The 72,089-nt window shown below is 39.7% G+C and overlaps 5 protein-coding genes and 1 long non-coding RNA gene across 6 annotated transcripts; 1 reads left to right on the top strand and 5 right to left on the bottom strand.

Annotated features, from left to right (window-relative positions):
• The first annotated feature begins 4,431 nt into the window (after positions 1-4,431).
• On the top strand, positions 4,432-8,986 carry LOC106594568 (uncharacterized). The gene is made up of 2 exons (XM_082958321.1): positions 4,432-5,850; positions 6,004-8,986. Exons 1-2 carry the CDS (start codon positions 5,562-5,564, stop codon positions 6,009-6,011), a joined length of 297 nt encoding a protein of 98 aa, XP_082814447.1. The 5' UTR covers positions 4,432-5,561; the 3' UTR covers positions 6,012-8,986.
• A 315-nt stretch (positions 8,987-9,301) lies between these two features.
• LOC106594567 (macrophage mannose receptor 1) lies at positions 9,302-12,950 on the bottom strand. The gene is made up of 3 exons (XM_045690223.2): positions 12,562-12,950; positions 12,013-12,369; positions 9,302-11,909 (listed from the first exon to the last, which is right to left on the bottom strand). The coding sequence occupies exons 1-3, from the start codon at positions 12,791-12,793 to the stop codon at positions 11,902-11,904; spliced, it is 597 nt and encodes a 198-aa protein (XP_045546179.2). The 5' UTR covers positions 12,794-12,950; the 3' UTR covers positions 9,302-11,901.
• Positions 12,951-22,960: 10,010 nt separating this feature from the next.
• LOC123725211 (macrophage mannose receptor 1-like) lies at positions 22,961-27,472 on the bottom strand. The gene is made up of 3 exons (XM_082958320.1): positions 26,585-27,472; positions 26,045-26,401; positions 22,961-25,889 (listed from the first exon to the last, which is right to left on the bottom strand). The coding sequence occupies exons 1-3, from the start codon at positions 26,973-26,975 to the stop codon at positions 25,882-25,884; spliced, it is 756 nt and encodes a 251-aa protein (XP_082814446.1). The 5' UTR covers positions 26,976-27,472; the 3' UTR covers positions 22,961-25,881.
• A 4,378-nt stretch (positions 27,473-31,850) lies between these two features.
• On the bottom strand, positions 31,851-46,079 carry lyam1 (L-selectin). The gene is given in 5 exon segments (NM_001146487.1): positions 31,851-32,414; positions 43,818-43,862; positions 44,023-44,385; positions 44,547-44,585; positions 45,961-46,079. Coding segments are annotated over 4 exon segments (459 nt in total). The 5' UTR covers positions 44,584-44,585; positions 45,961-46,079; the 3' UTR covers positions 31,851-32,400.
• Positions 46,080-56,597: 10,518 nt separating this feature from the next.
• Positions 56,598-62,821, bottom strand: LOC145858917 (low affinity immunoglobulin epsilon Fc receptor-like). The gene is made up of 3 exons (XM_082957587.1): positions 62,815-62,821; positions 62,268-62,624; positions 56,598-56,759 (listed from the first exon to the last, which is right to left on the bottom strand). The coding sequence occupies exons 1-3, from the start codon at positions 62,819-62,821 to the stop codon at positions 56,752-56,754; spliced, it is 372 nt and encodes a 123-aa protein (XP_082813713.1). The 3' UTR covers positions 56,598-56,751.
• A 3-nt stretch (positions 62,822-62,824) lies between these two features.
• LOC145858946 (uncharacterized) lies at positions 62,825-67,948 on the bottom strand. Its single transcript, XR_014379330.1, has 3 exons — positions 67,807-67,948; positions 63,591-63,629; positions 62,825-63,214 (listed from the first exon to the last, which is right to left on the bottom strand). It is a non-coding gene; the product is annotated as an uncharacterized LOC145858946 (long non-coding RNA).
• Positions 67,949-72,089: the final 4,141 nt, after the last annotated feature.

The raw sequence follows: 72,089 nt of genomic DNA, 5'->3' as shown, positions 1-72,089 counted from the left end.
CCAATAGGATGGAAACCTAGCTATTGATCATAAATATAGTCCATTTATTTTACATTGTGGTGCAGCCAGTCCACAAGGTGACAACAGAGCCCTTCTTACATTCTTTGGGGAGAACCCTGCCAGGGATGATAGACGTGTTTCCCACTAGTAATTACCAGTTGGAGGACCGTTCAAGTGTTTTTTCCCCAGTCGTAATTTGGTAGATTCTCACTTCCCACTTGGTTACGAACGCAGCATTAGATACAATCATTGCTGCATAAAAAAAGGTCTCTTGAGCCCGATGCTGCTACATTTCTGAAATGAAATGACTTATTTTCTAGGAGTTCTGGTTCTGCTGGTCCATGTGCTGTGTCTCTGTCGGTGAGAAGTGACAGACCAGCTGCTGATCTGAAAACAGAGAAAGACACGCTGACACAGATCATGTGACCAGCTGCTGATCTGAAAACAGAGAAAGACACGCTGACACAGATCATGTGACCAGCTGCTGATCTGAAAACAGAGAAAGACACGCTGACACAGATCATGTGACCTACTGCTGATCTGAAAACAGAGAAAGACACGCTGACACAGATCATGTGACCTACTGCTTCCAGTTAGGCCTAAGTTTGGGCTGTATAGTATATGAAATATACTAATTTGTGAAGGGGGAAGGGGCGAGGGGGGAATCAGGGGAACATTTAGATACCAGGCTACTCGCAATATAGACTAACAAGTCATTAGATTGGCTTTTCTCACACATAGGTAAGGCAATAGCCATCTACAATACATTTATACAGTGCTTTTTATTAAACACAAGCCTTCATGTACTATAGACCTATTACAATAAAACATTGTCTTTTATCACACATAGGTAAGGCAATAGCCATCTACAATACATTTATACAGTGCTTTTTATTAAACACAAGTCATCATGTACTATAGACCTATTACAATAAAACATTGAATGAATGCATGAATGCTAAATAATGCTAATCAACCTTTTATAGGTGAAGTTGTGGGTTGTCTGTGTATTTTACTTGTTTTATTAATGTTTAGGCTATTTGCTTTGCTTCTAAATCTCAGTGTCTCTTCAGCCAGCGAGGCAACTAGGTTTATTGAACTGTTGCTTACAGGAAGAGCTGCGTATCTGCCCTCTCATTGGCTAAAACAGTCGCATCTGATCTCGTCTTCTCCCGCCTGACTTCCATATTTGAGGACATGTTTTTCCATTGTTAGAGCGGTGAGTCGACTTGTCAATATAATACACTGAACAAAATGCAGCATGTAGTGTTGGTCCAATGTTTCATGAGCTGAAATTAAAGATCCCAGAAATGTTCCCAACGCACAAAGAGCTTATGTCTCTCAAATGTTGGCCACAAATGTATTTACATCGTTGTTAGTGAGCATTTATCCGTTATCAAGATAATCCATCCACCTGACAGGTGTGGCATTTCAAGAAGCTGATTAAATAAACAGCATGATCATTACACAGGTGCACCTTCTGCTGGGGACAATAAAACGGCCACTCTAAAATGTGCAGTTTTGTCGCACAACACAGATGTCTTAAGTTTTGAGGGAGCGTGCAATTGGCATGCTGACTGCAGGAATGTCCACCAGAGCTGGTTCTAGAGAATTGAATGTTAACATATCTTCCATAACCTGCCTCAAACTTCATTTTAGAGAATCTGGCAGTATATCCAACCGGCCTCACAACTGCAGACCACATGTATGGCGTTGTGCAGGCATAAGCTATGGACAATGAACGCAGTTGCATTTTATCGATGGCAATTTCAATGCACAGAGATACCGTGAAGATGTCTTTTTTTAAAGATATCTGTGACCAACAGATGCATTTCTGTATTCCCAGTCATGTGAAATCCATAGATTAGGGCCTAATTTATTTATTTAAATTATATGAACTGTTACTCAGAAAAAATCTTTGAAATTGTTGCATGTTTGTTCAGCATATGTTGGTTCAGCTATACCACATGATCAAAAGTATGTGGACAACTGCTCGTCAAACAGTTGGTGTTGGATGTTGGTAGATGTTGGAACATTTCTGAGGGGACTTGCTACCATTCAGTCACAAGAGCATTAATGAGGTCGGGTACTGATGTTTGGCGATTAGGCCTGGCTCACAGTTGGTGTTCCAATTCATCCCAAAGGTGTTCGATGGGGTTGAGGTCAGGACTCTGTGCAGGCCAGTCAAGTACTTCCATACCGATCTCAAAAAGATATTTCTGTATGTGTGCGTCTGCTCTGCCATAGATCCCATTTCATGAATCTTCCGACGAACAGTTCTTGTTTCCAGAGGCAGTTTGGAACTCAGTAGTGAATGTTGCAACCGAGGACAGACAATTTTTACCAATTAGCCGCTGAGCTGTTTTTGCGCCGAGATATTTCCACTTCGCAATAACTGTTTGACAAACTGACTTGTTGAAAAGGTAGCATCATATGACGGTGCCACGTTGAAATCACTGAGCACTTCATTAAGGCCATTATACTACCAATGTTAATTATATTTCAAACAATAATTCACATTCCATGTATGATCATTTTCCTGATGTAAGAAACTGGTCCAATTAAGATCCTACATCTCTATGAGAGAGAGAGACAGAGAGAAAGAGAGAGAGACAGAGAGACAAAGAGACAGACAGAGAGAGCATCAGAGAGAGAGAGAGAGAGAGAGAGAGAGAGAGAGAGAGAGAGAGAACAGTGTTGTGTTAGTATTTACATGTGTGCTGCAGGTTTTCCTTCACATTTTGTTTTCTTTGACCAGTCATTTTGTCTCTATGGAAATAAGTCTGAACAACGAATAGAGATGCTATTCATCCCTCCATCATGACATCACTACAATATGAAGTTGGGTAGCAGGAAGTACAAGTATAGTAATGCACCTGAATAACATTCACCTGTCCTAGAGGTGACAGAACCACATGGAGAGAGAGAGAGAGAGAGAGAGAGAGAGAGAGAGAGAGAGAGAGAGAGAGAGAGAGAGAGAGAGAGAGAGAGAGAGCAGACAACAAAGTAATACAACCACAAAGACAACATCTAAATCACCAGTAAACATCAGGTAGGAGGATTTATCTATAATCTCTGCATGTACACCTGTTGAAAGAATAAAGTTCCACACATTAAGTGAATGAGTATTTCTATTTAGTAAAGACTTATTGTTCATGTTTGTAAATATATATTATTGAACACCAGAAAATACTAGCCTGGATGTGCATACTGTGCATGAAATAAATCATGTCATTTAAAATGTGATATGCTCCTTCAAACAGTGATTATAGACAGCCTATTTACAAATTAATACTGGAACACTTTATGTTTGTGTTTTCAGTCATTATTATTCATAACACTTAATGCATCTGTAGCATGTCACCATGTTGTTGGTAGAAGATCTAGTTAACATCTGTAACATGTCACCATGTTGGTAGAAGATCTAGTTAACATCTGTAACATGTCACCATGTTGGTAGAAGATCTAGTTAACATCTGTAGCATGTCACCATGTTGTTGGTAGAAGATCTAGTTAACATCTGTAACATGTCACCATGTTGTTGGTAGGAGATCTAGTTAACATCTGTATCATGTCACCATGTTGGTAGAAGATCTAGTTAACATCTGTAACATGTCACCATGTTGGTAGAAGATCTAGTTAACATCTGTAACATGTCACCATGTTGGTAGAAGATCTAGTTAACATCTGTAACATGTCACCATGTTGGTAGAAGATCTAGTTAACATCTGTAACATGTCACCATGTTGTTGGTAGGAGATCTAGTTAACATCTGTAACATGTCACCATGTTGGTAGAAGATCTAGTTAACATCTGTAACATGTCACCATGTTGGTAGAAGATCTAGTTAACATCTGTAACATGTCACCATGTTGGTAGAAGATCTAGTTAACATCTGTAACATGTCACCATGTTGGTAGAAGATCTAGTTAACATCTGTAACATGTCACCATGTTGTTGGTAGATGTTCTAGTTAACTCTTGTTTTCCCTCCGATCTCCAGGGATGGACCAGCCTCTGTTCCTCCTCCTTGTTTTCTCAGGTAAGTGTTCATTTCTGGTTTGTTCTCCACAGGGCTGTCCATCCTCCCCTCATAATGTTGGTTTGTTCTCCACAGGGCTGTCCATCCTCCCCTCATAATGTTGGTTTGTTCTCCACAGGGCTGTCCATCCTCCCCTCATAATGTTGATTTGTTCTCCACAGGGCTGTCCATCCTCCCCTCATAATGTTGGTTTGTTCTCCACAGGGCTGTCCATCCTCCCCTCATAATGTTGGTTTGTTCTCCACAGGGCTGTCCATCCTCCCCTCATATTGTTGGTTTGTTCTCCACAGGGCTGTCCATCCTCCCCTCATATTGTTGGTTTGTTCTCTACAGGGCTGTCCATCCTCCCCTCATAATGTTGGTTTGTTCTCCACAGGGCTGTCCATCCTCCCCTCATCCCTCACTCATCAGTTCCACTTTGTGAATTTGAATAAGACCTGGACTGAAGCTCAGCGTTTCTGCAGACAGAACTACACTGACCTGGCCACCATAGATGACATGGCAGATATGAAGAAGCTCAATAGCACAGTATCAGCTAGTTGGAGAGGATCAGCCTGGATAGGGCTGTATAACATAATCTGGAGGTGGTCTCTGGGAGACAGAGAGTTAGAGGGGGAGGTGTTTTGGGATGATCATCATCCAAATAATGATGCCGAAACGTTGTGTGTGTATATGTTGCTAAATGCGACTTGGCAAAATTATGACTGTAGTAAAACATTTCATTTTGTCTGCTATGATGGTGAGTTCCCCTGTCCATTTCCTCATCAATCAACGATGTTGTCAAATACCAAATCATTTTATTCAGATAAGAGATTCATATTTTATTTATAAAAAAAAAAAAAAGATTTACAAGCATTCATCTGTATTTGTATTTTGTTATGTCTTATTTATTTCAAATAGAAAAAAATGCGACCAATAAGTACATTCTCATTGCTGAATATAAGACTTGGAGTGATGCTCAGCTCTACTGTCGGAAGAAACACACAGACCTGGCCAGTGTGAGGAACACAACAGAGAGGGACGCCATTAAGAGTATCTTACCTAACGTCACTGGTATCTACAGAGTGTGGATTGGTCTGAATAAATCTCTTGGAGTCTGGAGGTGGTCCGACCAGAGTGGCTTCTCTATCAAGAGCTGGGAAACATACAAGGAGAACAATGCAGATGGGAGTTATCAGAACGGAGAGTTCTGTGGTGAAGTTACTTTCCCTTCTGGAAAGTGGAATTATCAGGGTTGTACCACCAACACTCATTTTATCTGCTATGACGGTGAGCCGCTGACAAACACTTCAAATCCTCAATAAAGACATACGTTTAACATCTGGTATTACCGTAATGTTGTGATGAGAAGGACTAAACAATAATGTACAAAGATGTAGGCCTTAGAATCAAAGTTAACTTAATATATTAATAATTAGCGTGAGTCTCTGTTTCCCCCTCTTCTTCCTCCAGATGAACTGGTCCTGGTCACAGAGAACAAGACGTGGTCAGAAGCCCTGTGGCACTGCAGAGACCTGGACATGGAGCTGGTGTCTGCCCACAACCAGAGCATCCAGCACCTGGTCCAACAGAGAGCCAAGAAGGCCTCCACTCCCTTCGTCTGGCTGGGCCTGAGGTACACCTGCACCCTGGAATTCTGGTTCTGGGTCAATGGAGAAGAGTCCTGCTACCACAACTGGGCCAAGGGGGAGGGCTACAACACCAGCAAGGAGCAGTGTGGGAACACGGGGGCCATTCAGAGAGACGGGGGACAGTGGGTCGGCAAGGCTGAGACTGAGAGATTCAACTTCATCTGCAGCAAAAGTGATGGTGAGATTTGATCTCTTTGGATGCTGTCTTGTTGAGTTATTTTTTTTATTTTTCTGTTTTACTTCTTTACCTTTGTAGCTCATTCTCTCTCTCGTCAAATGTATTCTCTCTCTCTCTCGCTTACAGTAATCTTTCCTTTGTTCACTAATCTAGATTACTAGGACCAGACCCTGTTCTGTAGACCAGCTGAACCCTACAGCCAACATTGTTCCAGACCCTGCTGTGTAGACCAGCTGAACCCTACAGTCCAGAATGTTCCAGACCCTGCTCTGCAGACCAGCTGAACCCTACAGTCCAGAATGTTCCAGATATACTCAGATTTACATCATACAAGGTGATGGATACTCATTATTTTTTTAATATATGTGTATTTATTTACAGATAACTCCAGAAGTTTTGGGACAGTGACAAATGTTTAGTTGTTTTGGCTCTGTACTCCAGCACTTTGGATTTGAAATGATTCAGCTGTGAGTTTGAAGTGCAGACTGTCAGCTTTAATTTGAGGGTTTTTCATCCATACTGAGTGTACCGTTACAGCTCTTACAGAACTTTTTGTACATAGTCCCTCCCATTTTAGGGGACCAAACATATCGAGACAAATTTACTTACAGTATGTGTGTAATAATGTAGTCAAAAGGTCAGTATTTGGTCCCATATTCATAGCACGCAATTTTTACATCTGGCTTGTGACTTTACAAACCTGTTGGATGCATTAGCTGTTTGTTTTGGTTGTTTCAGATTATTTTGTGCCCAATGGAAATGAATAGTAAATAATGTACAGTGTCATTGTGGAGTCACTTTTATTGTAAATAAGAATATAATATGTTTGTTTCGAAACACTTATACATTAATGTGGATGCAAACATTATTATGGAAATTCAAGAATAATGGTGAGCGAGAAAGTTACAGACACACAAAATTACTGACTGTCTGCAATTTAACCTCATAGACATTGTATTATTTAAGATCCAAAGTGCTGGAGTACAGAGCCAGAAGAACACACATAGTGTCACTGTCCCAATACTGTTGGAGCTCACTGGAAATAAAACATAGAGCTACATAGTTCTCACTGGAAATAAAACATAGAGCTACATAGAGCTCACTGGAAATAAAACATAGAGCTACATAGAGCTCACTGGAAATAAAACATAGAGCTACATAGAGCTCACTGGAAATAAAACATAGAGCTACATAGAGCTCACTGGAAATAAAACATAGAGCTACATAGAGCTCACTGGAAATACAACATAGAGCTACATAGAGCTCACTGGAAATACACCATAGAGCTACATAGAGCTCACTGGAAATAAAACATAGAGCTACATAGAGCTCACTGGAAATAAAACATAGAGCTACATAGAGCTCACTGGAAATAAAACATAAGAGCTACATAGAGCTCACTGGAAATAAAACATAGAGCTACATAGAGCTCATTGGAAATGAAACATAGAGCTCACTGGAAATAAAACATGGAGTTCACTGGAAATAAAACATAAAGCTACATAGAGCTCACTGGAAATAAAACATGGAGCTACATAGAGCTCAAAGGAAATACAACATAGACCTACATAGAGCTAACTGGAAATGAAACATAGAGATTCATAGATCTCACTAGAAATAAAACATAGAGCTTCATTGAGCTCACTAGAAATAAAACAGAGCTACATAGAGCTCACTGGAAGTAAAACATAGAGCTATGTAGAGCTCACTGGAAAAAACATAGAGCTACATAGAGCTCACTGGAAATAAAACATAGAGCTATGTAGAGCTCACTGGAAATAAAACATAGAGCTACATAGTGCTCACTAGATTATTGTGACATGTTTTCAATATTTGTATATTATAACATGTGAATTGATTATTATTATGTTGTGCTGTTGTTTTATTACTGGTTGGTAACAAACCTACTTTAATGTAGAAAATAACTAGACTAACCTCTACCCTGCAAATTGACTCGGTACAGGTACCCCCTGTATATAGCCTCGTAATTGTTATTTTTATTGTGTTACTTTTTATTTTACTATTTTTGCTTTAGTTTATTTAGTATCTTTTTCCTTAACTCTATCTTGAACTGATATTTGATATTATATAAGGAGATGGATACAGGATTTTATAATAACATATTTTATATTATACTCTTGTAATGTAATAATATCATACCATACTGTTGTTTCCATATTTACTTGCTATACTTGTTGATGTTAATGAACATTAATGAATGTTAAAGGTTAGCCTTTAGTTGTTCTCAATATTCAGTAGTTTTATTTATTTTCTATTACAACTTCCTTTTACTGTTTCCAGAGTATATTTCACTTATTCATTATTTTATCTAGACCATTAATTGCATTCCATTATAGAAATATTTTACGTTTTTTTGAGTTGTTTTAAATATATTGTAACAGCAGTCATTTTTCTATGATACTAGTGTGTAGCATTTAAATGACTGTATCTGTTCTGGTGCTGGTGGTGGAGTCTTCATTTAAAGGGGCAATCTGTGACGGGGGCATCTGTTTTAAAAATTTTAATTCATGAAATGTACCCATTAATTCTTGAAGTATATGACTCATAAATGCCTCATGAGCTTAATTCAGCTGTCATGTCCCATCAGAACCCAACATATAAATGTGTTTTATTCCATTGTTTGTAAACAATGTAATTGTAAACAAACACTGTTTAGCCTCAAAAACATAGTTTAAACTATAATGTCAATATCATGGGTGGTCATCCTGTATAGTCTCAGAAACATAGTTTAAACTATAATGTTGATATCATGGATGGTCACCCTGTATAGTCTCAGAAACATAGTTTAAACTATAATGTTGATATCATGGGTGGTCATCCTGTATAGTCTCAGAAACATAGTTTAAACTATAATGTTGATATCATGGATGGTCATCCTGTATAATCTCAGAAACATAGTTTAAACTATAATGATGATATCATGGATGGTCAGTCCTTTTGTATTTTGTTCTGTCTATTAATGTCTATTTCCATCCTAAAGATTTTCCCAAAACAGTGGTGGGGTTTACACTTTGTTATTGGTTGAAATGCAGATTGCCCCTTTAACTATTTCACTATGGTACATTCATCCTGTACGCAGTAAAAAAAATATATATAATAAAGTTATGAAAATGCCTCTAGTTTGTTTAGTTTTTTCTTTAATACTTATTTCAAGAAACAGAGGAAAGAATAGAAGGGATTTTGATAAGGGTGTTAGACCTGACCTCAGATCATCAGTAAGTCAATAGGACCACTGTCTACTGTTGTATACAGGATGTTAGACCTGACCTCAGATCATCAGTAAGTCAATAGGACCACTGTCTGCTGTTGTATACAGGATGTTAGACCTGACCTCAGATCATCAGTAAGTCAATAGGACCACTGTCTGCTGTTGTTGTAGGACCTGGCTTCAGATAATAGAAAAAGAATAACTGAGATCCATGGTTTATAATCGGTCCACTCTGATGGTAAATAAACTTTATTAACATATAAATCAATCAATCCAATTAAATTCAGTCAACAAATTAATCATCAACGCAACAAATCAACTAATCAATACAATTAATCAATTAACAAATTAAGCAGGCAGTCAATCTAATCAACAAGTCCAATTTACAAATCAAGCAATCAAATGACCAATTAACCAACCAATCAATCAATTCATCAATCATTGTACGTTGTATGAGAAAACAACATCTAAGCACAGTGTATATTTCCACATCATGTAAACAGTAAACAAAAGGAGATATGTGATCCAATACTAATTAGGATGAACATTAGCAATTTGAATTCATCACCATTAATAAAATATAGAGGTTTAACTTCATTTGCAATTAAAGCATTTGAATCGTGTTGCGGGCTTTGGTTTTTCCATGTATGTTTTGAGGTTGGACTTTAGCACATATAGCACGTTAGCACGTTGGGCGCACCGGTTGGTGTCACCTCGTTAGTCAGTACTGTTATGTATGGTACGACGTGCTGTACGTCATACTATACGTTGTTATGGTTTACGACAGTGTGCTGCTTTACGGATGAATGGGTTGTCAGGATGAGTGGCACATGTCATTAAACGTGAAACTGTGCAGATGTGCGTTCTTTTACAGCTAGGCTAGATATAACAAACACGTGTTACACCTGTGCTTTCTTGTCCATCTCGTTAGTGGGAAGGTGTTTCAGCTGTGCTGGCCAAGGTTCTATTTAACAGTGGCTGGCCCAGTTCTACAATTCTCTTTAGTTGGCACTCTCTATGTTATTTCTAGAAAAACAACCTTTACCTGATCTTCCCTGTTTTTCTTTTTGTTCCACTTTTTGGTTCGCTTCCTGTCTTTAAGTTTGGTGTGGGTTTTTATTTTGTTTACCTCTTCTTGGGCAAATTTAGTGGAGGCTCATGGTGGGTGTCTTATAGGTTCCAGTTGTTGTTGCTAGGCAACTTTCAGTGGACTCCGCCATGATTGTCTTTCAGAGCCACTCCTTAACACCAACCTGTTCCGTTTTATGGTTTGTCAGTGACTTTGTTACTTCCCCCTTCTGTTTGAGCGACATTATTTGGTTTTCTAGCTGAGGAATGTAACAACCGATTAGTTGAATATAGACTTTCCACCACTACAAAGAATCACATTTAGCATATCCTCTAAGTAAGTATCACACAATTTACATTATTGATAAATCAAATAACTAATAAATTAGCTGTTTAAAAATAAAAGTTGAATAACATTAAAATGAAATAATGTAAAGTGTTTGTTGAACTCCAAATTAACTGTTACAAACAAACTAAAAGTTCAACTTAAATATTAAATAACATCTATGACAAATATAAAATATAATTGTAACTATGGAAACAGTAACAGTGTAAATGTAGCTCAGTTGTTAGCATAGCCGCAGGAAGTAGTGGTGCTGAGGTTGTTGTCACCCCCTTACAAATCAAAAGAAAACATTTTTCAGCATCTCTACTTTGGCATAAAAGGCAGTTGTATAAATAATATCAGTATTTTGTAGGATTCAGCAGTTTGAATTGTAATAGTCGATGCCTTGTCCCTTTCTCTGAGATCATCATTCTAATGGAATCCAGAAAGAACAAAACCCTGTCCTCAAACATTTACACAAAAAAAAGGTCCAAAATTATTGGCAAAGACACAAAACATCCATATGAAATTAAATAGTCTGATTGATCAAAAAACATGGAAAACAACCACTTTTTGAGCAGTATTAATTGACCATCCTTACAAACCACGTACTGTAAATGTACATTAGTGTATTGTACAGAGGCTGGTCATCTAGGTTTGTACCTGTAGACTTTCCATCAGCATAAAGAACAACACAATCCAGTAATTGAGTACATTGAAACATCAAGTGGTTTGTGGTGATGTGATGACGTGGCTCAGTTGGTATGGCATGGTACTTGCAATGGTAGGGTTGAGTGTTTGATTCCCACGTGGGACCAGTACCTAAATGTATTAAAATGTTTCCACTCACTACTATACTGATCTGATTAAGAGTGTCTACTAAAAAGGAATGAATAGACCATTTAGGTTTTCACTTGGAAACAAGTTGTGACCCGTCACCAAAATATTGCAGCACCCACCCTAAGCCCAAACTACTTCCTGTGGCTAATGTTGGTAGAGCAGGGTGCTTGCAATGCTAGAAGAGTGGGTTTGATTCCTGGGACCACCCCTAAGTAAAATCCATGCATGAATATAAGTCACTTCAGATACAAGTGTCTACTAAAAGGCTGTTATTGTCTATCACTTGATAGAGTAGTAAACAACTCAAGACCTTCACATCTTAGTGTTTTTAATGGTATAATGAGTGTTTTTAAGAAACGTACAGGATGGAAACAGTAACAGCATAACAGTGTGTTAAAATATTCAAACAAAATATGATAATAAACGACGTAACATTATTGAAAATATCCTGTATCCATCACCTTATATAATGTAAATGTGAGAACGTCTGGAACATTCTGGACTGTAGGGTTCAGCTGGTCTACAGTGCAGGATCTGGAACATTCTGGACTGTAGGGTTCAGCTGGTCTACAGAGAGTAGGGTCTGGTTCTAGTAATCTGGATTAGAGAATATACCAGGAAATACATTTAGAGAGAGAGAGAGAGAGAGAGGTCAAGGGGTAGAGGTTCAACACATCAAAAGAAAGAGATCAAATCTCACCATCACTTTTGCTGCAGATGAAGTTGAATCTCTCAGTCTCAGCCTTGCCGACCCACTGTCCCCCGTCTCTCTGAATGGCCCCCGTGTTCCCACACTGCTCCTTGCTGGTGTTGTAGCCCTCCCCATCGGCCCAGTTGTGGTAGCAGGACTCTTCTCCATTGACCCAGAACCAGAAGTCCAGGGTGCAGGTGTACCTCAGGCCCAGCCAGACGAAGGGAGTGGAGGCCTTCTTGGCTCTCTGTTGGACCAGGTGCTGGATGCTCTGGTTGTGGGCAGACACCAGCTCCATGTCCAGGTTTCTGCAGTGCCACAGGGCTTCTGACCACGTCTTGTTCTCTGAGACCAGGACCAGCTCATCTGGAGGAAGAAGAGGACACAGAGACTCATGATAAGCACATAATGGAAAATTGTTGTTATTCAGTGAACATTCACCCCCATCTCCACCCCCCCACCCCCTACCCAAAATGTTCAGTCCCTCTCTTCAATACTTTATAGTAATATTGAATGGTAAATGTAGATCTATATTGTGGATTTTTGTCAGTAGCTCACCATCGTAGCAAATAAAGGGTTGTGTCTGAGTACATGCTTTATCATTCCACTTTCCAGATGATTTTACTTCACCACAGAAGGCTCCATCATTTCCCCCATTCGGCTCGTTTGAATCCCAGTTTCTGTAGGAGGAGCCACTCTGATCAGACCAGACTCCAAGAGATTTCTTCAGGCCAATCCACACTGGTTGATTGTTGCCAGGATTTAGTAAGATAGACTTTATGGTCTCCATCTCTGTTGTGTTCCTCACACTGGCCAGGTCAGTGTGTTTCTCCCGACAGTAGAGCTGAGCATCACTCCAAGTCTTAGATTCAGTGATGACAATATACTTATTGGTCGCATTTTTCTCTATTAGAAAAAAATAAGATATAACAAAATACAAATACAGATGAATGTTTGTAAATAAATGAAATAAATAAAATAAAATATGAATCTTTTCTCTGAATTAAATGATTTGGTATATGACAACATCATTGATTGATGATGAAATGGACAGGGGAACTCACCATCATTGCAGACAAAATACCATTGTTTGTCACAGTTGTCATCATGCCTAAGCCCATTTTGCATCATATACACACAGAACTCTTCTTTGTTGCGATAATTTTCTGGATGTCCTGTGGCCCAAAACCCCTCCCCCTCTAACTCTATGTTTCCCAGAGACCACCTCCAGCTGCTGAGATACAGCCCTATCCAGGCTGTAAAATCCTCTGTGTTATGGAGCTTCTTCATATCTACCATGTCATCTATGGTGGCCAGGTCAGTGTAGTTCTGTCTGCAGAAACTCTGAGCTTCAGTCCAGGTCTTTCTCATTTCCACAAAGTGGAACTGATGAGGGCGGTATGAGGGGAGGAAGGACAGCCCTGTGGAGAACAAACCAACATTATGAGGGGAGGATGGACAGCCCTGTGGAGAACAAACCAACATTATGAGGGGAGGATGGACAGCCCTGTGGAGAACAAACCAACATTATGAGGGGAGGATAGACAGCCCTGTGGAGACAGACACAAACACACGTGCAGAAATGAACACTTACCTGAGAAAACAAGGACGAGGAACAGAGGCAGGTCCATCCCTGGAGATTGGATGGAAAACAAATGTAAACTGGATCTTCTACCAACATGGTGACATGTTACAGATGTTAACTAGAACTTCTACCAACAACATGGTGACATGCTACAGATGTTAACTAGATCTTCTACCAACATGGTGACATGTTACAGATGTTAACTAGATCTTCTACCAACATGGTGACATGTTACAGATGTTAACTAGATCTTCTACCAACAACATGGTGACATGTTACAGATGTTAACTAGATCTTCTACCAACATGGTGACATGTTACAGATGTTAACTAGATCTTCTACCAACATGGTGACATGTTACAGATGTTAACTAGATCTTCTACCAACATGGTGACATGCTACAGATGTTAACTAGATCTTCTACCAACATGGTGACATGTTACAGATGTTAACTAGATCTTCTACCAACATGGTGACATGTTACAGATGTTAACTAGGTCTTTTACCAACATGGTGACATGTTACAGATGTTAACTAGATCTTCTACCAACAACATGGTGACATGTTACAGATGTTAACTAGATCTTCTACCAACATGGTGACATGTTACAGATGCATTAAGTGTTATGAATAATAATGACTGAAAACACAAACATAAAGTGTTCCAGTATTAATATGTAAATAGGCTGTCTATAATCACTGTTTGAAGGAGCATATGACATTTTAAATGACATGATTTATTTAATGTACAGTATGCACATCCAGGCTAGTGTTTTCTGGTGTTCAAAAATATATATTTACAAACATGAACAATAAGTCTTTAATAAATAATAATACTCATTAACAAAATGTGTGGTACTTTATTCTTTCAACAGGCGTACATGCAGAGATTATAGATAAATCCTCCTACCTGATGTTTACTGGTGCTTTAGATGTTGTCTTTGTGGTTGTATTACTTTGTTGTCTGCTCTCTCTCTCTCTCTCTCTCTCTCTCTCTCTCTCTCTCTCTCTCTCTCTCTCTCTCTCTCTCTCTCTCTCTCTCTCTCTCTCTCTCTCTCTCTCTCTCTCTCTCTCTCTCTCTCTCTCTCTCTCTCTCTCTCCGAGTGGTTCTGTCACCTCTAGGACAGGTGAATGTTATTCAGGTGCATTACTATACTTGTACTTCCTGCTACCCAACTTCATATTGTAGTGATGTCATGATGGAGGGATGAACAGCATCTCTATTCGTTGTTCAGTCTTATTTCCATAGAGAGAACATTTCTGGTCAAAGAAAACAAAATGTGAAGGAAAACCTGCAGCACACATGTAAATACTAACACAACACTGTTCTCTCTCTCTCTCTCTCGCTCTGTCTCTCTCTCTATTGCTCTCTCTGATGCTCTCTCTTTCTCTCGCTCTCTCTCTCTCTCTCTCTCTCTCTCTATTGCTCTCTCTGATGCTCTCTCTGTCTCTCTCTCTGTCTGTCTCTCACCCTGTCTCTCTCTCTCTCTGTCTCTCTGTCGCTCTCTCTCTCTCTCTTTCTCTCTGTCTCTCTGTCTCTCTCTCTCATAGAGATGTAGGATCTTAATTGGACCAGTTTCTTACATCAGGAAAATGATCATACAGGAAATGTGAATTATTGTTTGAAATATAATTAACATTGGTAGTAGAATGGCCTTAATGAAGTGCTCAGTGATTTCAACGTGGCACCGTCATATGATGCTACCTTTCCAACAAGTCAGTTTGTCAAACAGTTATTGCGAAGTGGAAATATCTCGGCGCAAAAACAGCTCAGCGGCTAATTGGTAAAAATTGTCTGTCCTCGGTTGCAACACTCACTACTGAGTTCCAAACTGCCTCTGGAAACAAGAACTGTTCGTCGGAAGATTCATGAAATGGGATCTATGGCAGAGCAGACGCACACATACAGAAATATCTTTTTGAGATCAGTGTGGAAGTACTTGACTGGCCTGCACAGAGCCCTGACCTCAACCCCATGGAACACCTTTGGGATGAATTGGAACACCGACTGTGAGCCAGGCCTAATCGCCAAACATCAGTACCCGACCTCATTAATGCTCTTGTGACTGAATGGTAGCAAGTCCCCTCAGCAATGTTCCAACATCTACCAACATCCAACACCAACTGTTTGACGAGCAGTTGTCCACATACTTTTGATCATGTGGTATAGCTGAACCAACATATGCTGAACAAACATGCAACAATTTCAAAGATTTTTTCTGAGTAACAGTTCATATAAATAAATAAATTAGGCCCTAATCTATGGATTTCACATGACTGGGAATACAGAAATGCATCTGTTGGTCACAGATATCTTTAAAAAAAGACATCTTCACGGTATCTCTGTGCATTGAAATTGCCATCGATAAAATGCAACTGCGTTCATTGTCCATAGCTTATGCCTGCACAACGCCATACATGTGGTCTGCAGTTGTGAGGCCGGTTGGATATACTGCCAGATTCTCTAAAATGAAGTTTGAGGCAGGTTATGGAAGATATGTTAACATTCAATTCTCTAGAACCAGCTCTGGTGGACATTCCTGCTGTCAGCTTGCCAATTGCACGCTCCCTCAAAACTTAAGACATCTGTGTTGTGTGACAAAACTGCACATTTTAGAGTGGCCGTTTATTGTCCCCAGCAGAAGGTGCACCTGTGTAATGATCATGCTGTTTATTTAATCAGCTTCTTGAAATGCCACACCTGTCAGGTGGATGGATTATCTTGACAACGGATAAATGCTCACTAACAAAGATGTAAATACATTTGTGGCCAACATTTGAGAGACATAAGCTCTTTGTGCGTTGGGAACATTTCTGGGATCTTTAATTTCAGCTCATGAAACATTGGACCAACACTACATGCTGCATTTTGTTCAGTGTATTATATTGACAAGTCGACTCACCGCTCTAACAATGGAAAAAACATGTCCTCAAATATGGAAGTCAGGCGGGAGAAGACGAGATCAGATGCGACTGTTTTAGCCAATGAGAGGGCAGATACGCGGCTCTTCCTGTCTGCAACAGTTCAATAAACCTAGTTGCCTCGCTGGCTGAAGAGACACTGAGATTTAGAAGCAAAGCAAATAGCCTAAACATTAATAAAACAAGTAAAATACACAGACAACCCACAACTTCACCTATAAAAGGTTGATTAGCATTATTTAGCATTCATGCATTCATTCAATGTTTTATTGTAATAGGTCTATAGTACATGATGGCTTGTGTTTAATAAAAAGCACTGTATAAATGTATTGTAGATGGCTATTGTCTTACCTATGTGTTATAAAAGACAATGTTTTATTGTAATAGGTCTATAGTACATGAAGGCTTGTGTTTAATAAAAAGCACTGTATACATGTATTGTAGATGGCTATTGCCTTACCTATGTGTGATAAAAGCCAATCTAATGACTTTTTAGTCTATATTGCGAGTAGCCTGGTATCTAAATGTTCCCCTGATTCCCCCCTCGCCCCTTCCCCCTTCCCAAATTAGTATATTTCATATACTATACAGCCCAAACTTAGGCCTAACTGGAAGCAGTAGGTCACATGATCTGTGTCAGCGTGTCTTTCTCTGTTTTCAGATCAGCAGCTGGTCACATGATCTGTGTCAGCGTGTCTTCCTCTGTTTTCAGATCAGCAGCTGGTCACATGATCTGTGTCAGCGTGTCTTTCTCTGTTTTCAGATCAGCAGCTGGTCACATGATCTGTGTCAGCGTGTCTTTCTCTGTTTTCAGATCAGCAGCTGGTCTGTCACTTCTCACCGACAGAGACACAGCACATGGACCAGCAGAACCAGATCTCCTAGAAAATAAGTCATTTCATTTCAGAAATGTAGCAGCATCGGGCTCAAGAGACCTTTTTTTTATGCAGCAATGATTGTATCTAATGCTGCGTTCGTAACCAAGTGGGAAGTGAGAATCTACCAAATTACGACTGGGGAAAAAACACTTGAACGGTCCTCCAACTGGTAATTACTAGTGGGAAACACGTCTATCATCCCTGGCAGGGTTCTCCCCAAAGAATGTAAGAAGGGCTCTGTTGTCACCTTGTGGACTGGCTGCACCACAATGTAAAATAAATGGACTATATTTATGATCAATAGCTAGGTTTCCATCCTATTGGTGACAGATTTTCATGTGAAAATTAAAAAATACACATCAAAACTGTATGCATTTTCCCACCAGAGAGGTGTTTTTATTAAATTGACTTGTTGAGGATAAAAGGATGTGAGTGATGATGTAGTAGACATGAAAATAACTTTTTCCAGTTAAACTCCCTTCGTATCGAATGAAAAATCACATTTACAACTCTACTGATTGATTAGTCACATAAGATGCGTTATATTTACTCTGGTGTTGGGACCGGTGCTCTAGCCAGCAGCTGGCAGATACAGTTATACAGTGAATGTACTCAGATACAGTTATATAGTGAATGTACTCAGATACAGTTATATAGTGAATGTACTCAGATACAGTTATATAGTGAATGTACTCAGACACAGTTATATAGTGAATGTACTCAGATACAGTTATATAGTGAATGTACTCAGATACAGTTATATAGTTAATGTACTCAGATACAGTTATATAGTAAATGTACTCAGATACAGTTATATAGTGAATGTACTCAGATACAGTTATATAGTGAATGTACTCAGATACAGTTATATAGTGAATGTACTCTGGTGTTGGCACCGTTGCTCCAGCTGGCAGATACAGTACCTGTACCATGTGAGTTCCTAAGATTCCGTGTGTGCACCTTTGACCTTTTTGTACATCAAGGAACAGCACTGTACCACAACAGTATTCTTATATATGAGAGTGTTTTAATTAATGCACTCCACACCAAAAGGTTGCAAGAGAGCATTTATGCACACTTAGGGGTTCATTCTATCAGGTCTACGCTAGCGACACTCCCGGTTGTCGAGTTGTAACTACGTTAAGCATCTCCCAGCTTTATACCTGAACCGGAAATTGCCATTGGCTGCACAGAGCTGAATAGATGCTTTGAAAGGCTGGTCATGGCTCACATCAACACCATCATCCAAGAAACCCTACACCGACTCCAATTTGCATACCGCCCCAACAGATCCACAGATGATGCAGTCTCTATTGTACTCGAAACTGCACTGTCGCACCTGGAAAAAAGGAACACCTATGTGAGAATGCTATTCATTGACTACAGCTCAGCGTTCAACACCATAGTGCCCTTAAAGCTCATCACTCAGCTAAGGACCCTGGGACTGAACACCTCCCTCTGCAACTGGATCCTGGACTTCTTGACGGGCCACCCCCAGGTGGTAAGGGTAGGTAACAACACATCCGCCACGCTGATCCTCAACACAGGGGCCCCTCAGGGGTGCGTGCTCAGCCCCCTCCTGTACTTCCTGTTCACTTATGACTGTGTCAGGAGTTCACGTAGGGGTCATGATTGGGGCTGTACCAAATTATTGATGTATTAGAATAATTGTTTATGCTTATGCTGTATTAATAGAAGGGGGAGTGTAGGAGATAAGACTAGTCAGACATTCCACTTTAAATCAACTTAGACATTTAGCGCTAAGTTTTTAGATAACACTAAAAGCCTTGTTCATATAGCTGTGTAGGCATGGTTTTGGTCACATGAGTAAAAGATAATGACGTAGGCAGTGACATCACTAGGGCTGGACTTTGGGTTTAATAAAATAACATGGGACCTTTTCTTTGATGCAGAACTTACTCGGAAACATGTGTGCTATGTTCCTGATTGTCAACTTCTGTCTGAAATTGCATTAATAAATGTTTTGAATGATTTAATTAAAGATATGGTCATAATGCTAATTTAACATGTGCCAATGATTGACAAGGAACAAGGAAACGAACCCCAACAACTGCACGGCCAGGCACGACTCCAACACCATCATTAAATTTGCCGATGACACAACAGTGGTAGGCCTGATCACCAACAACAACGAGACAGCATATAGGGAGGAGGTCAGAGACCTGGCCGTGTGGTGCCAGGACAACAACCTCTCCCTCAACATGATCAAGGCAAAAGAGATCGTTGTGGAGTACAGGAAAAGGACCCAGCACGCCCCCATTCTCATCGACGGGGCTGCAGTGGAGCAGGTTGAGAGCTTCAAGTTCCTTGGTGTCCACATCACCAACAAACTAACATGGTCCTTTGCACACCAAGACAGTCGTGAAGAGGGCACGACAAAACCTATTCCCCCTCAGGAGACTGAAAAGATTTGGCATGGGTCCTTAGATCCTCAAAAGGTTTTTACAGCTCCACCATCAAGAGCATCCTGACTGGTTGCATTACTGCCGGGTATGGCAACTGCTCGGCCTCCGACCGCAAGGCACTACAGAGGGTAGTGCGAAAAGCCCAGTACATCACTGGGGCCAAGCTTCCTGCCATCCAGGACCTCTATAGCAGGCGGTGTCAGAGGAAGGCCCTAAAAATTGTCAAAGACTCCAGCCACCAGTCATTGACTGTTCTCTCTGCTACAGCAAGCGGTACCGGTGCACCAAGTTTAGGTCCAAGAGGCTTCTGAACAGCTTCTACCCCCAAGCCATAAGATTCCTGAACATCTAGTCAAATGGCTACCTAGACGATTTGCATCGCCCCAACCCCCTTCCCACACCCACTCTCTGTTGTCATCTATGCATAGTCACTTTAATAACTCTACCTACATGTCAATACTACCTCAACTAACTGATGCCCCCACACATTGACTCTGTTCCGGCACCCCCTGTTTATATTGTTATTTCTTACTGCTTCTCTTCATTTACTTGTTAATTTTATCTCTTATTCTTATCTGTATTTTTTTAAACTGCACTGTTGGTTAAGCGCTCGTAAGCATTTCACTGTAAGGTCTACACCTGTTGTATTCGGCGCATGTGATTAATACCATTTGATTTAACAGATACTTTATCTTAAGTGACTTATAGTCATGTATAGATTTTACGTAGGGGTGGTCCCAGGAATCAAACCCACTCTTCTGGCATTGCAAGCACCCTGCTCTACCAACATTAGCCCCAGGAAGTAGTTTGGGAAACAGGTGGCAACTTATTTTAAACTGAAATGGTCTATTCATTCCTTTTTAATAGATGTTCTTAATCAGATCAACTGACAGTAGTGAGTGCAAACATTTTCATACTTTTTAGTAGTGGTCCTCTGTGGGAATAAAACACACAACCCTACCATTGCAAGTACCATAACCTACCAACTGAGCCACGTCATCACATCACCACAAACCACATGATGTCTCAATGTACTCAATTACTGGATTGTGTTGTTATTCAAGCTGATGGAAAGTCTACAGGTACAAACCTAGATGACCAGCCTCAGTACAATACACTAATGTACATTTACAGTAGGTGGTTTGTAAGGATGGTCAATTAATACTGCTCAAAAAGTGGTTGTTTTCCATGTCTTTTGATCAATCAGACTATTTAATTTGACGTGGATGTTTTGTGTCTTTGCCAAAAATTTTGGTCCTTTTTTTTGTGTAAATGTTTGAGGACAGGGTTTTGTTCTTTCTGGATTCCATTAGAATGATGATCTCAGAGAAAGGGACAAGGCATCGACTATTACAATTCAAACTGCTGAATCCTACAAAATACTGATATTATTTATACAACTGCCTTTTATGCCAAAGTAGAGATGCTGAAAAATGTTTTCTTTTGATTTGTAAGGGGGTGACAACAACCTCAGCACCACTACTTCCTGGCGGCTATGCTAACAACTGAGCTACATTTACACTGTTACTGTTTCCATAGTTACAATTATATTTTATATTTGTCATAGATGTTAAATAATATTTAAATTGAACTTTTAGTTTGTTTGTAACAGTTAATTTTGAGTTCAACAAACACTTATGTTATTTCATTACAATGATTAACTTTTCTTTTTAAAACAGATACATTATTGATAAATCAAATAATTAATAATGTAACTGTGTGATACTTATTTGGAGGATATGCCAAATGTGATTCTTCGTAGTGGTGGAAAGTCTATATTCAACTAATCGGTTGTTACATTCCTCAGCTAGAAAACCAAATAATGTCGCTCAACCAGAAGGGGGAAGTAACAAAGTCACTGACAAACCATAAAACGGAACAGGTTGGGGTTTAGGAGTGGCTCTGAAAGACACTCATGGCGGAGTCCACTGAAAGTTGCCTAGCAACAACAACTGGAACCTATAAGACACCCACCATGAGCCTCCACTAAATTTACCCAAGAAGATGTAAACAAAATAAAAACCCACACCAAACTTAAAGACAGGAAGCGAACTAAAAAGTGGAGCAAAAAGAAAAACAGGGAAGATCAGGTAAAGGTTGTTTTTCTAGAAATAACATAGAGAGTGCCAACTAAAGAGAATTGTAGAACTGGGCCAGCCACTGTTAAATAGAACCTTGGCCAGCACAGCTGAAACACCTTCCCACTAACGAGATGGACAAGCCAGCACAGGTGTAACACGTACTGACTAACGAGGTGACACCAATCGGTGCGCCCAACGTGCTAACGTGCTATATGTGCTAAAGTCCAACCTCAAAACATACATGGAAAAACCAAAGCCCGCAACACGATTCGAATGCTTTAGGTGCAAATGAAGTTAAATCTCTATATTTTATTAATGGTGATGAATTCAAATTGCTAATGTTCATCCTAATTAGTATTGGATCACATGTTTACTGTTTACATGATGTGGAAATATACACTGTGCTTAGATGTTGTTTTCTCATACAACGTACAATGATTGATGAATTGATTGATTGGTTGGTTAATTGGTCATTTGATTGCTTGATTTGTTAATTGGACTTGTTGATTAGATTGACTGCCTGCTTGATTTGTTAATTGATTAATTGTATTGATTTGTTGCGTTGATGATTCATTTGTTGACTGAATTTAATTGGATTGATTGATTTATATGTTAATAAAGTTTATTTACCATCAGAGTGGAGCCGTTATAAACCGTGGATCTCAGTTATTCTTTTTCTAGGATCTGAGACCAGGTCCTACAACAACAGCAGACAGTGGTCCTATTGACTTACTGATGATCTGAGGTCAGGTCTAACATCCTATATACAACAGTAGACAGTGGTCCTATTGACTTACTGATGATCTGAGGTCAGGTCTAACATCCTGTATACAACAGTAGACAGTGGTCCTATTGACTTACTGAGGATCTGAGGTCAGGTCTAACACCCTGTATACAACAGTAGACAGTGGTCCTATTGACTTACTGATGATTTGAGGTCAGGTCTAACATCCTTATCAAAATCCTTTCTATTCTTTCCTCTGTTTCTTGAAATAAGTATCAAAGAAAAAACTAAACAAACTAGAGGTATTTTCATAACTTTATTATTATTATTTTTTTTACTGCGTACAGGATGAATGTACCATAGTCAAATAGTTAAAGGGGCAATCTGCAGTTCAACCAATAACAAAGTGTAAACCCCACCACTGTTTTGGGAAAATCTTTAGGATGGAGATAGACATTAATAGACAGAACAAAATACAAAAGGACTGACCATCTATGATATCAACATTACAGTTTAAACTATGTTTCTGAGACTATACTGGATGACCACCCATGATATTAACATTATAGTTTAAACTATGTTTCTGAGACTAAACAGGATGACCATCCATGATATCAACATTATAGTTTAAACTATGTTTCTGAGACTAAACAGGATGACCATCCATGATATTAACATTATAGTTTAAATTATTTTTCTGACACTATACAGGATGACCACCCATGATATTAACATTATCATTTAAACTATGTTTTTGAGGCTAAACAGTGTTTGTTTACAATTACATTGTTTACAAACAATGGAATAAAACACATTTATATGTTGGGTTCTGATGGGACATGACAGCTGAATTAAGCTCATGAGGCATTTATGAGTCATATACTTCAAGAATTAATGGGTACATTTCATGAATACACATTTTTAAAACAGATGCCCCCGTCACAGATTGCCCCTTTAAATGAAGACTCCACCACCAGCACCAGAACAGATACAGTCATTTAAATGGTACACACTAGTATCATAGAAAAATGACTGCTGTTACAATATATTTAAAACAACTCAAAAAAACGTAAAATATTTCTATAATGGAATGCAATTAATGGTCTAGATAAAATAATGAATAAGTGAAATATACTCTGGAAACAGTAAAAGGAAGTTGTAATAGAAAATAAATAAAACAACTGAATATTGAGAACAACTAAAGGCTAACCTTTAACATTCATTAACGTTCATTAACATCAACAAGTATAGCAAGTAAATATGGAAACAACAGTATGGTATGATATTATTACATTACAAGAGTATAATATAAAATATGTTATTATAAAATCCTGTATCCATCTCCTTATATAATATCAAATATCAGTTCAAGATAGAGTTAAGGAAAAAGATACTAAATAAACTAAAGCAAAAATAGTAAAATAAAAAGTAACACAATAAAAATAACAATTACGAGGCTATATACAGGGGGTACCTGTACCGAGTCAATTTGCAGGGTAGAGGTTAGTCTAGTTATTTTCTACATTAAAGTAGGTTTGTTACCAACCAGTAATAAAACAACAGCACAATATAATAATAATCAATTCACATGTTATAATATACAAATATTGAAAACATGTCACAATAATCTAGTGAGCACTATGTAGCTCTATGTTTTATTTCCAGTGAGCTCTACATAGCTCTATGTTTTATTTCCAGTGAGCTCTATGTAGCTCTATGTTTTTTCCAGTGAGCTCTACATAGCTCTATGTTTTACTTCCAGTGAGCTCTATGTAGCTCTGTTTTATTTCTACTGAGCTCAATGAAGCTCTATGTTTTATTTCTAGTGAGATCTATGAATCTCTATGTTTCATTTCCAGTTAGCTCTATGTAGGTCTATGTTGTATTTCCTTTGAGCTCTATGTAGCTCCATGTTTTATTTCCAGTGAGCTCTATGTAGCTTTATGTTTTATTTCCAGTGAACTCCATGTTTTATTTCCAGTGAGCTCTATGTTTTATTTCCAATGAGCTCTATGTAGCTCTATGTTTTATTTCCAGTGAGCTCTATGTAGCTCTTATGTTTTATTTCCAGTGAGCTCTATGTAGCTCTATGTTTTATTTCCAGTGAGCTCTATGTAGCTCTATGTTTTATTTCCAGGGAGCTCTATGTAGCTCTATAATTTATTTCCAGTGAGCTCTATGAAGCTCTATGTTTTATTTCCAGTGAGCTCTATGTAGCTCTATGTTTTATTTCCAGTGAGCTCTATGTAGCTCTATGTTTTATTTCCAGTGAGCTCTATGTAGCTCTATGTTTTATTTCCAGTGAGCTCTATGTAGCTCTATGGTGTATTTCCAGTGAGCTCTATGTAGCTCTATGTTTTATTTCCAGTGAGCTCTATGTAGCTCTATGTTTTATTTCCAGTGAGCTCTATGTAGCTCTATGTTTTATTTCCAGTGAGCTCCAACAGTATTGGGACAGTGACACTATGTGTGTTCTTCTGGCTCTGTACTCCAGCACTTTGGATCTTAAATAATACAATGTCTATGAGGTTAAATTGCAGACAGTCAGTAATTTTGTGTGTCTGTAACTTTCTCGCTCACCATTATTCTTGAATTTCCATAATAATGTTTGCATCCACATTAATGTAGAAGTGTTTCGAAACAAACATATTATATTCTTATTTACAATAAAAGTGACTCCACAATGACACTGTACATTATTTACTATTCATTTCCATTGGGCACAAAATAATCTGAAACAACCAAAACAAACAGCTAATGCATCCAACAGGTTTGTAAAGTCACAAGCCAGATGTAAAAATTGCGTGCTATGAATATGGGACCAAATACTGACCTTTTGACTACATTATTACACACATACTGTAAGTAAATTTGTCTCGATATGTTTGGTCCCCTAAAATGGGAGGGACTATGTACAAAAAGTTCTGTAAGAGCTGTAACGGTACACTCAGTATGGATGAAAAACCCTCAAATTAAAGCTGACAGTCTGCACTTCAAACTCACAGTTGAATCATTTCAAATCCAAAGTGCTGGAGTACAGAGCCAAATCAACTAAACATTTGTCACTGTCCCAAAACTTCTGGAGTTCTCTGTAAATAAATACACATATATTTAAAAAATAATGAGTATCCATCACCTTGTATGATGTAAATCTGAGTTTATCTGGAACATTCTGGACTGTAGGGTTCAGCTGGTCTGCAGAGCAGGGTCTGGAACATTCTGGACTGTAGGGTTCAGCTGGTCTACAGAGCAGGGTCTGGTCCTAGTAATCTAGATTAGTGAACAAAGGAAAGATTACTGTAAGCGAGAGAGAGAGAGAATACATTTGACGAGAGACAGAGAATGAGCTACAAAGGTAAAGAAGTAAAACAGAAAAAAAATAAAAATAACTCAACAAGACAGCATCCAAAGAGATCAAATCTCACCATCACTTTTGCTGCAGATGAAGTTGAATCTCTCAGTCTCAGCCTTGCCGACCCACTGTCCCCCGTCTCTCTGAATGGCCCCCGTGTTCCCACACTGCTCCTTGCTGGTGTTGTAGCCCTCCCCATCGGCCCAGTTGTGGTAGCAGGACTCTTCTCCATTGACCCAGAACCAGAATTCCAGGGTGCAGGTGTACCTCAGGCCCAGCCAGACGAAGAGACTGGAGGCCTTCTTGGCTCTCTGTTGGACCAGGTGCTGGATGCTCTGGTTGTGGGCAGACACCAGCTCCATGTCCAGGTCTCTGCAATGCCACAGGGCTTCTGACCACGTCTTGTTCTCTGAGACCAGGACCAGTTCATCTGGAGGAAGAAGAGGGGGAAACAGAGACTCACGCTAATTATTAATATATTAAGTTAACTTTGATTCTAAGGCCTACATCTTTGTACATTATTGTTTAGTCCTTCTCATCACAACATTACGGTAACACCAGATGTTAAACGTATGTCTTTATTGAGGATTTGAAGTGTTTGTCAGCGGCTCACCGTCATAGCAGATAAAATGAGTGTTGGTGGTACAACCCTGATAATTCCACTTTCCAGAAGGGAAAGTAACTTCACCACAGAACTCTCCGTTCTGATAACTCCCATCTGCATTGTTCTCCTTGTATGTTTCCCAGCTCTTGATAGAGAAGCCACTCTGGTCGGACCACCTCCAGACTCCAAGAGATTTATTCAGGCCAATCCACACTCTGTAGATATCAGTGACGTTAGGTAAGATACTCTTAATGGCGTCCCTCTCTGTTGTGTTCCTCACACTGGCCAGGTCTGTGTGTTTCTCCCGACAGTAGCTGTGAGCATCACTCCAAGTCTCAGATTGCTTGACGAGAATGTACTTATTGGTCGCATTTTTTTCTATTTGAAATAAATAAGACATAACAAAATACAAATACAGATGAAGGCTTGTTAATCTTTTTTTTTTTTATATAAATAAAATATGAATCTCTTATCTGAATAAAATGATTTGGTATTTGACAACATCGTTGATTGATGAGGAAATGGACAGGGGAACTCACCATCATAGCAGACAAAATAAAACAAATTCCTACATGCGTAATTTTGCCAAGTCGCATTTAGCAACATATAGACACACAACGTTTCGACATCATTATTTGGATGATGATCATCCCAAAACCCCTTCCCCTCTAACTCTCTGTCTCCCAGAGACCACCTCCAGATTATGTTATACAGCCCTATCCAGGCTGATCCTCTCCAACTAGCTGATACTGTGCTATTGAGCTTCTTCATGTCTGCCATGTCATCTATGGTGGCCAGGTCAGTGTAGTTCTGTCTGCAGAAACGCTGAGCTTCAGTCCAGGTCTTTCTCATTTCCACAAAGTGGAACTGATGAGGGAGGGATGAGGGGAGGATGGACAACCCTGTGGAGAACAAACCAACATTATGAGGGGAGGATGGACAGCCCTGTGGAGAACAAACCAACATTATGAGGGGAGGATGGACAGCCCTGTGGAGAACAAACCAACATTATGAGGGGAGGTTTGACAGCCCTGTGGAGAACAAACCAACATTATGAGGGGAGGATGGACAGCCCTGTGGAGAACAAACCAACATTATGAGGGGAGGATGGACAGCCCTGTGGAGAACAAACCAACAATATGAGGGGAGGATGGACAGCTCTGTGGAGAACAAACCAACATTATGAGGGGAGGACGGACAGCCCTGTGGAGAACAAACCAGAAATGAACACTTACCTGAGAAAACAAGGTGGAGGAACAGAGGCTGGTCCATCCCTGGAGATCGGAGGGAAAACAAGAGTTAACTAGAACATCTACCAACAACATGGTGACATGTTACAGATGTTAACTAGATCTTCTACCAACATGGTGACATGTTACAGATGTTAACTAGATCTTCTACCAACATGGTGACATGTTACAGATGTTAACTAGATCTTCTACCAACATGGTGACATGTTACAGATGTTAACTAGATCTTCTACCAACATGGTGACATGCTACAGATGTTAACTAGATCTTCTACCAACATGGTGACATGTTACAGATGTTAACTAGAACATCTACCAACAACATGGTGACATGTTACAGATGTTAACTAGATCTTCTACCAACATGGTGACATGTTACAGATGTTAACTAGATCTTCTACCAACAACATGGTGACATGCTACAGATGCATTAAGTGTTATGAATAATAAAGACTGAAAACACAAACATAAAGTGTTCCAGTATTAATATAATCACTGTTTGAAGGAGGGTTTCACATATTAAATCACACACCTTATTTCATGCACAGTATGCACATCCAGGCTAGTGTTTTCTGGGGTTCAAAAATATATATTTACAAACATGAACAATAAGTCTTTAATAAATAATAATACTCATTATCAAAATGTGTGGAACTTTATTCTTTCAACAGGTGTACATGCAGAGATATTAGATAAATCCTCCTACCTGATGTTTACTGGTGCTTTAGATTTTGTCTTTGTGGTTGTATTACTTTGTTGTCTGCTCTCTCTCTCTCACTCTCTCTCTCTCTCTCTCTCTCTCTCTCTCTCTCTCTCTCTCTCTCTCTCTCTCTCTCTCTCTCTCTCTCTCTCTCTCTCTCTCTCTCTCTCTCTCTCTCTCTCTCTCTCTCTCTCTCTCTCTCTCCAAGTGGTTCTGTCACCTCTAGGACAGGTGAATGTTATTCAGGTGCATTACTATACTTGTACTTCCTGCTACCCAACTTCATATTGTAGTGATGTCATGATGGAGGGATGAATAGCATCTCTATTCATTGTTCAGACTTATTTCCATAGAGACAAAATGACTGGTCAAAGAAAACAAAATGTGAAGGAAAACCTGCAGCACACATGTAAATACTAACACAACACTGTTCTCTCTCTCTCTCTCTCTCTCTCTATTGCTCTCTCTGATGCTCTCTCTTTCTCTCTCTCTCTCTCTCTCTCTCTCTCTCTCTCTCTCTCTCTCTCTCTCTGTCTCTCTCTCTATTGCTCTCTCTGATGCTCTCTGTCTCTCTCTCTGTCTGTCTCTCACACTGTCTCTCTCTCTCTCTGTCTCTCTGTCTCTCTGTCGCTCTCTCTCTCTCTCTTTCTCTCTGTCTCTCTGTCTCTCTCTCTCATAGAGATGTAGGATCTTAATTGGACCAGTTTCTTACATCAGGAAAATGATCATACAGGAAATGTGAATTATTGTGTGAAATATAATTAACATTGGTAGTAGAATGGCCTTAATGAAGTGCTCAGTGATTTCAACGTGGCACCGTCATATGATGCTACCTTTCCAACAAGTCAGTTTGTCAAACAGTTATTGCGAAGTGGAAATATCTCGGCGCAAAAACGGCTCAGCGGCTAATTGGTAAAAATTGTCTGTCCTCGGTTGCAACACTCACTACTGAGTTCCAAACTGCCTCTGGAAACAAGAACTGTTCGTCGGAAGATTCATGAAATGGGATCTATGGCAGAGCAGACGCACACATACAGAAATATCTTTTTGAGATCGGTGTGGAAGTACTTGACTGGCCTGCACAGAGCCCTGACCTCAACCCCATGGAACACCTTTGGGATGAATTGGAACACCGACTGTGAGCCAGGCCTAATCGCCAAACATCAGTACCCGACCTCATTAATGCTCTTGTGACTGAATGGTAGCAAGTCCCCTCAGCAATGTTCCAACATCTACCAACATCCAACACCAACTGTTTGACGAGCAGTTGTCCACATACTTTTGATCATGTGGTATAGCTGAACCAACATATGCTGAAAAAACATGTCACAATTTCAAAGATTTTTTCTGAGTAACAGTTCATATAAATAAATAAATTAGGCCCTAATCTATGGATTTCACATGACTGGGAATACAGAAATGCATCTGTTGGTCACAGATATCTTTAAAAAAAGACATCTTCACGGTATCTCTGTGCATTGAAATTGCCATCGATAAAATGCAACTGCGTTCATTGTCCATAGCTTATGCCTGCACAACGCCATACATGTGGTCTGCAGTTGTGAGGCCGGTTGGATATACTGCCAGATTCTCTAAAATGAAGTTTGAGGCAGGTTATGGAAGATATATTAACATTCAGTTCTCTAGAACCAGCTCTGGTGGACATTCCTGCAGTCAGCATGCCAATTGCTCCCTCAAAACTTAAGACATCTGTGTTGTGTGACAAAACTGCACATTTTAGAGTGGCCGTTTATTGTCCCCAGCAGAAGGTGCACCTGTGTAAGGATCATGCTGTTTATTTAATCAGCTTCTTGAAATGCCACACCTGTCAGGTGGATGGATTATCTTGATAACGGATAAATGCTCACTAACAACGATGTAAATACATTTGTGGCCAACATTTGAGAGACATAAGCTCTTTGTGCGTTGGGAACATTTCTGGGATCTTTAATTTCAGCTCATGAAACATTGGACCAACACTACATGCTGCATTTTGTTCAGTGTATTATATTGACAAGTCGACTCACCGGTCTAACAATGGAAAAACATGTCCTCAAATATGGAAGTCAGGCGGGAGAAGACGAGATCAGATGCGACTGTTTTAGCCAATGAGAGGGCAGATACGCGGCTCTTCCTGTCTGCAACAGTTCAATAAACCTAGTTGCCTCGCTGGCTGAAGAGACACTGAGATTTAGAAGCAAAGCAAATAGCCTAAACATTAATAAAACAAGTAAAATACACAGACAACCCACAACTTCACCTATAAAAGGTTGATTAGCATTATTTAGCATTCATGCATTCATTCAATGTTTTATTGTAATAGGTCTATAGTACATGATGGCTTGTGTTTAATAAAAAGCACTGTATAAATGTATTGTAGATGGCTATTGTCTTACCTATGTGTTATAAAAGACAATGTTTTATTGTAATAGGTCTATAGTACATGATGACTTGTGTTTAATAAAAAGCACTGTATAAATGTATTGTAGATGGCTATTGCCTTACCTATGTGTGAGAAAAGCCAATCTAATGACTTTTTAGTCTATATTGCAAGTAGCCTGGTATCTAAATGTTCCCCTGATTCCCCCTCGCCCCTTCCCCCTTCCCAAATTAGTATATTTCATATACTATACAGCCCAAACTTAGGCCTAACTGAAAGGCAGTAGGTCACATGATCTGTGTCAGGGTGTCTTTCTCTGTTTTCAGATCAGCAGCTGGTCACATGATCTGTGTCAGCGTGTCTTTCTCTGTTTTCAGATCAGCAGCTGGTCTGTCACTTCTCACCGACAGAGACACAGCACATGGACCAGCAGAACCAGAACTCCTAGAAAATAAGTCATTTCATTTCAGAAATGTAGCAGCATCGGGCTCAAGAGACCTTTTTTTTATGCAGCAATGATTGTATCTAATGCTGCGTTCGTAACCAAGTGGGAAGTGGGAATCTACCAAATTACGACTGGGAAAAAACACTTGAACGGTCCTCCAACTGGTAATTACTAGTGGGAAACACGTCTATCATCCCTGGCAGGGTTCTCCCCAAAGAATGTAAGAAGGGCTCTGTTGTCACCTTGTGGACTGGCTGCACCACAATGTAAAATAAATTGACTATATTTATGATCAATAGCTAGGTTTCCATCCTATTGGTGACAGATTTTCATGTGAAAATTAAAAAATACACATCAAAACTGTATGCATTTTCCCACCAGAGAGGTGTTTTTATTAAATTGACTTGTTGAGGATAAAAGGCTGTGAGTGATGATGTAGTAGACATGAAAATAACTTTTTCCAGTTAAACTCCCTTCGTATCGAATGAAAAAGACAAGTTTATAAATGTGTTTATATCACATTTACAACTCTACTGATTGATTAGTCACATAAGATGCGTTATATGTACTCTGGTGTTGGGACCGGTGCTCTAGCCAGCAGCTGGCAGATACAGTTAGACAGTGAATGTACTCAGATACAGTTATATAGTGAATGTACTCAGATAGAGTTATATAGTGAATGTACTCAGATACAGTTATATAGTGAATGTACTCAGATACAGTTATATAGTGAATGTACTCAGATACAGTTATATAGTGAATGTACTCAGACACAGTTATATAGTGAATGTACTCAGACACAGTTATATAGTGAATGTACTCAGATACAGTTGTATAGTAAATGTACTCAGATACAGTTATATAGTGAATGTACTCAGGTGTTTGTACGGTGCTCTAGCCTGCAGCTGGCAGATACAGTTATATAGTGAATGTACTCAGATACAGTTATATAGTGAATGTACTCAGATAGTTATATAGTGAATGTACTCAGATACAGTTATATAGTAAATGTACTCAGATACAGTTATATAGTGAATGTACTCAGATACAGTTATATAGTAAATGCACTCTGGTGTTTGCACCGTTGCTCCAGCTGGCAGATACAGTACCTGTACCATGTGAGTTCCTATTTGTACTTCTGAAGATTCCGTGTGTGCACCTTTGACCTTTTTGTACATCAAGGAACAGCACTGTACCACAACATTATTCTTATATATGAGAGTGTTTTAATTAATGCACTCCACACCAAAAGGTTGCAAGAGAGCATTTATGCACACTTAGGGGTTCATTCTATCAGGTCTACGCTAGCGACACCCCAGTTGTCGAGTTGTAACTACGTTAAGCATCTCCCAGCTTTATACCTGAACCGGAAATTGCCATTGGCTGCACAGTGCTGAATAGATGTTAATAATTTTTTTATATTTGCAATATAATAATTTTACTGTTTCCAAAGTGTATGTTTCTTAATAACACTAATTATCTCATAATAACACTAACATTTTATCTTTTAAGTTATTTTAAATATTATTTGAACATGTAACTACTCTATCACGTGTAATAAAAACTGTAATATCTTATGCTTCACGGAGTCGTGGCTGAACGATGACAACATCAACATACACCTGGCTGGTTATACGATGTACCGGAAGGAATAAACAGCGGCGTCTGGTAAGACAAGGGGTAGCGGTCTATATATTTTTGTAAACAACAGCTGGTGCACGATATCTAAGGAAGTCTCGAGCTTTTACTTGCCTGAGTTAGAGTTCCTCATGATACGCTGTAGACCACACTACCTACCGAGAGAGTTTTTATCTGTATTCTTTGTAGCTGTTTACATACCACCGCAGTCATAGGCTGGCACTAAGATAGCATTGAATGAGCTGTATTCTGCCATAAGCAACAACAAAAAAACGCTCACCCAGAGGTGGCGCTCCTAGTAGCCGGGGAGCTTAATGCAGGGTATCTTAAAACAGTTTTACAAAATTTCTACCAGCATGTTAAATGTGCAACCAGAGGGAAAATAACTCTGGACCACCTATACTCCACACACAGAGACACATACAAAGCCCTCCCTCGCCCTCCATTTCGCAAATCTGACCCTAATTCCGTCCTTCTGATTCCTGATTACAAGCTAAAATTAAAGCAGGAAGCACCAGTGACTAGATCATTAAAAAAGTGATCAGATGAAGGAGATGCTAAGCTACAGGACTGTTTTGCACAGACTGGAAAATGTTCCTGGGTTCCTCAAATGGCATTGAGGAGTACACCACATCTGTCATTGGCTTCATCAATAAGTACATCGATGACGTCGTCCCCACAGTGACCAAATGTACATAACACAACCAGAAGCCATGGACTACAGGCAACATCCACACTGAGCTAAAGGCTAGAGCTGATGCTTTCAAGGAGCGGGACTCTAACCTGGAAGCTAATAAGAAATCCCGCTATCCCCTCCGACGAACCATCAAACAGGCAAAGCATCAATACAGGACTAAGATCCAGTCGTACTACACCGGCTCTGACGCTCGTCAGATGTGGCAACAGTAGACAGTGTCCCTACTTTCTTACTGATGATCTGAGGTCAGGTCTAAGACCAGGAATACAACAGTGGACAGTGTTCCTATTGACAAACTGATGATCTGAGGTCAGGTCTAACACCCTGTACACAACAGTAGACAGTGTTCCTATTGACTTACTGATGATCTGAGGTCAGGTTTAACACCCTGTATACAACAGTAGACATTGTTCCTACTGACTTACTGATGATCTGAGGTCAGGTCTAACATCCTGTATACAACAGTAGACAGTGTTCCTATTGACTTACTGATGATCTGAGGTCAGGTCTAAGACCAGGTATACAACAGTAGACAGTGTTCCTACTGACTTACTGATGATCTGAGGTCAGGTCTAACATCCTTATCAAAATCCCTTCTATTCTTTCCTCTGTTTCTTGAAATAAGTATTAAAGAAAAAACAAAACAAACTAGAGGCATTTTCATAACTATATAGATTTTTTTTTACTGCGTAAAGGGTGAATGTACCATAGTCAAATAGTTAAAGGGGCAATCTGCAGTTCAATCAATAACAAATTGTAAACCCCACTATGTCATGTCCTGACCAGTAAAGGTGTTATTTGTTATTGTAGTTTTGTCAGGACGTGGCAGGGGGGTGTTTGTTTTATGTGGTTCGGGGTTTGTTGGGATATGTGTTTATGTAGAGGGGTGTTTGTTTAGAGTATTCCGGAGTTTTTGGTTATGTTCTATGTTTTGTTTTTCTATGCTCTGTCTATGTTGTGTATTTCTTTGAGAGCCATACCAGGCCAACACAATCAGGAACAGCTGTACTTCGTTGTTGCTGATTGGGAGTCATACTTAGGTAGCCCTGTTTTCACCTGTCATTTGTGGGATGTTGTTTTTGCATAGCTGTGTGTGTAGCCTGCAATACTGTTCGTTTGTTCGTTTTCTTGTTTTGTTTTGTTAAGCGTTCAATAAAAGTTAAGATGAGCACTCAACCCGCTGCGCCTTGGTCTACTCCATACGACAACCGTTACACACCACTGTTTTGGGAAAATCTTTAGGATGGAGCTAGAGAAATGTAACCACAAGTTACATTTTGGGTTCTGATGGGAAATGACAGTTGAATTATGCTCATAAGGCATTTATAAATGATATACTTCAAGAATGAATGGGTTTCTTGAATAAAAAATTCTAAAACGGATGCCCCCGTCACAGATTGCCCCTTTAAATGAAGACTCCACCACCAGCACCAGAACAGATACAGTCATTTAAATGGTACACACTAGTATCATAGAAAAATGACTGCTGGTACAATATATTTAAAACAACTCAAAAAAACGTAAAATATTTCTATAATGGAATGCAATTAATGGTCTAGATAAAATAATGAATAAGTGAAATAAACTTTGGAAACAGTAACAGTAAGTAGTAATAGAAAATAAATAAAACAACTGAATATTGAGAGCAACTGAAAGTTAACCTTTAACATTCATTAACATCAACAAGTATAGTAAGTAAATATGGAAACAATAACAGTATGGTATGATAATATTACATTACAAGAGTATAATATAAAATATGTCGTTATAAAATCCTGTATCCATCTCCTTATATAATATCAAATATCAGTTCAAGATAGAGTTAAGGAAATATTTACTAAATAAACTAAAGCAAAAATAGTAAAATAAGAATAAAAAGTAACACAATAAAAATAACAATAATGAGGCTATGTCAGGGGGTACCTGTACTGAGTCAATGTGCGGAGGTACAGGTTAGTCTAGTTATTGTGTACATGTTGGTCGGGGTAAATCGACTATGCATAGATTAAGAAACATTAATGTTATAAAAATTCCAAATAATTTGCATAGTGAACTTACACACAGCTCTGACACACACACTTACCCCACCAGACATGCCACCAGGGGTCTTTTCACAGTCCCCAAATCCAAAACAAATTCAAGAAAGTGTACAGTATTATATAGAGCCGTTATTGCATGGAACTCCCTTCCATCTCAGAATGCTCAAGTGAACAGCAAACATGATTAAAAAAAAACACATATAGCAACGTCTTACGGCACAACGCCTCTCCCCTATTTGACCATGATAGTTTGTGTGTATGTATTGATATGTAGTCTACGAGTGCCTTTTTTAAATTGATACAGATCTGTCCTTGAGCTGTTCTTGTTTATTAATGTTCTGTATTATGTCATGTGTCATGAAGAAAGAGTAGCTCCCACTTTGCAGCTAACAGCTAATAGGGATCCTAATAAAATGCCAAATAACAAAACAAGAACAACTAAAAGTTCAACCTTTAAAATGAAATAACATCATGAGTGATACACTAAGTCAATGTGAGAACAATAATAGTATGGTATCATAATGTTCAAATAAAAGTATTTGTGTAAAACCAAAAAATCAGGTATCCATCATTTTATATTAAATAAAATATTTGAATGAAATCTTGACCACCAAATAGAAAATCTAATTAAAACAATTAAAACATGACTTGAGAACAACAAAGAGTTAACTTTTAAAATGAAATGACATCAACCAGTAATAAAACAACAGCACAATATAATAATAATCAAATAACATGTTATAATATACAAATATTGAACACATGTCACAATAATCCAGGCAGCTCTATGTAGCTCTATGTTTTAATTCCAGTGAGCTCTATGTATCTCTATGTTTTATTTGCAGTGAGCTCTATGTAGCTCTATGTTTTATTTCCAGTGAGCTCTATGAAGCTCTATGTTTTATTTCCAGTGAGAACTATGTAGCTCTATGTTTTATTTCCAGTGAGCTCCAACAGTATTGGGACAGTGAGACTATGTGTGTTCTTCTGGCTCTGTACTCCAAAACTATTGGGACAAATTCACTTGTATGTCTATTAAAGTAGTAAAATATTAAGTCTTTGGTCACATTTTCATAGCACGCAAAGACTATATCAACTGACTGTACCAATTGGAGGCATAAATATCATACCCCCCAAAAATGCTAACCTCTGTTGTTATTGTAATGGTGAGAGGTTAGCATGTCTTGGGGGTATGATATAAAATGCTAACCTCCCCTGTTATTGTAATGGTGAGAGGTTAGCATGTCTTGGGGGTATGATATAAAATGCTAACCTCCCCTGTTATTGTAATGGTGAGAGGTTAGCATTGTTTTGGTGGTATGATATAAAATGCTAATCTCCCCTGTTATTGTAATGGTGAGAGGTTAGCATTGTCTTGGTGGTATGATATAAAATGCTAACCTCCCCTGTTATTGTAATGGTGAGAGGCTAGCATGTCTTGGGGGTATGATATAAAATGATAACCTCCGTTGTTACTGTAATGGTGAGAAGTTAGCATGTCTTGGGGGTATGATATAAAATGCTAACCTCCCCTGTTATTGTAATGGTGAGAGGCTAGCATGTCTTGGGGGTATGATATAAAATGCTAACCTCCCCAGTTATTGTAATGGTGAGAGGCTAGCATGTCCTGTGGGTATGATATAAAATGCTAACCCCTCCCTGTTATTGTAATGGTGAGAGATTAGCATGTCTTGGTGGTATGATACAAAATGCTAACCTCCCCTGTTATTGTAATGGTGAGAGTTTAGACTGTCTTGGGGGTATGATATTTGTCACAGTCCCAGAACCTTTGGAGCTAACTGTAAAAAATAATATATATATATATATATATATATATATATATATATATATATATATATATATATATATATATATTTTTTTTTTACAGTGAGCAATATATATATTTAAAAAAATGATTATCCATCACCTTATACCATGTAAATATGAGAATGTCTGGAACATTCTTGGCTGTAGGGTTCAGCTGGTCTACAGAGCAGGGTCTGGAACAATGTGTTGGACTGTAGGTTTCAGCTGGTTCAGAGATCAAGGTCTGGTTCTAGTAATCTAAATTAGAGAACAAAGGAAATAATACTGTAAGAGAATATCATGAAATAGATTTCACAAGAGAGAGAGAATATCAGGAAATACATTTCACAAGACAGAGAGAGAAAGAGAGAGATTGATATAGAAAAAAAGAATGAGAGAGAGCGAGAGAGTTTAAGGAAATATATTTGACGAGAGAGAGAGAGAGAGAGAGAGAGATGGTTGCAATCAAGGTTAAAGAGAGCTGGTAGTCCCATCCACCAAACTATCAGGTTTGAAAGAGGGAAGAGTCTCAGGGGGTATGCTAATTTGGTATAGAGCAGACCTATCTCACTCTAAGGCTAGCCATCCCGCTAGTCGACAACATCCATTGAAATTTGAGGGCGCGCAATTCAAATAAATAATCGTAATATTAACCGTTCGTGAACATACAAGTATCTTATATCATTTAAAAGCTTAACTTCTTGTTAATCTAACTACGTTGTCCGATTTACAATAGGCTTTACAGCAAAAGCATACCATGCGATTGTCTGAGGACAGCGACCCACATCAACATATTTTTCAACCAGCACAGGCATCACAAAATCACAAACAGCTATTCAATAAATCACTTACTTTAGAAAATCTTCCTGTCACGACTTCTGCCGAAGTCGATGCCCCTCCTTGTTCGTGTGGTGCTCGGCGATCAACGTCACCGGTCTTCTAGCCATCACTGATCCATTTTTAATTTTCCATTGGTTTTGTCTTGTTTTCCTACACACCTGTTTCCAATCCCATCAATTACATGTTGTGTATTTAACCCTCTGTTTTCCCTCATGTCCTTGTCCGAGATTGTTTTGTTTGTTATTGATTTTTGTGTATTTTTTGTATTGGTGAGCTTTGGGTATTTTACCCATGTTATTTTATGTACGTTGGTTTTTGGAGTTAGTGTTAGTTTATTATTTATTAAATTACTCCAGTTATACCAAGTTGGTTTCTCCTTCACCTGACTTCCTTGCCACCTACACACACGACGATGACACTTCCTCTGTTTGCAATCCCAAGGGTCCCAGCTACAACATGAATGGCCATTTTGTTAAAAAAATAAGAGCCTGGGACCTAAAAAAAAAAAGTCTGGTTGGTTTTTCTTTGGATTTTTGCACGCCATTTCAATTCTGTTATAGACTCAGACATTGTTTTAACAGTTTTAGAACATACAACGTGTTTTCTATCCAATGCTATCAATTGTATGCATATCCTGGCTTCTGGACCTAAGTAACAGGCAGTTTACTTTGGGCACATGAGTCAGGCGGAAATTCAGGAAACTAGACCCTAGCCCTAATTAAATTAATCAAAAGAGGAACATTTTACATTTGGGTAGCAATTCAAAAGGAAATTATCTCAACAGAGAAAAATGTCTTCCTTTGTGCTACCTACAGTGCATTCGGAAAGTATTTAGACCCCCTGATTTTTAAAATGTTTTCTACGTTACAGCCTTATTCTAAAATTCATTAAATTAAACCTTTCATTCAAGTTTTTTTTTTACAATTTTCTACATTGTAGAATATTAGTGAAGACATCAAAACTATGAAATAACACATATGAAATCACCAAAAAGTGTTAAACAAATCCAAAAATAGTTTATATTTTAGATTCTTTAAAGTAGCCACCCTTTGCCTTGATGACAGCTTTGCAAACTCTTTGCATTCTCTCAACCAACTTGATGAGGTAGTCACTTGGAATGCATTTCAATTAACAGGTGTGTTTTGTTAAAAGTTATTGTGTGGAATTTCTTTCCTTCTTAATGAGCCAATCAGTTGTGTTGTGACAAGGTAGGGGTGGTATACTGAATATAGCCCAATTTGGCAAAAGACCAAGTCCATATTATGGCAAGAACAGCTCAAAAAAGCAAAGAGAAATGACAGTCCATCATTACTTTAAGACATGAAGGTCAGTCAATTCTGAAAATGTCAAGAACTTTGAAAGTTTCTTCAAGGCAGTCGCAAAAAAACATCAAGCGCAATGATGAAACTGGCTCTCGTGAGGACCACCACAGGAAAGGAGTTACCTCTGCTGCAAAGGATAAGTTCATTAGAGTTACCAGCCTCAGAAATTGCACCCAAATAAATGCTTCACAGTGTTCAAGTAACAGACACATCTCAACATCAACTGTTCAGAGGAGGCTGTGTGAATGAAGCCTTCATGGTTGAATTGCTGCAAAGAAACCACTACTATAGAACACCAATAAGAAGAAAAGACTTGCTTGGCCCAAGAAACACGAGCAATGGACATTAGACCTGTGGAAATCTCTCCTTTGGTCTGATGAGTCGAAATTTGAGACTTTTGGTTCCAACCGCTGTGTCTTTTTGAGACTCAGCGTAGGTGAATGGATGATCTTCGCTTCCCACCGTGAAGCATGGAGGATGAGGTGTGATGGTGTGAGGGTGCTATGCTGGTGACACTGTCTGTGATTTATTTAGAATTCAAGGCACACTAACCAGCATGGTAAGGCTGCATTCTGCAGTGATATGCCATTGCATCTGGTTTGCGCTTAGTGGGACTATCATTCGTTTTTCAACAGGACAATGACCCAAAACACACCCCCAGGCTGTGTAAGGGCTATTTGACCAAGAAGTAGAGTGATGGAGTGCTGCATCAGATGACCTGGCCTCCACGATCACCCGACCTCAACCCAATTGAGATGATTTGGGATAAATTTGACTGCAGAGTGAAGGAAAAGCAGCCAACAAGTGCTCAGCACAAGAGTGTGCAAAGCTATCATTAAGGCAAAGGGTCTATTTTGATTTGTTTAACACTTTTTTTGGTTACTACATGATTCCATATGTGTTATTTCATAGCTGTGATGTCTTCACTATTATTCTACAATGTAGAAAGTAGTAAAAATAAAGAAAAACCCTTGAATGAATAGGTGTGTCCAAACTTCTGACTGGTGGTGTAGATCTTCTGCACAGATTCTGTCAGACCTGTGACCTGACAGTAAATCTCAGTAAGATAAAAATAATATTGTTCCAAAAAAGGTCCGGTCGCCAGGACCACAAAAATCAAATTCCATCTAGACACCGTCGCTCTAGAGCACACAAAAAACTATACCTACCTAGGCCTAAACATCGGCACCACAGTTAACTTCCACAAAGTTGTGAATGATATGAGAAGCAAGAATGGCCTTCTACGTCATCAAAAGGAACATACAATTTGACATCACAATTAGGATCTGGCTAAAAATACTAGAATCAGTTATAAAACCCATTGTCCTTATGCTTGTGAAGTCTGGGGTCCGCTCACCAACCAAGAATTCACAAAATGGGACAACCACCAAATTGAGACTGTATGTAGAGTTATGCAATAACTCCCTCAGTGTACAACATACAACAAAGCCATCACTTACAGAGAAATTAACATTGAGAAGAGTTCCTTAAGCAAGCTGGTTCTGTTCACAAGCACAAAAAGACCCCAAGGAGCCCCAGGACACAATTAGACCCTACCAATTCATGAGAAAACTATAAGATAATTGACACATTGGAAAGAATTTACCAACTAACAGAGCAAACTAGAATGCTATTTGGTCCTAAACCTTAGAGTACACAGTGGCAGAATACCTGACCACTGTGACTGACCTAAGAATTAAGGAAAGCTTTGATTATGTACAGACACAGTGAGCATAGCCTTGCTATTGAGAGAGCCCGCTAAAGGCAGACTTTGGTCTCAAGAAAAGACAAGCTATGTCTACACTGCCCACAAAATTAGGTGGAAATAGAGCTGCACTTCCTTGCCACCTGTCAAACGTATGACCATATCAGAGACACACAGAGAGAGACAGAGAATCAGCAAATAGATTTGATAAGAGACAGAGTATGAGCTAGAAAAATTACAAAGTAAAATGTAATTTCTTTTAAAAATAAGTCAAAAAGACAGCATCCAAAGAGATCAAATCTCACCACCACCGTTGCTGCAGATGAAGTTAAATCTCTTAGTCTCAGGCAGGCCGACCCACTGTCCCCTGACTCACAATCTCACCATCAGAGAGGTAAAGGGAGAGAGAGAGAGGTAAAGGGAGAGAGAGAGAGTGAGGTAAAGGGAGAGAGGGAGAGGTAAAGGGAGAGAGGGGAGAGAGAGGTAAAGGGAGAGAGAGAGAGGTAAAGGGAGAGAATGAGAGAGAGGTAAAGGGAGAGAGAGAGAGAGGTATAGGGAGAGAGGGAGAGGTATAGGGAGAGAGGGAGAGGTAAAGGGAGAGAGGGAGAGGTAAAGGGAGAGAGATAGGGAGAGGTAAAGGGAGAGAGAGAGGGAGAGGTAAAGGGAGAGAGGGAGAGGTAAAGGGAGAGAGAGAGAGAGGTACAGGGAGAGAGAGAGAGGAAAAGAGAGAGAAAGAGGTAAAGGGAGAGAGGGAGAGGTAAAGGGAGAGACAGAGGTAAAGGGAGAGAGAGAGAGAGAGGTGAAGGGAGAGAGGGAGAGGTAAAGGGAGAGAGGGAGAGGTAAAGGGAGAGAGGGAGACGTAAAGGGAGAGAGGGAGAGGTAAAGGGAGAGAGAGAGAGTGAGGTAAAGGGAGAGAGAGGGAGAGGTAAAGGGAGAGAGGGAGAGGTAAAGGGAGAGAGAGAGAGAGGTAAAGGGAGAGAGGGGAGAGGTAAAGGGAGAGAGAGAGGTAAAGGCTGAGAGGGAGAGGTAAAGGGAGAGAGAGAGGTAAGGGGAGAGAGAGAGAGGTAAAGGGAGAGAGAGAGGGAGGTAAAGGGAGAGAGGGAGAGGTAAAGGGGATGAGAGGGAGAGGTAAAGGAGAGAGAGAGAGAGATAAAGGGAGAGAGGGAGAGAGGTAAAGGGAGAGAGGGAGAGGTAAAGGGAGAGGGGGAGAGGTAAAGGGAGAGAGAGAGAGAGGGTAAAGGGAGAGAGGGAGAGGTAAAGGGAGAGAGGGAGAGGTAAAGGGAGAGAGAGAGAGGTAAAGGGAGAGACGGAGAGGTAAAGGGAGAGAGAGAGGTAAAGGGAGAGAGGAAGAGGTAAAGGGAGAGGTAAAGGGAGAGAGGGAGAGGTAAGGAAGGGAGAGAGGGGAGAGGTAAAGGAGAGAGAGAGAGAGAGAGGTAAAGGGAGAGAGGGAGAGGGTAAAGGGAGAGAGGGAGAGGTAAAGGGATGGAGAGAGAGAGAGACGTAATGTGGTCAGAGGTTCAACACAACAAAGAAAGAGATCAAATCTCACCATCACTTTTGCTGCAGATGAAGTTGAATCTCTCCGTCTCAGCCTTGCCGACCCACTGTCCCCCGTCTCTCTGAATGGGCCCCCCGTGTTCCCACACTGCTCCTTGCTGGTGTTGTAGCCCTCCCCATCGGCCCCAGTTGTAGGTAGCAGGACTCTTCTCCATTGACCCAGAACCAGAAGTCCAGGGTGCAGGTGTACCTCAGGCCCAGCCAGACGAAGAGAGACTGGAAGCCTTCTTGGCTCTCTGTTGTGACCAGGTGCTGGATGCTCTGGTTGTGGGCAGACACCAGCTCCATGTCCAGGGTCTCTGCAGTGCCACAGGGCTTCTGACCACGTCTTGTTCTCTGTGACCAGGACCAGTTCATCTGGAGGAAGAAGAGGGGGAAACAGAGACTCACGCTAATTATTAATATATTAAGTTAACTTTGATTCTAAGGCCTACATCTTTGTACATTATTGTTTAGTCCTTCTCATCACAACATTACGGTAATACCAGATGTTAAACGTATGTCTTTATTGAGGATTTGAAGTGTTTGTCAGCGGCTCACCGTCATAGCAGATAAAATGAGTGTTGTTGGTACAACCCTGATAATTCCACTTTCCAGAAGGGAAAGTAACTTCACCACAGAACTCTCCGTTCTGATAACTCCCATCTGCATTGTTCTCCTTGTATGTTTCCCAGCTCTTGATAGAGAAGCCACTCTGGTCGGACCACCTCCAGACTCCAAGAGATTTATTCAGACCAATCCACACTCTGTAGATACCAGTGACTTTAGGTAAGATACTCTTAATGGCGTCCCTCTCTGTTGTGTTCCTCACACTGGCCAGGTCTGTGTGTTTCTTCCGACAGTAGAGCTGAGCATCACTCCAAGTCTTATATTCAGCAATGAGAATGTACTTATTGGTCGCATTTTTTTCTATTTGAAATAAATAAGACATAACAAAATACAAATACAGATGAATGCTTGTAAATCTTTTTTTTTATATATAAATAAAATATGAATCTCTTATCTGAATAAAATGATTTGGTATTTGACAACATCGTTGATTGATGAGGAAATGGACAGGGGAACTCACCATCATAGCAGACAAAATAAAATGTTTTACTACAGTCATAATTTTGCCAAGTCGCATTTAGCAACATATAGACACACAACGTTTCGGCATCATTATTTGGATGATGATCATCCCAAAACACCTCCCCCTCTAACTCTCTGTCTCCCAGAGACCACCTCCAGATTATGTTATACAGCCCAATCCAGGCTGATCCTCTCCAACTAGCTGATACTGTGCTATTGAGCTTCTTCATATCTGCCATGTCATCTATGGTGGCCAGGTCAGTGTAGTTCTGTCTGCAGAAACGCTGAGCTTCAGTCCAGGTCTTATTCAAATTCACAAAGTGGAACTGATGAGTGAGGGATGAGGGGAGGATGGACAGCCCTGTGGAGAACAAACCAACATTATGAGGGGAGGATGGACAGCCCTGTGGAGAACAAACCAACAATATGAGGGGAGGATGGACAGCCCTGTGGAGAACACACCAACATTATGAGGGGAGGATGGACAGCCCTGTGGAGAACAAACCAGAAATGAACACTTACCTGAGAAAACAAGGAGGAGGAACAGAGGCTGGTCCATCCCTGGAGATCGGAGGGAAAACAAGAGTTAACTAGAACATCTACCAACAACATGGTGACATGTTACAGATGTTAACTAGATCTTCTACCAACATGGTGACATGTTACAGATGTTAACTAGATCTTCTACCAACATGGTGACATGCTACAGATGTTAACTAGATCTTCTACCAACAACATGGTGACATGCTACAGATGTTAACTAGATCTTCTACCAACATGGTGACATGTTACAGATGTTAACTAGATCTTCTACCAACAACATGGTGACATGCTACAGATGTTAACTAGATCTTCTACCAACATGGTGACATGTTACAGATGTTAACTAGATCTTCTACCAACATGGTGACATGCTACAGATGTTAACTAGATCTTCTACCAACATGGTGACATGTTACAGATGTTAACTAGATCTTCTACCAACAACATGGTGACATGTTACAGATGTTAACTAGATCTTCTACCAACATGGTGACATGTTACAGATGTTAACTAGATCTTCTACCAACATGGTGACATGTTACAGATGTTAACTAGATCTTCTACCAACAACATGGTGACATGTTACAGATGTTAACTAGATCTTCTACCAACAACATGGTGACATGTTACAGATGTTAACTAGATCTTCTACCAACATGGTGACATGTTACAGATGTTAACTAGATCTTCTACCAACATGGTAACATGTTACAGATGTTAACTAGAACATCTACCAACAACATGGTGACATGTTACAGATGTTAACTAGATCTTCTACCAACATGGTGACATGTTACAGATGTTAACTAGATCTTCTACCAACATGGTGACATGTTACAGATGTTAACTAGATCTTCTACCAACATGGTGACATGTTACAGATGTTAACTAGGTCTTCTACCAACATGGTGACATGTTACAGATGTTAACTAGATCTTCTACCAACAACATGGTGACATGTTACAGATGTTAACTAGATCTTCTACCAACAACATGGTGACATGTTACAGATGTTAACTAGATCTTCTACCAACATGGTGACATGCTACAGATGTTAACTAGATCTTCTACCAACAACATGGTGACATGTTACAGATGCATTAAGTGTTATGAATAATAATGACTGAAAACACAAACATAAAGTGTTCCAGTATTAATTTGTAAATAGGCTGTCTATAATCACTGTTTGAAGGAGCATATCACATTTTAAATGACATGATTTATTTCATGCACAGTATGCACATCCAGGCTAGTATTTTCTGGTGTTCAAAAATATATATTTACAAACATGAACAATAAGTCTTTACTAAATAGAAATACTCATTCACTTAATGTGTGGAACTTTATTCTTTCAACAGGTGTACATGCAGAGATTATAGATAAATCCTCCTACCTGATGTTTACTGGTGCTTTAGATGTTGTCTTTGTGGTTGTATTACTTTGTTGTCTGCTCTCTCTCTCTCTCTCTCTCTCTCTCTCTCTCTCTCTCTCTCTCTCTCTCTCCGAGTGGTTCTGTCACCTCTAGGACAGGTGAATGTTATTCAGGTGCATTACTATACTTGTACTTCCTGCTACCCAACTTCATATTGTAGTGATGTCATGATGGAGGGATGAATAGCATCTCTATTCGTTGTTCAGACTTATTTCCATAGAGACAAAATGACTGGTCAAAGAAAACAAAATGTGAAGGAAAACCTGCAGCACACATGTAAATACTAACACAACACTGTTCTCTCTCTCTCTCTCTCTCTCTCTCTCTCTCTGATGCTCTCTCTGTCTGTCTCTCTGTCTCTCTGTCTCTCTCTCTTTCTCTCTGTCTCTCTCTCTTCATAGAGATGTAGGATCTTAATTGGACCAGTTTCTTACATCAGGAAAATGATCATACATGAAATGTGAATTATTGTTTGAAATATAATTAACATTGGTAGTAGTTACAGATGTTAACTAGATCTTCTACCAACCATGGTGACATGTTACAGATGTTAACTAGATCTTCTACCAACACATGGTGACATGTTACAGATGTTAACTAGATCTTCTACCAACAACATGGTGACATGTTACAGATGTTAACTAGATCTTCTACCAACAACATGGTGACATGTTACAGATGTTAACTAGATCTTCTACCAACACATGGTGACATGTTACAGATGTTAACTAGATCTTCTACCAACAACATGGTGACATGTTACAGATGTTAACTAGATCTTCTACCAACATGGTGACATGCTACAGATGTTAACTAGATCTTCTACCAACAACATGGTGACATGTTACAGATGCATTAAGTGTTATGAATAATAATGACTGAAAACACAAACATAAAGTGTTCCAGTATTAATATGTAAATAGGCTGTCTATAATCACTGTTTGAAGGAGCATATCACATTTTAAATGACATGATTTATTTCATGCACAGTATGCACATCCAGGCTAGTGTTTTCTGGTGTTCAAAAATATATATTTACAAACATGAACAATAAGTCTTTCCTAAATAGAAATACTCATTCACTTAATGTGTGGAACTTTATTCTTTCAACAGGCATTCATGCATAGATATTAGATAAATCCTCCTACCTGATGTTTGCTGGTGCTTTAGATGTTGTCTTTGTGGTTGTATTACTTTGTTGTCTTCTCTCTCTCTCTCTCTCTCTCTCTCTCTCTCTCTCTCTCTCTCTCTCTCTCTCTCTCTCTCCCTCTCTCCCTCTCTCTCTCTCTCCGAGTGGTTCTGTCACCTCTAGGACAGGTGAATGTTATTCAGGTGCATTACTATACTTGTACTTCCTGCTACCCAACTTCATATTGTAGTGATGTCATGATGGAGGGATGAATAGCATCTCTATTCATTGTTCAGACTTATTTCCATAGAGACAAAATTTCTGGTCAAAGAAAACAAAATGTGAAGGAAAACCTGCAGCACACATGTAAATACTAACACAACACTGTTCTCTCTCTCTCTCTCTCTCTCTCTGATGCTCTCTCTCTCTAACACACTCTCTCTATTGCTCTCTGTGATGCCTCTATGTCTCTCTCTGTCTGTCTTTCACCCTGTCTCTCTCTCTGTCTCTCTCTCTCTCTCTCTCCTCTCTCTCTCTCTCACTCTCTCTCTCTCTGTCTCACTCTCTCTATTGCTCTCTCTGATGCTCTCTCTCTGTCTCTCTCTCTGTCTGTCTCTCACCCTGTATCTCTCTCTCTCTGTCTCTCTGTCTCTCTGTCGCTCTCTCTCTCTTTCTCTCTGTCTTTCTGTCTCTCTCTCTCATAGAGATGTAGGATCTTAATTGGACCAGTTTCTTACATCAGGAAAATGATCATACAGGAAATGTGAATTATTGTTTGAAATATAATTAACATTGGTAGTAGAATGGCCTTAATGAAGGTGCTCAGTGATTTCAACGTGGCACCGTCATATGATGCTACCTTTCCAACAAGTCAGTTTGTCAAACAGTTATTGCGAAGTGGAAATATCTCGGCGCAAAAACGGCTCAGCGGCTAATTGGTAAAAATTGTCTGTCCTCGGTTGCAACACTCACTACTGAGTTCCAAACTGCCTCTGGAAACAAGGTCAGCACAAGAACTGTTCGTCGGAAGATTCATGAAATGGGATCTATGGGCAGAGCAGACGCACACATAAAGAAATATCTTTTTGAGATCGGTGTGGGAAGTACTTGACTGGCCTGCACAGAGCCCTGACCTCAACCCCATGGAACACCTTTGGGATGAATTGGAACAACGACTATGAGCCAGGCCTAATCGCCAAACATCAGTACCCGACCTCACTAATGCTCTTGTGACTGAATGGAAGCAAGTCCCCTCAGCAATGTTCCAACATCTAGTGGAAAGCCTTCCCAGAAGAGTGGAGGCTGTTATAGCAGCGAAGGGGGACCAACTGTTTGACGAGCAGTTGTCCACATACTTTTGATCATGTGGTATAGCTGAACCAACATATGCTGAACAAACATGCAACAATTTCAAAGATTTTTTCTGAGTAACAGTTCATATAATTTAAATAAATAAATTAGGCCCTAATCTATGGATTTCACATGACTGGAAATACAGAAATGCATCTGTTGGTCACAGATATCTTTAAAAAAAGACATCTTCATGGTATCTCTGTGCATTGAAATTGCCATCGATAAAATGCAACTGCGTTCATTGTCCATAGCTTATGCCTGCACAACGCCATACATGTGGTCTGCAGTTGTGAGGCCGGTTGGATATACTGCCAGATTCTCTAAAATGAAGTTTGAGGCAGGTTATGGAAGATATGTTAACATTCAATTCTCTAGAACCAGCTCTGGTGGACATTCCTGCAGTCAGCTTGCCAATTGCACGCTCCCTCAAAACTTAAAGACATCTGTGTTGTGTGACAAAACTGCACATTTTAGAGTGGCCGTTTTATTGTCCCCAGCAGAAGGTGCACCCTGTGTAATGATCATGCTGTTTATTTAATCAGCTTCTTGAAATGCCACACCTGTCAGGTGGATGGATTATCTTGATAACGGATAAATGCTCACTAACAACGATGTAAATACATTTGTGGCCAACATTTGAGAGACATAAGCTCTTTGTGCGTTGGGAACATTTCTGGGATCTTTAATTTCAGCTCATGAAACATTGGACCAACACTACATGCTGCATTTTGTTCAGTGTATTATATTGACAAGTCGACTCACCGCTCTAACAATGGAAAAACATGTCCTCAAATATGGAAGTCAGGCGGGAGAAGACGAGATCAGATGCGACTGTTTTAGCCAATGAGAGGGCAGATACGCGGCTCTTCCTGTCTGCAACAGTTCAATAAACCTAGTTGCCTCGCTGGCTGAGGAGACACTGAGATTTAGAAGCAAAGCAAATAGCCTAAACATTAATAAAACAAGTAAAATACACAGACAACCCACAACTTCACCTATAAAAGGTTGATTAGCATTATTTAGCATTCATGCATTCATTCAATGTTTTATTGTAATAGGTCTATAGTACATGATGGCTTGTGTTTAATAAAAAGCACTGTATAAATGTATTGTAGATGGCTATTGTCTTACCTATGTGTTATAAAAGACAATGTTTTATTGTAATAGGTCTATAGTACATGAAGGCTTGTGTTTAATAAAAAGCACTGTATAAATGTATTGTAGATGGCTATTGCCTTACCTATGTGTGATAAAAGCCAATCTAATGACTTTTTAGTCTATATTGCGAGTAGCCTGGTATCTAAATGTTCCCCTGATTCCCCCCTCGCCCCTTCCCCCTTCACAAATTAGTATATTTCATATACTATACAGCCCAAACTTAGGCCTAACTGGAAGCAGTAGGTCACATGATCTGTGTCAGCGTGTCTTTCTCTGTTTTCAGATCAGCAGCTGGTCACATGATCTGTGTCAGCGTGTCTTTCTCTGTTTTCAGATCAGCAGCTGGTCACATGATCTGTGTCAGCGTGTCTTTCTCTGTTTTCAGATCAGCAGCTGGTCTGTCACTTCTCACCGACAGAGACACAGCACATGGACCAGCAGAACCAGAACTCCTAGAAAATAAGTCATTTCATTTCAGAAATGTAGCAGCATCGGGCTCAAGAGACCTTTTTTTATGCAGCAATGATTATATCTAATGCTGCGTTCGTAACCAAGTGGGAAGTGGGAATCTACCAAATTACGACTGGGAAAAAAACACTTGAACGGTCCTCCAACTGGTAATTACTAGTGGGAAACACGTCTATCATCCCTGGCAGGGTTCTCCCCAAAGAATGTAAGAAGGGCTCTGTTGTCACCTTGTGGACTGGCTGCACCACAATGTAAAATAAATTGACTATATTTATGATCAATAGCTAGGTTTCCATCCTATTGGTGACAGATTTTCATGTGAAAATTAAAAAATACACATCAAAACTGTATGCATTTTCCCACCAGAGAGGTGTTTTTATTAAATTGACTTGTTGAGGATAAAAGGCTGTGAGTGATGATGTAGTAGACATGAAAATAACTTTTTCCAGTTAAACTCCCTTCGTATCGAATGAAAAAGACAAGTTTATAAATGTGTTTATATCACATTTACAACTCTACTGATTGATTAGTCACATAAGATGCGTTATATGTACTCTGGTGTTGGGACCGGTGCTCTAGCCAGCAGCTGGCAGATACAGTTAGACAGTGAATGTACTCAGATACAGTTATATAGTGAATGTACTCAGATAGAGTTATATAGTGAATGTACTCAGATACAGTTATATAGTGAATGTACTCAGACACAGTTATATAGTGAATGTACTCAGACACAGTTATATAGTGAATGTACTCAGATACAGTTGTATAGTAAATGTACTCAGATACAGTTATATAGTGAATGTACTCAGGTGTTTGTACGGTGCTCTAGCCTGCAGCTGGCAGATACAGTTATATAGTGAATGTACTCAGATACAGTTATATAGTGAATGTACTCAGATACAGTTATATAGTGAATGTACTCAGACACAGTTATATAGTGAATGTACTCAGACACAGTTATATAGTGAATGTACTCAGATACAGTTGTATAGTAAATGTACTCAGATACAGTTATATAGTGAATGTACTCAGGTGTTTGTACGGTGCTCTAGCCTGCAGCTGGCAGATACAGTTATATAGTGAATGTACTCAGATACAGTTATATAGTGAATGTACTCAGATAGTTATATAGTGAATGTACTCAGATACAGTTATATAGTAAATGTACTCAGATACAGTTATATAGTGAATGTACTCAGATACAGTTATATAGTAAATGCACTCTGGTGTTTGCACCGTTGCTCCAGCTGGCAGATACAGTACCTGTACCATGTGAGTTCCTATTTGTACTTCTGAAGATTCCGTGTGTGCACCTTTGACCTTTTTGTACATCAAGGAACAGCACTGTACCACAACATTATTCTTATATATGAGAGTGTTTTAATTAATGCACTCCACACCAAAAGGTTGCAAGAGAGCATTTATGCACACTTAGGGGTTCATTCTATCAGGTCTACGCTAGCGACACCCCAGTTGTCGAGTTGTAACTACGTTAAGCATCTCCCAGCTTTATACCTGAACCGGAAATTGCCATTGGCTGCACAGTGCTGAATAGATGTTAATAATTTTTTTATATTTGCAATATAATAATTTTACTGTTTCCAAAGTGTATGTTTCTTAATAACACTAATTATCTCATAATAACACTAACATTTTATCTTTTAAGTTATTTTAAATATTATTTGAACATGTAACTACTCTATCACGTGTAATAAAAACTGTAATATCTTATGCTTCACGGAGTCGTGGCTGAACGATGACAACATCAACATACACCTGGCTGGTTATACGATGTACCGGAAGGAATAAACAGCGGCGTCTGGTAAGACAAGGGGTAGCGGTCTATATATTTTTGTAAACAACAGCTGGTGCACGATATCTAAGGAAGTCTCGAGCTTTTACTTGCCTGAGTTAGAGTTCCTCATGATACGCTGTAGACCACACTACCTACCGAGAGAGTTTTTATCTGTATTCTTTGTAGCTGTTTACATACCACCGCAGTCATAGGCTGGCACTAAGATAGCATTGAATGAGCTGTATTCTGCCATAAGCAACAACAAAAAAACGCTCACCCAGAGGTGGCGCTCCTAGTAGCCGGGGAGCTTAATGCAGGGTATCTTAAAACAGTTTTACAAAATTTCTACCAGCATGTTAAATGTGCAACCAGAGGGAAAATAACTCTGGACCACCTATACTCCACACACAGAGACACATACAAAGCCCTCCCTCGCCCTCCATTTCGCAAATCTGACCCTAATTCCGTCCTTCTGATTCCTGATTACAAGCTAAAATTAAAGCAGGAAGCACCAGTGACTAGATCATTAAAAAAGTGATCAGATGAAGGAGATGCTAAGCTACAGGACTGTTTTGCACAGACTGGAAAATGTTCCTGGGTTCCTCAAATGGCATTGAGGAGTACACCACATCTGTCATTGGCTTCATCAATAAGTACATCGATGACGTCGTCCCCACAGTGACCAAATGTACATAACACAACCAGAAGCCATGGACTACAGGCAACATCCACACTGAGCTAAAGGCTAGAGCTGATGCTTTCAAGGAGCGGGACTCTAACCTGGAAGCTAATAAGAAATCCCGCTATCCCCTCCGACGAACCATCAAACAGGCAAAGCATCAATACAGGACTAAGATCCAGTCGTACTACACCGGCTCTGACGCTCGTCAGATGTGGCAACAGTAGACAGTGTCCCTACTTTCTTACTGATGATCTGAGGTCAGGTCTAAGACCAGGAATACAACAGTGGACAGTGTTCCTATTGACAAACTGATGATCTGAGGTCAGGTCTAACACCCTGTACACAACAGTAGACAGTGTTCCTATTGACTTACTGATGATCTGAGGTCAGGTTTAACACCCTGTATACAACAGTAGACATTGTTCCTACTGACTTACTGATGATCTGAGGTCAGGTCTAACATCCTGTATACAACAGTAGACAGTGTTCCTATTGACTTACTGATGATCTGAGGTCAGGTCTAAGACCAGGTATACAACAGTAGACAGTGTTCCTACTGACTTACTGATGATCTGAGGTCAGGTCTAACATCCTTATCAAAATCCCTTCTATTCTTTCCTCTGTTTCTTGAAATAAGTATTAAAGAAAAAACAAAACAAACTAGAGGCATTTTCATAACTATATAGATTTTTTTTTACTGCGTAAAGGGTGAATGTACCATAGTCAAATAGTTAAAGGGGCAATCTGCAGTTCAATCAATAACAAATTGTAAACCCCACTATGTCATGTCCTGACCAGTAAAGGTGTTATTTGTTATTGTAGTTTTGTCAGGACGTGGCAGGGGGGTGTTTGTTTTATGTGGTTCGGGGTTTGTTGGGATATGTGTTTATGTAGAGGGGTGTTTGTTTAGAGTATTCCGGAGTTTTTGGTTATGTTCTATGTTTTGTTTTTCTATGCTCTGTCTATGTTGTGTATTTCTTTGAGAGCCATACCAGGCCAACACAATCAGGAACAGCTGTACTTCGTTGTTGCTGATTGGGAGTCATACTTAGGTAGCCCTGTTTTCACCTGTCATTTGTGGGATGTTGTTTTTGCATAGCTGTGTGTGTAGCCTGCAATACTGTTCGTTTGTTCGTTTTCTTGTTTTGTTTTGTTAAGCGTTCAATAAAAGTTAAGATGAGCACTCAACCCGCTGCGCCTTGGTCTACTCCATACGACAACCGTTACACACCACTGTTTTGGGAAAATCTTTAGGATGGAGCTAGAGAAATGTAACCACAAGTTACATTTTGGGTTCTGATGGGAAATGACAGTTGAATTATGCTCATAAGGCATTTATAAATGATATACTTCAAGAATGAATGGGTTTCTTGAATAAAAAATTCTAAAACGGATGCCCCCGTCACAGATTGCCCCTTTAAATGAAGACTCCACCACCAGCACCAGAACAGATACAGTCATTTAAATGGTACACACTAGTATCATAGAAAAATGACTGCTGGTACAATATATTTAAAACAACTCAAAAAAACGTAAAATATTTCTATAATGGAATGCAATTAATGGTCTAGATAAAATAATGAATAAGTGAAATAAACTTTGGAAACAGTAACAGTAAGTAGTAATAGAAAATAAATAAAACAACTGAATATTGAGAGCAACTGAAAGTTAACCTTTAACATTCATTAACATCAACAAGTATAGTAAGTAAATATGGAAACAATAACAGTATGGTATGATAATATTACATTACAAGAGTATAATATAAAATATGTCGTTATAAAATCCTGTATCCATCTCCTTATATAATATCAAATATCAGTTCAAGATAGAGTTAAGGAAATATTTACTAAATAAACTAAAGCAAAAATAGTAAAATAAGAATAAAAAGTAACACAATAAAAATAACAATAATGAGGCTATGTCAGGGGGTACCTGTACTGAGTCAATGTGCGGAGGTACAGGTTAGTCTAGTTATTGTGTACATGTTGGTCGGGGTAAATCGACTATGCATAGATTAAGAAACATTAATGTTATAAAAATTCCAAATAATTTGCATAGTGAACTTACACACAGCTCTGACACACACACTTACCCCACCAGACATGCCACCAGGGGTCTTTTCACAGTCCCCAAATCCAAAACAAATTCAAGAAAGTGTACAGTATTATATAGAGCCGTTATTGCATGGAACTCCCTTCCATCTCAGAATGCTCAAGTGAACAGCAAACATGATTAAAAAAAAACACATATAGCAACGTCTTACGGCACAACGCCTCTCCCCTATTTGACCATGATAGTTTGTGTGTATGTATTGATATGTAGTCTACGAGTGCCTTTTTTAAATTGATACAGATCTGTCCTTGAGCTGTTCTTGTTTATTAATGTTCTGTATTATGTCATGTGTCATGAAGAAAGAGTAGCTCCCACTTTGCAGCTAACAGCTAATAGGGATCCTAATAAAATGCCAAATAACAAAACAAGAACAACTAAAAGTTCAACCTTTAAAATGAAATAACATCATGAGTGATACACTAAGTCAATGTGAGAACAATAATAGTATGGTATCATAATGTTCAAATAAAAGTATTTGTGTAAAACCAAAAAATCAGGTATCCATCATTTTATATTAAATAAAATATTTGAATGAAATCTTGACCACCAAATAGAAAATCTAATTAAAACAATTAAAACATGACTTGAGAACAACAAAGAGTTAACTTTTAAAATGAAATGACATCAACCAGTAATAAAACAACAGCACAATATAATAATAATCAAATAACATGTTATAATATACAAATATTGAACACATGTCACAATAATCCAGGCAGCTCTATGTAGCTCTATGTTTTAATTCCAGTGAGCTCTATGTATCTCTATGTTTTATTTGCAGTGAGCTCTATGTAGCTCTATGTTTTATTTCCAGTGAGCTCTATGAAGCTCTATGTTTTATTTCCAGTGAGAACTATGTAGCTCTATGTTTTATTTCCAGTGAGCTCCAACAGTATTGGGACAGTGAGACTATGTGTGTTCTTCTGGCTCTGTACTCCAAAACTATTGGGACAAATTCACTTGTATGTCTATTAAAGTAGTAAAATATTAAGTCTTTGGTCACATTTTCATAGCACGCAAAGACTATATCAACTGACTGTACCAATTGGAGGCATAAATATCATACCCCCCAAAAATGCTAACCTCTGTTGTTATTGTAATGGTGAGAGGTTAGCATGTCTTGGGGGTATGATATAAAATGCTAACCTCCCCTGTTATTGTAATGGTGAGAGGTTAGCATGTCTTGGGGGTATGATATAAAATGCTAACCTCCCCTGTTATTGTAATGGTGAGAGGTTAGCATGTCTGGGGGTATGATATAAATGCTAACCTCCCTGTTATTGTAATGGTGAGAGGTTAGCATTGTTTTGGTGGTATGATATAAAATGCTAATCTCCCCTGTTATTGTAATGGTGAGAGGTTAGCATTGTCTTGGTGGTATGATATAAAATGCTAACCTCCCCTGTTATTGTAATGGTGAGAGGCTAGCATGTCTTGGGGGTATGATATAAAATGATAACCTCCGTTGTTACTGTAATGGTGAGAAGTTAGCATGTCTTGGGGGTATGATATAAAATGCTAACCTCCCCTGTTATTGTAATGGTGAGAGGCTAGCATGTCTTGGGGGTATGATATAAAATGCTAACCTCCCCAGTTATTGTAATGGTGAGAGGCTAGCATGTCCTGTGGGTATGATATAAAATGCTAACCCCTCCCTGTTATTGTAATGGTGAGAGATTAGCATGTCTTGGTGGTATGATACAAAATGCTAACCTCCCCTGTTATTGTAATGGTGAGAGTTTAGACTGTCTTGGGGGTATGATATTTGTCACAGTCCCAGAACCTTTGGAGCTAACTGTAAAAAATAATATATATATATATATATATATTATATATATATATATATATATATATATATATATATATTTTTTTTTTTTTTTACAGTGAGCAATATATATATTTAAAAAAATGATTATCCATCACCTTATACCATGTAAATATGAGAATGTCTGGAACATTCTTGGCTGTAGGGTTCAGCTGGTCTACAGAGCAGGGTCTGGAACAATGTGTTGGACTGTAGGTTTCAGCTGGTTCAGAGATCAAGGTCTGGTTCTAGTAATCTAAATTAGAGAACAAAGGAAATAATACTGTAAGAGAATATCATGAAATAGATTTCACAAGAGAGAGAGAATATCAGGAAATACATTTCACAAGACAGAGAGAGAAAGAGAGAGATTGATATAGAAAAAAAGAATGAGAGAGAGCGAGAGAGTTTAAGGAAATATATTTGACGAGAGAGAGAGAGAGAGAGAGAGAGATGGTTGCAATCAAGGTTAAAGAGAGCTGGTAGTCCCATCCACCAAACTATCAGGTTTGAAAGAGGGAAGAGTCTCAGGGGGTATGCTAATTTGGTATAGAGCAGACCTATCTCACTCTAAGGCTAGCCATCCCGCTAGTCGACAACATCCATTGAAATTTGAGGGCGCGCAATTCAAATAAATAATCGTAATATTAACCGTTCGTGAACATACAAGTATCTTATATCATTTAAAAGCTTAACTTCTTGTTAATCTAACTACGTTGTCCGATTTACAATAGGCTTTACAGCAAAAGCATACCATGCGATTGTCTGAGGACAGCGACCCACATCAACATATTTTTCAACCAGCACAGGCATCACAAAATCACAAACAGCTATTCAATAAATCACTTACTTTAGAAAATCTTCCTGTCACGACTTCTGCCGAAGTCGATGCCCCTCCTTGTTCGTGTGGTGCTCGGCGATCAACGTCACCGGTCTTCTAGCCATCACTGATCCATTTTTAATTTTCCATTGGTTTTGTCTTGTTTTCCTACACACCTGTTTCCAATCCCATCAATTACATGTTGTGTATTTAACCCTCTGTTTTCCCTCATGTCCTTGTCCGAGATTGTTTTGTTTGTTATTGATTTTTGTGTATTTTTTGTATTGGTGAGCTTTGGGTATTTTACCCATGTTATTTTATGTACGTTGGTTTTTGGAGTTAGTGTTAGTTTATTATTTATTAAATTACTCCAGTTATACCAAGTTGGTTTCTCCTTCACCTGACTTCCTTGCCACCTACACACACGACGATGACACTTCCTCTGTTTGCAATCCCAAGGGTCCCAGCTACAACATGAATGGCCATTTTGTTAAAAAAATAAGAGCCTGGGACCTAAAAAAAAAAAGTCTGGTTGGTTTTTCTTTGGATTTTTGCACGCCATTTCAATTCTGTTATAGACTCAGACATTGTTTTAACAGTTTTAGAACATACAACGTGTTTTCTATCCAATGCTATCAATTGTATGCATATCCTGGCTTCTGGACCTAAGTAACAGGCAGTTTACTTTGGGCACATGAGTCAGGCGGAAATTCAGGAAACTAGACCCTAGCCCTAATTAAATTAATCAAAAGAGGAACATTTTACATTTGGGTAGCAATTCAAAAGGAAATTATCTCAACAGAGAAAAATGTCTTCCTTTGTGCTACCTACAGTGCATTCGGAAAGTATTTAGACCCCCTGATTTTTAAAATGTTTTCTACGTTACAGCCTTATTCTAAAATTCATTAAATTAAACCTTTCATTCAAGTTTTTTTTTTACAATTTTCTACATTGTAGAATATTAGTGAAGACATCAAAACTATGAAATAACACATATGAAATCACCAAAAAGTGTTAAACAAATCCAAAAATAGTTTATATTTTAGATTCTTTAAAGTAGCCACCCTTTGCCTTGATGACAGCTTTGCAAACTCTTTGCATTCTCTCAACCAACTTGATGAGGTAGTCACTTGGAATGCATTTCAATTAACAGGTGTGTTTTGTTAAAAGTTATTGTGTGGAATTTCTTTCCTTCTTAATGAGCCAATCAGTTGTGTTGTGACAAGGTAGGGGTGGTATACTGAATATAGCCCAATTTGGCAAAAGACCAAGTCCATATTATGGCAAGAACAGCTCAAAAAAGCAAAGAGAAATGACAGTCCATCATTACTTTAAGACATGAAGGTCAGTCAATTCTGAAAATGTCAAGAACTTTGAAAGTTTCTTCAAGGCAGTCGCAAAAAAACATCAAGCGCAATGATGAAACTGGCTCTCGTGAGGACCACCACAGGAAAGGAGTTACCTCTGCTGCAAAGGATAAGTTCATTAGAGTTACCAGCCTCAGAAATTGCACCCAAATAAATGCTTCACAGTGTTCAAGTAACAGACACATCTCAACATCAACTGTTCAGAGGAGGCTGTGTGAATGAAGCCTTCATGGTTGAATTGCTGCAAAGAAACCACTACTATAGAACACCAATAAGAAGAAAAGACTTGCTTGGCCCAAGAAACACGAGCAATGGACATTAGACCTGTGGAAATCTCTCCTTTGGTCTGATGAGTCGAAATTTGAGACTTTTGGTTCCAACCGCTGTGTCTTTTTGAGACTCAGCGTAGGTGAATGGATGATCTTCGCTTCCCACCGTGAAGCATGGAGGATGAGGTGTGATGGTGTGAGGGTGCTATGCTGGTGACACTGTCTGTGATTTATTTAGAATTCAAGGCACACTAACCAGCATGGTAAGGCTGCATTCTGCAGTGATATGCCATTGCATCTGGTTTGCGCTTAGTGGGACTATCATTCGTTTTTCAACAGGACAATGACCCAAAACACACCCCCAGGCTGTGTAAGGGCTATTTGACCAAGAAGTAGAGTGATGGAGTGCTGCATCAGATGACCTGGCCTCCACGATCACCCGACCTCAACCCAATTGAGATGATTTGGGATAAATTTGACTGCAGAGTGAAGGAAAAGCAGCCAACAAGTGCTCAGCACAAGAGTGTGCAAAGCTATCATTAAGGCAAAGGGTCTATTTTGATTTGTTTAACACTTTTTTTGGTTACTACATGATTCCATATGTGTTATTTCATAGCTGTGATGTCTTCACTATTATTCTACAATGTAGAAAGTAGTAAAAATAAAGAAAAACCCTTGAATGAATAGGTGTGTCCAAACTTCTGACTGGTGGTGTAGATCTTCTGCACAGATTCTGTCAGACCTGTGACCTGACAGTAAATCTCAGTAAGATAAAAATAATATTGTTCCAAAAAAGGTCCGGTCGCCAGGACCACAAAAATCAAATTCCATCTAGACACCGTCGCTCTAGAGCACACAAAAAACTATACCTACCTAGGCCTAAACATCGGCACCACAGTTAACTTCCACAAAGTTGTGAATGATATGAGAAGCAAGAATGGCCTTCTACGTCATCAAAAGGAACATACAATTTGACATCACAATTAGGATCTGGCTAAAAATACTAGAATCAGTTATAAAACCCATTGTCCTTATGCTTGTGAAGTCTGGGGTCCGCTCACCAACCAAGAATTCACAAAATGGGACAACCACCAAATTGAGACTGTATGTAGAGTTATGCAATAACTCCCTCAGTGTACAACATACAACAAAGCCATCACTTACAGAGAAATTAACATTGAGAAGAGTTCCTTAAGCAAGCTGGTTCTGTTCACAAGCACAAAAAGACCCCAAGGAGCCCCAGGACACAATTAGACCCTACCAATTCATGAGAAAACTATAAGATAATTGACACATTGGAAAGAATTTACCAACTAACAGAGCAAACTAGAATGCTATTTGGTCCTAAACCTTAGAGTACACAGTGGCAGAATACCTGACCACTGTGACTGACCTAAGAATTAAGGAAAGCTTTGATTATGTACAGACACAGTGAGCATAGCCTTGCTATTGAGAGAGCCCGCTAAAGGCAGACTTTGGTCTCAAGAAAAGACAAGCTATGTCTACACTGCCCACAAAATTAGGTGGAAATAGAGCTGCACTTCCTTGCCACCTGTCAAACGTATGACCATATCAGAGACACACAGAGAGAGACAGAGAATCAGCAAATAGATTTGATAAGAGACAGAGTATGAGCTAGAAAAATTACAAAGTAAAATGTAATTTCTTTTAAAAATAAGTCAAAAAGACAGCATCCAAAGAGATCAAATCTCACCACCACCGTTGCTGCAGATGAAGTTAAATCTCTTAGTCTCAGGCAGGCCGACCCACTGTCCCCTGACTCACAATCTCACCATCAGAGAGGTAAAGGGAGAGAGAGAGAGGTAAAGGGAGAGAGAGAGAGTGAGGTAAAGGGAGAGAGGGAGAGGTAAAGGGAGAGAGGGAGAGAGAGGTAAAGGGAGAGAGAGAGAGGTAAAGGGAGAGAATGAGAGAGAGGTAAAGGGAGAGAGAGAGAGAGGTATAGGGAGAGAGGGAGAGGTATAGGGAGAGAGGGAGAGGTAAAGGGAGAGAGGGAGAGGTAAAGGGAGAGAGATAGGGAGAGGTAAAGGGAGAGAGAGAGGGAGAGGTAAAGGGAAAGAGGGAGAGGTAAAGGGAGAGAGAGAGAGAGGTACAGGGAGAGAGAGAGAGGAAAAGAGAGAGAAAGAGGTAAAGGGAGAGAGGGAGAGGTAAAGGGAGAGACAGAGGTAAAGGGAGAGAGAGAGAGAGAGGTGAAGGGAGAGAGGGAGAGGTAAAGGGAGAGAGGGAGAGGTAAAGGGAGAGAGGGAGACGTAAAGGGAGAGAGGGAGAGGTAAAGGGAGAGAGAGAGAGTGAGGTAAAGGGAGAGAGAGGGAGAGGTAAAGGGAGAGAGGGAGAGGTAAAGGGAGAGAGAGAGAGAGGTAAAGGGAGAGAGGGAGAGGTAAAGGGAGAGAGAGAGGTAAAGGCTGAGAGGGAGAGGTAAAGGGAGAGAGAGAGGTAAGGGGAGAGAGAGAGCGGTAAAGGGAGAGAGAGAGGGAGGTAAAGGGAGAGAGGGAGAGGTAAAGGGAGAGAGGGAGAGGTAAAGGGAGAGAGAGAGAGATAAAGGGAGAGAGGGAGAGAGGTAAAGGGAGAGAGGGAGAGGTAAAGGGAGAGAGGGAGAGGTAAAGGGAGAGAGGGAGACGTGAAGGGAGAGAGGGAGAGGTAAAGGGAGAGAGAGAGAGTGAGGTAAAGGGAGAGAGAGGGAGAGGTAAAGGGAGAGAGGGAGAGGTAAAGGGAGAGAGAGAGAGAGGTAAAGGGAGAGAGGGAGAGGTAAAGGGAGAGAGAGAGGTAAAGGCTGAGAGGGAGAGGTAAAGGGAGAGAGAGAGGTAAGGGGAGAGAGAGAGAGGTAAAGGGAGAGAGAGAGGGAGGTAAAGGGAGAGAGGGAGAGGTAAAGGGAGAGAGGGAGAGGTAAAGGGAGAGAGAGAGAGATAAAGGGAGAGAGGGAGAGAGGTAAAGGGAGAGAGGGAGAGGTAAAGGGAGAGGGGGAGAGGTAAAGGGAGAGAGAGAGAGAGGTAAAGGGAGAGAGGGAGAGGTAAAGGGAGAGAGGGAGAGGTAAAGGGAGAGAGAGAGAGGTAAAGGGAGAGACGGAGAGGTAAAGGGAGAGAGAGGTAAAGGGAGAGAGGAAGAGGTAAAGGGAGAGGTAAAGGGAGAGAGGGAGAGGTAAAGGGAGAGAGGGAGAGGTAAAGGGAGAGAGAGAGAGAGAGGTAAAGGGAGAGAGGGAGAGGTAAAGGGAGAGAGGGAGAGGTAAAGGGAGAGAGAGAGAGACGTAATGTGGTAGAGGTTCAACACAACAAAAGAAAGAGATCAAATCTCACCATCACTTTTGCTGCAGATGAAGTTGAATCTCTCAGTCTCAGCCTTGCCGACCCACTGTCCCCCGTCTCTCTGAATGGCCCCCGTGTTCCCACACTGCTCCTTGCTGGTGTTGTAGCCCTCCCCATCGGCCCAGTTGTGGTAGCAGGACTCTTCTCCATTGACCCAGAACCAGAATTCCAGGGTGCAGGTGTACCTCAGGCCCAGCCAGACGAAGAGACTGGAGGCCTTCTTGGCTCTCTGTTGGACCCAGTGCTGGATGCTCTGGTTGTGGGCAGACACCAGCTCCATGTCCAGGTCTCTGCAGTGCCACAGGGCTTCTGACCACGTCTTGTTCTCTGTGACCAGGACCAGTTCATCTGGAGGAAGAAGAGGGGGAAACAGAGACTCATGATAAGCAAATTATGGAAAAATATTGCTATTCAGTCAACATTCACCCCCATCTCCACCCCCCACCCCCTACACAAAATGTTCAGTCCCTCTCATCAATACATTACAGTAATATTGATTGTTAAATGTAGATCAATATTGTGGATATTTGTCTCCAGCTCACCATCGTAGCAAATAAAGTTTTTTGAGAAATGACATCCTGCATCGTTCCACTTTCCAGACGATTTTACTTCTGCACAGAAGTCTCCAACTCCCCAATTCGGCTCTTTTGAATCCCAGTTTCTGTAGGAGGAGCCACTCTGGTCAGACCAGACTCCAAGAGATGTATTAATCCACTCTGCCGGACGCAGACTAAATCTGCTGAGATTCAGCCCTATCCAGGCTGATCCTCTCCAACTAGCTGATACTGTGTATTTGAGCTTCTTCATATCTGCCATGTCATCTATGGTGGCCAGGTCAGTGTAGTTCTGTCTGCAGAAACGCTGAGCTTCAGTCCAGGACTTTCTCATTTCCACAAAGTGGAACTGATGAGGGAGGGATAAGGGGAGGATGGACAACCCTGTGGAGAACAAACCAACATTATGAGGGGAGGATGGACAGCCCTGTGGAGAACAAACCAACATTATGAGGGGAGGATGGACAGCCCTGTGGAGAACAAATCAACATTATGAGGGGAGGATGGACAGCCCTGTGGAGAACAAACCAACATTATGAGGGGAGGTTTGACAGCCCTGTGGAGAACAAACCAACATTATGAGGGGAGGTTTGACAGCCCTGTGGAGAACAAATCAACATTATGAGGGGAGGATGGACAGCCCTGTGGAGAACAAACCAACATTATGAGGGGAGGATGGACAGCCCTGTGGAGAACACACCAACATTATGAGGGGAGGATGGACAGCCCTGTGGAGAACAAACCAGAAATGAACACTTACCTGAGAAAACAAGGAGGAGGAACAGTGGCGTGTCCATCCCTGGATATTGGAGGGAAAACAAGAGTTTACTAGATCTTCATACAGATGTTAACTAGATCTTCTACCAACAACATGGTGACATGTTACAGATGTTAACTAGATATTCTACCAACAACATGGTGACATGATACAGATGTTAACTAGATCTTCTACCAACAACATGGTGACATGTTACAGATGTTAACTAGATCTTCTACCAAGAGCATGGTGACATGTTACATTTTACATTTTAGTCATTTAGCAGACGTTCTTATCCAGAGCGACTTACAGTAGTGAATGCATACATTTTTTTTTCTCCGTACTGGTCCCCCGTGGGAACCGAACCCACAACCCTGGCGTTGCAAACACCATGCTCTACCAACTGAGCCACACGGGACTGTTACAGATGTTAACCTGTTTAGGATAGGGGGCAGTATTTTCACGGCCGGATAAAAAACGTACCCGATTTAATCTGGTTATTACTCCTGCCCAGAAACTAGAATATGCATATAATTGTTTGACTTGGATAGAAAACACCCTAAAGTTTCTAAAACTGTTTGAATGGTGTCTGTGAGTATAACAGAACTCATATGGCAGGCAAAACCTGAGAAGATTCTAAACAGGAAGTGCCCTCTCTGACCATTTCTTGGCCTTCTATAGCCTCTTTTTCAAAAACAGAGGATCTCTGCTGTAACGTGACATTTTCTAAGACTCCCATAGGCTCTCAGAAGGCGCCAGAACGTTGAATGATGACTCTGCAGTCCCTAGCTGAAAAACAGTAGCGCATTTGGATAGTGGTCGATCTGAGAACAATGAAACGGGTGTGCGCGTGCACGTGAAGAGTCCATTTTACATTTTCAGTCTTTGAATGAAAACAACGTCGCCCGGTTGGAATATTATCGCTATTTTACGAGAAAATGTGATTTTAACCTGTTATGGCTAGGGGGCAGTATTTTCACGGCTGGACAAAAAACGTACCCGATTTAATCTGGTTACCACTCCTACCCAGTAACTAGAATATGCATATACTTATTACATATGGATAGAAAACACCCTAAAGTTTCTAAAACTGTTTGAATGGTGTCTGTGAGTATAACAGAACTCATTTGGCAGGCAAAAAACTGAGGTTTCATGCAGGAAGTGGCCTGTCTGACAAGGTGTCGTTCTTCTTGTCTCTGTTTATTGAAGAGTGAGGATCTTAGCTGTCCCGTGACACTTCCTACGGCTGCCATAGGGTCTCAGAAGGCGGTAAAAAGCTGAATCGTGGCTTTGCAGGCTCTGGCTGAAAAAAAGAAGCGCGTTTGGGTAGTGGCTGGTTACAGTACTGTGAGACTCAGCCTCGTGCCCGCGTCGACCGAAAGCTTTGTTTACTTTCCTCTGTTTAGCTAAATGGACATTCCCGGTCGGAATATTATCGCTTTTTTACGAGAAAAATGGCATAAAAATGGATTTTAAACAGTGGTTGACATGCTTCGAAGTACGGTAATGGAATATTTAGATTTTTTTTGTCACGAATTGCGCCATGCGCACGACCCTTATTTACCCTTTCAGATAGTGTCTGGAACGCACGAACAAAACGCCGCAATTTGGATATAACGATGGATTATTTTGGACCAAACCAACATTTGTTATTGAAGTAGCAGTCCTGGGAGTGCAATCTGACGAAGACAACAAAAGGTAATCAAACTTTTATAATAGTAAATCTGATATTGGTGAGTGCTAAACTTGCCGGGTGTCTAAATAGCTAGCCCTGTGATGCCGGGCTATGTACTTAGAATATTGCAAAATGTGCTTTCACCAAAAAGCTATTTTAAAATCGGACATATCGAGTGCATAGAGGAGTTCTGTATCTATAATTCTTAAAATAATTGTTATGCTTTTTGTGAACGTTTATCATGAGTAATTTAGTAAATTGTTAGCAAATTCCTCCGGAAGTTTGCGGGTGGTATGCTAGTTCTGAACGTCACATGCTAATGTAAAAAGCTGTTTTTTGATATAAATATGAACTTGATTGAACAAAACATGCATGTATTGTATAACATAATGTCCTAGGTGTGTCATCTGATGAAGATCATCAAAGGTTAGTGCTGCATTTAGCTGTCTTCTGGGTTTTTGTGACATTATATGCTAGCTTGAAAAATGGGTGTCTGATTATTTCTGGCTTGGTACTCTGCTGACATAATCTAATGTTTTGCTTTCGCTGTAAAGCCTTTTTGAAATCGGACAGTGTGGTTAGATAAAGGAGAGTCTTGTCTTTAACATCCTGTGAAATAGTCATATGTTTGAAAAATTTTAGTTTTTGTATTTTTGAGGAATTTGTAATTCGCGCCACGCCTATCATTGGATATTGGAGCAGGTGTTCTGCTAGCGGAACGTCTAGATGTAAGAGGTTAAACAGCGTTTTACATGCTTTGAAGTACGGTAATGGAATATTTTGCATTTTTTTGTCACGATACGCACCAGCGCGTCACCCTTCGGATAGTTTCTTGAACGCAAGAACAAACGCAGCTATTTGGATATAACTATGGATTATTTGGAACCAAACCAACATTTGTTGTTGAAGTAGAAGTCCTGGGACTGCATTCTGACGAAGAAAAGCAAAGGTAATCCAATTTTTCTTATAGTAAATCTGAGTTTAGTGAGTGCCAAACTTGGTGGGTGTCAAAATAGCTAGCCATGATGGCCGGGCTATCTACTCAGAATATTGCAAAATGTGCTTTCACCGAAAAGCTATTTTAAAATCGGACATAGCGATTGCATAAAGGAGTTCTGTATATATAATTCTTTAAATAATTGTTATGTTTTTTGTGAACGTTCATCGTGAGTAATTTAGTAAATTCAACGGAAGTTTCGGTGGGTATGCTAGTTCTGAACGTCACATGCTAATGTAAAAAGCTGTTTTTTGATATAAATATGAACTTGATTGAACAAAACATGCATGTATTGTATAACATAATGTCCTAGGAGTGTCATCTGATGATGATCATCAAAGGTTAGTGCTGCATTTAGCTGTGGTTTTGGTTTTTGTGACATTATATGCTAGCTTGAAAAATGGGTGTCTGATTATTTCTGGCTGGGTACTCTCCTGACATAATCTAATGTTTTGCTTTCATTGTAAAGCCTTTTTGAAATCGGACAATGTGGTTAGATAAAGGAGAGTCTTGTCTTTAAAATGGTGTAAAATAGTCATATGTTTGAAAAATTTAAGTTTTGGGATTTTTGAGGAGTTTGTAATTCACATCACGCCCTTTCATTGGATATTGGAGCGGTGTTCCGCTAGTGGAACATCTAGATGTAAGAGGTTTTTAACTAGAACTTCTACCAAAAACATGGTGACATGCTACAGATGTTAACTAGATCTTCTACCAACAACATGGTGACATGTTACCTTTGTTAACTAGATCTTCTACCAACATGGTAACATGTTACAGATGTTAACTAGATCTTCTACCAACAACATGGTGACATGTTACCTTTGTTAACTAGATCTTCTACCAACATGGTGACATGTTACCTTTGTTAACTAGATCTTCTACCAACATGGTAACATGTTACAGATGTTAACTAGATCTTCTACCAACAACATGGTGACATGTTACAGATGTTAACTAGATCTTCTACCAACAACATGGTGACATGTTACAGATGTTAACTAGATCTTCTACAAACAACATGGTGACATGTTACAGATGTTAACTAGATCTTCTACCAACAACATGGTGACATGTTACAGATGTTAACTAGATCTTCTACCAACATGGTGACATGTTACAGATGTTAACTAGATCTTCTACCAACATGGTGACATGTTACAGATGTTAACTAGATCTTCTACCAACATGGTGACATGCTACAGATGTTAACTAGATCTTCTACCAACAACATGGTGACATGTTACAGATGCATTAAGTGTTATGAATAATAATGACTGAAAACACAAACATAAAGTGTTCCAGTATTAATATGTAAATAGGCTGTCTATAATCACTGTTTGAAGGAGCATATCACATTTTAAATGACATGATTTATTTCATGCACAGTATGCACATCCAGGCTAGTGTTTTCTGGTGTTCAAAAATATATATTTACAAACATGAACAATAAGTCTTTCCTAAATAGAAATACTCATTCACTTAATGTGTGGAACTTTATTCTTTCAACAGGCATTCATGCATAGATATTAGATAAATCCTCCTACCTGATGTTTGCTGGTGCTTTAGATGTTGTCTTTGTGGTTGTATTACTTTGTTGTCTTCTCTCTCTCTCTCTCTCTCTCTCTCTCTCTCTCTCTCTCTCTCTCTCTCTCTCTCTCTCTCTCTCTCTCCCTCTCTCCCTCTCTCTCTCTCCGAGTGGTTCTGTCACCTCTAGGACAGGTGAATGTTATTCAGGTGCATTAATATACTTGTACTTCCTGCTACCCAACTTCATATTGTAGTGATGTCATGATGGAGGGATGAATAGCATCTCTATTCATTGTTCAGACTTATTTCCATAGAGACAAAATTTCTGGTCAAAGAAAACAAAATGTGAAGGAAAACCTGCAGCACACATGTAAATACTAACACAACACTGTTCTCTCTCTCTCTCTCTCTCTCTCTCTCTCTCTGATGCTCTCTCTCTCTAACACACTCTCTCTATTGCTCTCTGTGATGCTCTCTATGTCTCTCTCTCTGTCTGTCTTTCACCCTGTCTCTCTCTCTGTCTCTCTCTCTCTCTCTCTCTCACTCTCTCTCTCTCTCTCTCTCACTCTCTCTCTCTCTCTGTCTCACTCTCTCTATTGCTCTCTCTGATGCTCTCTCTCTCTGTCTCTCTCTCTGTCTGTCTCTCACCCTGTATCTCTCTCTCTCTGTCTCTCTGTCTCTCTGTCGCTCTCTCTCTCTTTCTCTCTGTCTTTCTGTCTCTCTCTCTCATAGAGATGTAGGATCTTAATTGGACCAGTTTCTTACATCAGGAAAATGATCATACAGGAAATGTGAATTATTGTTTGAAATATAATTAACATTGGTAGTAGAATGGCCTTAATGAAGTGCTCAGTGATTTCAACGTGGCACCGTCATATGATGCTACCTTTCCAACAAGTCAGTTTGTCAAACAGTTATTGCGAAGTGGAAATATCTCGGCGCAAAAACGGCTCAGCGGCTAATTGGTAAAAATTGTCTGTCCTCGGTTGCAACACTCACTACTGAGTTCCAAACTGCCTCTGGAAACAAGGTCAGCACAAGAACTGTTCGTCGGAAGATTCATGAAATGGGATCTATGGCAGAGCAGACGCACACATAAAGAAATATCTTTTTGAGATCGGTGTGGAAGTACTTGACTGGCCTGCACAGAGCCCTGACCTCAACCCCATGGAACACCTTTGGGATGAATTGGAACAACGACTATGAGCCAGGCCTAATCGCCAAACATCAGTACCCGACCTCACTAATGCTCTTGTGACTGAATGGAAGCAAGTCCCCTCAGCAATGTTCCAACATCTAGTGGAAAGCCTTCCCAGAAGAGTGGAGGCTGTTATAGCAGCGAAGGGGGACCAACTGTTTGACGAGCAGTTGTCCACATACTTTTGATCATGTGGTATAGCTGAACCAACATATGCTGAACAAACATGCAACAATTTCAAAGATTTTTTCTGAGTAACAGTTCATATAATTTAAATAAATAAATTAGGCCCTAATCTATGGATTTCACATGACTGGAAATACAGAAATGCATCTGTTGGTCACAGATATCTTTAAAAAAAGACATCTTCATGGTATCTCTGTGCATTGAAATTGCCATCGATAAAATGCAACTGCGTTCATTGTCCATAGCTTATGCCTGCACAACGCCATACATGTGGTCTGCAGTTGTGAGGCCGGTTGGATATACTGCCAGATTCTCTAAAATGAAGTTTGAGGCAGGTTATGGAAGATATGTTAACATTCAATTCTCTAGAACCAGCTCTGGTGGACATTCCTGCAGTCAGCTTGCCAATTGCACGCTCCCTCAAAACTTAAGACATCTGTGTTGTGTGACAAAACTGCACATTTTAGAGTGGCCGTTTTATTGTCCCCAGCAGAAGGTGCACCTGTGTAATGATCATGCTGTTTATTTAATCAGCTTCTTGAAATGCCACACCTGTCAGGTGGATGGATTATCTTGATAACGGATAAATGCTCACTAACAACGATGTAAATACATTTGTGGCCAACATTTGAGAGACATAAGCTCTTTGTGCGTTGGGAACATTTCTGGGATCTTTAATTTCAGCTCATGAAACATTGGACCAACACTACATGCTGCATTTTGTTCAGTGTATTATATTGACAAGTCGACTCACCGCTCTAACAATGGAAAAACATGTCCTCAAATATGGAAGTCAGGCGGGAGAAGACGAGATCAGATGCGACTGTTTTAGCCAATGAGAGGGCAGATACGCGGCTCTTCCTGTCTGCAACAGTTCAATAAACCTAGTTGCCTCGCTGGCTGAGGAGACACTGAGATTTAGAAGCAAAGCAAATAGCCTAAACATTAATAAAACAAGTAAAATACACAGACAACCCACAACTTCACCTATAAAAGGTTGATTAGCATTATTTAGCATTCATGCATTCATTCAATGTTTTATTGTAATAGGTCTATAGTACATGATGGCTTGTGTTTAATAAAAAGCACTGTATAAATGTATTGTAGATGGCTATTGTCTTACCTATGTGTTATAAAAGACAATGTTTTATTGTAATAGGTCTATAGTACATGAAGGCTTGTGTTTAATAAAAAGCACTGTATAAATGTATTGTAGATGGCTATTGCCTTACCTATGTGTGATAAAAGCCAATCTAATGACTTTTTAGTCTATATTGCGAGTAGCCTGGTATCTAAATGTTCCCCTGATTCCCCCCTCGCCCCTTCCCCCTTCACAAATTAGTATATTTCATATACTATACAGCCCAAACTTAGGCCTAACTGGAAGCAGTAGGTCACATGATCTGTGTCAGCGTGTCTTTCTCTGTTTTCAGATCAGCAGCTGGTCACATGATCTGTGTCAGCGTGTCTTTCTCTGTTTTCAGATCAGCAGCTGGTCACATGATCTGTGTCAGCGTGTCTTTCTCTGTTTTCAGATCAGCAGCTGGTCTGTCACTTCTCACCGACAGAGACACAGCACATGGACCAGCAGAACCAGAACTCCTAGAAAATAAGTCATTTCATTTCAGAAATGTAGCAGCATCGGGCTCAAGAGACCTTTTTTTATGCAGCAATGATTATATCTAATGCTGCGTTCGTAACCAAGTGGGAAGTGGGAATCTACCAAATTACGACTGGGAAAAAAACACTTGAACGGTCCTCCAACTGGTAATTACTAGTGGGAAACACGTCTATCATCCCTGGCAGGGTTCTCCCCAAAGAATGTAAGAAGGGCTCTGTTGTCACCTTGTGGACTGGCTGCACCACAATGTAAAATAAATTGACTATATTTATGATCAATAGCTAGGTTTCCATCCTATTGGTGACAGATTTTCATGTGAAAATTAAAAAATACACATCAAAACTGTATGCATTTTCCCACCAGAGAGGTGTTTTTATTAAATTGACTTGTTGAGGATAAAAGGCTGTGAGTGATGATGTAGTAGACATGAAAATAACTTTTTCCAGTTAAACTCCCTTCGTATCGAATGAAAAAGACAAGTTTATAAATGTGTTTATATCACATTTACAACTCTACTGATTGATTAGTCACATAAGATGCGTTATATGTACTCTGGTGTTGGGACCGGTGCTCTAGCCAGCAGCTGGCAGATACAGTTAGACAGTGAATGTACTCAGATACAGTTATATAGTGAATGTACTCAGATAGAGTTATATAGTGAATGTACTCAGATACAGTTATATAGTGAATGTACTCAGACACAGTTATATAGTGAATGTACTCAGACACAGTTATATAGTGAATGTACTCAGATACAGTTGTATAGTAAATGTACTCAGATACAGTTATATAGTGAATGTACTCAGGTGTTTGTACGGTGCTCTAGCCTGCAGCTGGCAGATACAGTTATATAGTGAATGTACTCAGATACAGTTATATAGTGAATGTACTCAGATACAGTTATATAGTGAATGTACTCAGACACAGTTATATAGTGAATGTACTCAGACACAGTTATATAGTGAATGTACTCAGATACAGTTGTATAGTAAATGTACTCAGATACAGTTATATAGTGAATGTACTCAGGTGTTTGTACGGTGCTCTAGCCTGCAGCTGGCAGATACAGTTATATAGTGAATGTACTCAGATACAGTTATATAGTGAATGTACTCAGATAGTTATATAGTGAATGTACTCAGATACAGTTATATAGTAAATGTACTCAGATACAGTTATATAGTGAATGTACTCAGATACAGTTATATAGTAAATGCACTCTGGTGTTTGCACCGTTGCTCCAGCTGGCAGATACAGTACCTGTACCATGTGAGTTCCTATTTGTACTTCTGAAG

Source organism: Salmo salar, chromosome 11 (assembly GCF_965601325.2).
Source record: "Salmo salar chromosome 11, fSalSal1, whole genome shotgun sequence".
Taxonomy (NCBI): domain Eukaryota; kingdom Metazoa; phylum Chordata; class Actinopteri; order Salmoniformes; family Salmonidae; genus Salmo; species Salmo salar.
The sequence above is the reverse complement of the archived record's forward strand: the minus strand, read 5'-3'. Positions and strand labels throughout refer to the sequence as shown.

Coding starts and splice junctions, on each gene's coding strand:
- LOC106594568 (XM_082958321.1), top strand. CDS start 5,562: ATGGAGCTGGTGTCTGCCCACAACCAGAGCATCCAGCACCTGGTCCAA.
- LOC106594567 (XM_045690223.2), bottom strand. CDS start 12,793: ATGGAGACCATAAAGTCTATCTTACTAAATCCTGGCAACAATCAACCA. Junction 12,370..12,561: donor ACCCTTTATTTGCTACGATG/GTGAGCTACTGA, acceptor TTCTTCCTCCAG/ATGAGCTGGTCCTGGTCTCA.
- LOC123725211 (XM_082958320.1), bottom strand. CDS start 26,975: ATGTCTTATTTATTTCAAATAGAAAAAAATGCGACCAATAAGTACATT. Junction 26,402..26,584: donor TCATTTTATCTGCTATGACG/GTGAGCCGCTGA, acceptor TTCTTCCTCCAG/ATGAACTGGTCCTGGTCTCA.